This window comes from Crinia signifera, chromosome 5, assembly GCF_055691185.1.
Source record: "Crinia signifera chromosome 5, ASM5569118v1, whole genome shotgun sequence".
NCBI classification, from domain to species: Eukaryota; Metazoa; Chordata; class Amphibia; order Anura; family Myobatrachidae; genus Crinia; species Crinia signifera.
The window spans coordinates 276,492,226-276,560,484 of record NC_139221.1 but is presented as its reverse complement, the minus strand read 5'-3'; the positions used below and the strand labels follow the sequence as shown (position 1 = coordinate 276,560,484).

Genomic DNA, 68,259 nt, shown 5'->3' with positions numbered 1-68,259 from the left:
GACCCGATTTTTTTATTGAATCAAATGTGAATAGGGTCCCTGGGACCCGATTTTACATTGGATGCAATGTAAAATATTCCCTAGACCCCCAATTTTACAGCGTAAACCCCACCCCACGATTGACGTGAACCCGAAGCGTGGCGAGCGCAGCGAGCCCGCAAGGGGCGGAGGTGCGCGTCCTCCGACCTTTTCATTCCCACGTCGGCGTGGAGTTGAGAATATATAGTGTGGCGAGCACAGCGAGCCACCGAGCCCGAAACGTGGCGAGCGTAGCGAGCCCCGGTAGGGGACGCGTATAACTTCACAGGTATATGCGTCCCTTCGCCACGCTTCGGGCTCGGTGGCTCGCTGCGCTCGCCACACTATATATTCTCAACTCCACGCCGACGTGGATAGTAGGGGATTGAAAAGGTCGGAGGACGCGCACCGCCACCCCTCGCGGGCTCGCTGCGCTCGCCACGCTTCGCTCGCCACGCTTCGGGTTCAAGTCAATAGTGGGGTGACGATGGGGCCATATCTAATGTGAAATGGGTCATATTGGCCCATTTCACATTTTTTACAATGTGAGATGGACTTTATCAAGTCCATCTCATCTTGTGCCATTATAATGGCACAAGACCGACGCGATGCTCCCTATTTCAATGTTAAAAAATATTTTAACATTGAAGCCTATGGCAAAATCGGGGGCATCGCGTCGGTCGCGTCGGGGCCAATGTTAATGGTCCCGACCGACGCAATGCCCCCGATTTTCCCTTTGCCGGCAAAATGGACCTGATTTCAAAGGAAATCGGGTCCATTGCGGCCATCGTGTACCTTAAAGGTACACGATGGCCGCGATTGTGGCCGTTCTAGGAAACAAGTACCGTTTTCAGCGTTACAGAATATATATGCAGTAAAATAACCGGTATACAATAATTTATTTTTTATCTTGTTTTTATTAAAAAGGGGGTGGGGAATAGTGAGTCATGAGCATATCATGGCGTCAGTTTGCTCTATGCCAGCCCCACAGGGCCAGTGGCGGATTCAGGGGGGGGAGGGCACCTGGGCACGTGCTCCCCTGTCATTTAATTTTGTAGCTGAGGACCAGAAAATGCAGGGACTAGGCTGGTGTAAAAGGGGCCAACCTGGGAATGCATTTTCTGGTGTGAAAGGGGTATTATTTCAAATAGCCGGGACCTGCAATGCTCTGAATACAGCCAGGCTCTGCCACTATCAGTGGCTATCACTTCTGCCTGGCGGCAGCTGTCCCCCATTTACCGCGAGCATGTATTCCCCCTTGGCAATGAGCATGTAATCCCACATGGCAACGAGCATGGAACCTCTGGCAATGAGCATGGAACCCTTGGCAATGAGCATGTAGATAAGCAGCACTTATGTAGCATAATTTTTAATAGGCATTATGGTGTTTGGCATAATACATAATGGACATAATGGTGTGTAACTTAACGTGTAATGGACATTATGGTGTAAATGTTTAATGCGCGCCTTTGGTGGACAATGTCGCTGTGTATGAAGCGTATTGTGAATTTTGGCTTAATCTGTGTGGCATTATGTGAATTCTGGCTCAATCCGTGTGGCACTATGTGAATTTTGGCTCATTCCATTTGTCATCATGTGTATAATGGAGTCTAGTATTTTTTTGCATAATGTGTAGAAGTTGTATATGGTGTTGTACACTACACTCAAGGACACGCCCCCTGTTGAGTGGCCACACCCCCTTTTCCGGAGCGCGCCTTCTGCGCGCGCACAACTACATCCATCACTTTTGTCGCCATGGTGGGCCTGCGTACTTTAAATGCCAGGGCCTATTTTTAATCCCATTCCCACCCTCTCTCTGACGCTCTCTTAGCATGAACACTGGCACCACTAACACTGCTTCTCCCCCACCTAAATCCTCTTTTATCATGGTGCCCCCCCTGTCATTTTATCCTGGATCCGCCCCTGCACAGGGCCACCATGAAGGGGGTACTATGGGCACAGCCACCCACCGCACCCCGACAGTCGTGCTCCACTGCCTCCACTGAGATGCCCCGGCTTAAGCCCAATGCTCCCGGATGGCTCGCTTAACCACTCTCCAGGGGGCTTGACTTTAACACTCTGCTGTGCTCAAGCGCTGTCGCCTTGATGTAATTCCCTGCTAGATAGGATACTGAGAAGGCTCTCCAGCTCAATAGCGGCTGACTTGATCTTTTTTTGTGTGTGTGTGTGTGTGTGTGTGTGTGTGTGGGGGGGTTTGTCTATTTGTCAGTTCCGGGACCCACAATTTCTAGTGGCATCCCTGCAGCCCCACCGTTAAAAACTTTACATCTTTGGGATGAAGAGCTCTGCCCAGATTATGTTTTAAGGATTCTCCACGGGCTTCCTGATCAGAGAGCATTGGCTGTGGGGTGATCGGTGCCGGTGATGACTTCAGAGTACCTCCCTGCCAATGGCTGGGCCCATCTGCGTTCTTTGGTACCACATCCAGAAAATGCTGGGGTGCCACTTACAAACGCTGGCCGGGTGTCAGTCATCTTACGAATGGCCAGCAATGGCTAGCCATCGCTTGCTTCGTTTACAAGGGAAAGTGTACTGTGCGCATGGGCGGCCTATTGACAAACATCAGGCCCTGCAAATTTGCAGCCCTGCAACGAGGTCCGAATCGGGCCCTTAGATATATACACTGAGATTATGTGAATGCACGTGCAAAAGCATCTGCAACGCTGCATTATGTATATGTGCAATGATGCATAGAAATCCTGACTGGCGTACTACTGTATCTAGCACGGCCTCTTGCCACATGTGCAAGTGAAAAAATACATCTGCTCTTTTGAGGTTTCATTTAGAATAACATGCCATTATGTGTTACAGTATGTTTTCCTGATGTAGTTTAACCACTTCATAGAAGAATAGTATTTACCTCTGCAGATGCACTGGGACTTTTTTGTTTTGTTTGTTCTTTTACTTTTTATATCTATGGAGCACGCGCCCAATATCTGAGCAATTCAATTAGAAACAGGACTCACAGACAGAGGCAGATTTTCCACACGGCAAACTAGGCGCCTCCCAAGGGGCCCCATAAAGATATCTTGGAGATCCAACAAGTTCCCAGAGGAGCATTGCGCCACTACCGCATGACTTCATTACATCACATGGAAGAAAGGACCTACATTGGCATTGCTGTGGTGCAGCCCAGGACTTGTTGTTAGCAGATGAGTTCTTTGGATATCAGGCGCGAACATAGGGCCTAATTCAGCTTCTGTTGTAGTTTTGTGAAGATTCACACTGTCATACAAGGCAAGGCTGCCCTGCATGCCATTTTTCAATGGGGCCACAGTTTTAAGGCTCATGCACGTGCGTGTGCACACGGGCAGATTTTTAAATATCGCTGAATAACGATTTTTGATAATCTATGCATGATACTGAATTAGACCCATAAAGTGAATATCCTGCAACATGTAACACAGGCACGATTCAGATCACGCTCGCTGACATTTCCTACAGTCTTGTTTAGTTGCAATGCCCCGTACACACTATACGATATGCGGCACCAATAATATTATTAATTATATCGCAAGTGCCGTGAAACATACTGAACGATATTGTTAGTGACCCCTGCGGAACATGCAGTCACTGACAATATCATCAGATTTACTGCAGACAATAAGCACTGGTCGCTTGCACCCAATGCTCCCTATAGCGAGATGGCAGGAGGCAACCAGAAACAGATGGCTTTAATGGCCTTGCTGTCTGTACTGGGAAATCTCCTTTTTTATGGTGACTAAGCCAACACAATCCTAGAAGCACTGTAGATGGCCAGACTCCCGGCCATCTGCAGGTCATTGCCTAGAGCACACAAGGTCACTTTTACAAGGTCACTTTTTTTGTTGGAACTGTGTCAGTTCTTCTGAAATGTCACATGCTCTCTATAAAGCCACTATGCAGTCATATCTGAAGCTACAAATCTCTCCCAAGAATCTGGTCTGACCCTGGGCTAGTTTTTCACTCTATTCAATTCAGATGCATCTGATCAATTCTATGTTAAAACCCTGACAGCTTCAGATCAGATGAATCTTTGGTGTAGCACCAAGGATTTTTCCATCAGATGGATCCAGGGGCGGATTGGCCCACCGGGAAACCGAGCCATTTCCCAGTGGGCCGGCCCAAAACTCCTGAAAAACGGGCCGGCCGCGCTCCCCCCTGGACTGGCAATGCCACGGCACTTTGCCCACATTCAAAATGACCACAGTAGGGCTGCTGCGCATGTGCGACAGCACACAGCACCTCCCATAGACCGTCATGTGTGGTGGCGGCAGCGGGCTCCCAGCTCCCGTTCCCCCATCTGGAGGCTGCAGAATGGAGCAGGTGGGCCTCCCGCCCCGCATTACAAACACCGCCGTCCCACCCCCGCATTAAATCAGCAGCCGCCACCCCCCGCATCCCCGCACTACATAGGATGCCGCCTACCCCCCCAATGACATATGCCCCACCGCCAGCACCTATCCCCCCCCCTGAGCAATCTAATACATACTCACCACCGCCAGCACCCCCCCGGCTGCCGCCGCCAGTACCCCCCTCCAGCTGCGGCCAGCGCCCCCCCAATGGGGTTGCAGGGGTGATGCTGACGGGTTGCCTGGGGGGGGGGAGGTGGGGGTGCTAACAGGTTGTCGGGGGGAGAACTTACTTTGTGCAGGAGTGAAGACTGGCTACCGGCGGCTGACTAAGTCCCACATGGAGGAGGAGGAGCTGCTGCATTTGGGAACGGGGGAAGGGGGTGCTAGCGGGGGGTGGCGTTCACGCTGGCAGGAGCCGTGAGGTTAATAATTACCTTGTGAAGAAAAGAGGGGAAGGCTGATGGCTTACTCTTCAGTCAGTGTCAAACTCGCTCGGCTCTGCGGCGCAAAGTCCCATGGGAGGAGGAGGAGCTGCTACATTTGGGCATGGGCAGTAGCTCTCCTCAAGGACCACCGGCCGTCGCCATTTTCATCACTGGCAGCTATCCCAGTCACCCTCTCTCCGTGGCGCCTATCGGCTAACATACTAGGTATGTCACTCTGCCCCCAGGAGTTGGTGGCTGCGGTTAGCGGCCGCAGCCCAGTAAGGGGGGAAAGCAGCCGAAATCTGGACCGGCCTACCGGGAAATGGCCCGTTCATATCCTCCCTGGTCATATACATCTGAATCTGATGAAAACAGGCCAAATCGATGGGGGTCTTAATGATTATTCAGCGCTATAAACTAAAGCTGAAGTACCTGGCAGATTTCCCATCCACTACAGTAGGTAGTTAGAATAACAAGGTACTTGAGCAAAACATTACTTATTATTATTTGTATGTATGCCTGCTTTGGTAATCCCCCTATCTCACATTATCGTTTAATAAGTTACAGACAGCAATCATTAATTCCATACTCCGTGGTTCTCTCAAATATAACAGAATGCAGAAGAAGACTAGTACACAGGCCGAATTCAGCATTTGTCAATGCTACGGAGCTAATTCACCACTCAAAGAATGATTCAGTCTTTCGATAATCTCAGAAATAAATAACGTATAAGTATGAGAAATGTGTAATACTGTCTAATACTGTAACCACAGAAATATCTCTTTGCAGAAGCTTTGGGGAATCCAGTCAGACTCAACACGCGTTATCCTCTCTGCCCTGGTTCAGACCATGGTTTCGATTCAGATCGATCAGGCATGAATTTGCCCCATCCACGATGGTTGGGGTTATGTGCATGTGCAAACCCCTGTTACCCGAAGCAGCCTAACAAAAGAAATATTACTATGCACTATATTACTATTACTATGCAAACAGGCACCTGTATGCTTCTTTTTTATCATCTAAATTTACAAATATAAATGTTTTGTAGTACAGGTTGAGTATCCCGTATCCAAAATGCTCGGGACCAGGAGAATTTTGGATAACGGATTATTCCGTATTTCGGAATATTTTAATATTTCAATGATGTATTTTGAAGTATCTTGCATGTATGCTGTATAAACACATGAAATGCATACAAATATATTTTATTTGTTCAAAAAACAAGGTTTCAAAACATGAAACAAAATGTGTGTACTATCTCAGATATTGAATTTGAATGCCAAGCAATCATTTTCTTGTACATACTGTATATAGTGCCAGTTACATATCATGTCCTCTGTAGTGCTGTTACAGATGTCCCCAGTGAGTTTTTAGCAAAAAACTTTGTTTTTCCACTTTCTGGAATGTATGGTTTTCGGAATAATTCGGATAACGGATATTCGGATATGGGATACTCAACCTGTAGTAGATTTATTTGAACTACTCTATCAGTTCTTTTATCTCTGAAGCATCTGCGAGCCTTCAGAATTCAACCTGATAGATATGTCCTTTTGGGAATATTTTACCTTGGATTTTGTCAGGAATTCCTACCTACTCTCAAAGGGTTTCCTGTCTTCAGATGACTATTTCTTAACAGATTCCTTTAGTGCTTTTTTATTATTGACGTAATCAGTAGTATTTATATAAACATCTCCAGCAGCCTCAGGAGGGAACGCACTTTGACATATGAAACAGGCATCTGGGTGCCTGTACATAATAAAATGGGGGGCATTTAGCCAAAATCGCGTCGCATTGCATACCATACAATAGCATACAATGCAATGCGATTTTGTCTTCAAGGGAATTTCAAGGGAAATCGCGTTGCATCGCATGCTTAAGGTAGTGGCATACAATTTTCAAACATTGGGCGCCCAGATAATACACAAGTACCATAATAATTGGTGTAAAGTGATGTCAAGCTATTTTTGTCCTTTACAAGAGTTAGTACAGATTCAGGCCCTTAAAAAGGGTTGGGTACGATATGTCGACATGAGAATTTCTACATAATAAAAATAACGTCGACATCAACCATTTCAACATATATCATGTATACAATGATGAAATTTCAACATGCTAGAATATCGAAATATCCTCCCTGGTGGCCCAGAACTGACTTACTGTCTACTGGCGGTGACATCTTCCAAACTTTGTTTGCACATGCGCCAATCATATGTGATTTTTTTCTCCCTATAGGATGCAATGGTTAGTAACCATCACATAGAAAGATTCAATGGCGGATGCTTAGCCATCATGGTGGGCTTCTGATGTCCATCTCTACAGTGAATTCACTTCTGTAGCCCTGACACATGCAAAAGTGTAACAGCTGCTACTGCTAGGCATCAGGATTATCACTAATATTACTGAGTACAGTTTTTCTTTCTCTGCATGCAGTTTGCTTTCGGTATGTTATGTTGTATAACTAAATACAGTGTACACACAGTGACAGAACACAGCGAGCAAATTTTGGGAATTGTATGCCTACTTCTCGCAAACATTCCAAAACAACAGCATTCAGTACCACATCATACACGTAAAGTTTAGGGCGGCCATTTTCTTGGAGAGCAACCATCAATAATACTAAGCAGATCGGCCACGGCAATATGTCTCCGCAGCGGACACAAAAACTTATCGACAGTACTTTGTCCTCTATGATGGCTGGCTTGTTTATAACGCCCATGAACGACAAGAAAGGGTTAGCCACGCCCACTGAGTGAATCGCCGTGCCTGCTGCAGCCTGGAGGCTGTGCCTTTGGCGCCGACATCATGGAGGGGGAGGGGCTACATGTTCTCGTCACCCAGCACTGGAGATCACGGACAGTCTTCCCCCAGACCACTCTGGAAAGGGGCCCAGGTAAGCGGATGGCTGCAGGGCCCGTTGTTCGTGGTGTGTGGGCAGGAAGGGCAGCTTGTGCTGAGTCAGTAGTTGTAGTTAGAGTCTAGCTGTAGCCTGGTATGATATGGTGCATCCCGGGATGCACAGGGGCATCAGCCCTGTAGACTGAGCTGTGTGACACATGGGCACCTGGGTGCCAGGTAATATGTCAGTGCTTGCTAGGTTATTGTACATACATAGTACACGCCACTGATTAGCTGGCCTTGGTATATAGTTGCAGCATGTTAACTTTAGAATGCAGAAAATCCTAATATATGTTTTATTTATTTTGTGTCTTTTTTTCCTCCTCTTCAAATCACCTGGCAGGGAATTGAGAATGCACCCCCGACAATGCTAGGGGTACAATGGGCAGTGCCGCTCTCCGCTGTTTCTGCTATGGGTGCCTCTTCACTTCCGTGACCTGGACACTTCTGCTGTTTATTTATTTCAACTTCAGCGAGGAGAGCCAAGGCGTCAGACATGTGCCCGTCAAGGGGCTAGAGCCATACCGACCGCTGCCCAAGAAACCCTACCCCCGCTTCTCCAGGGAGTCTGCTGGCCTTCCCGATGGGTCCTACAAAGGTCGGAATAGGGAACCGTTTGGTAATCATGTTGGGGACTTTGTGGAAACCAATGGGAACTTCTCTCCAGAAATGGGTAAGTAATAATCTTGTTCCTGCATGTTTTTGTGCCCAGAGATGGGTCATGTTGGTGGTGAGTGCAGGCTGAAAGCTGCATTGTAAGACTGCTTTTCAGAATGTGCCCTTTAAAACGTCGGATGTTTAGGAAATAAGCTAGCAGAAGTGAGCAGTGACTTGTGGTTTCGAGTTTCGGATGTTAGGCAAAAATGTGTTTCACGTGGTATAGTTCGAACAGAGGGAATATTCATAACGGCTTGAAGGATTACTCAAGTGAAAATTCCTAATGGGTTAAGATATTCTGTGGAAATAAGGGAATATGACAGATTATCATGATCTATAAATATAAGAAAAATGAATTCACATTCACCTTGACTATGACAAACTGGTGTTTTTCAAGTTGCAATAATTAGTTGGATCAGTGGGCAATAGTCTTGGACCTACAGTAGCTAGTCTTCTAGTGATCCTTTGGCATGAGATACATTATATGATTCATACTGTACCAGTTCCCAGAACACTATCTCTAACTTAAATGCATCCATACGGTCTTCTATATAAAGCTTTGGTTCTCTGCCTGGGGTACCGTATACATCAGATTCAAGGGTATAAAACTTGTGATCAGGGACATAGGTGATAATGAGACACCTCGGAAAGCAGGGTCTTGCGGATCTCCACAGCATGTGTTTCAGTGAGACCCAGGATACAGTATGTGACCTGGTCACTGGTATTTTCCGCATAGAAGAGATTATCTTGACTTAGTGAAATCCGGAGGATTCCTGTCACAGTGGTCATAATGTTGTAATGTGTTGCTATGGCATCCGCCGATAATATTGCATGTGACTATGATTTACCCGTTTGTAGAAGATTAAAAATAAAGTTGTAAAACCAAAATTAAATGTTTTCAGTAAAGTTAAGAATGAACAGTCACTCCACACCATGACCAGCTTTGTCAGCCAGGACTCACTGGCAGTGTCTGAATTTTGGATTGTGCTGCCGCTCCACCTCTCGATCCGCCACTATATATTTGTTACGTGCATTGCACCCAGGCAATGTATGTGTGTGGCACCTAAACATTTTATTTAATGGTGCTTACTAATAGTAATGTTTTGCTTTGCATATATTGGGGGTATGACACAAGTGTGCTGCCACGGAGTACTTATGTGTAAAATTGAGAACCACTGACCTACAGCTATGTTCCTTACAATGTATTCTGTGAACAGTGTTAACCTTTTTATTGAGCTGTAAATTTAATTGTGACAATTGGCATTTGTTACTTTCCTCTGATCTTATTTTTTATTATTATTATTTATTAACAGTTTCTTACATAACATGAATAAGGGAACCTACATGTCATGTAATATAAATAATGGATACCGCTGTGTGATAACTTGTGACACAGCGTCACATTACCATGTGACCTAACTTGATTTGGTACTGTTTTGTGATAACACCTCTTTCTAGGGTCTTGATTGCACAGAGCACCAAAATATTTAGTCGCAGCTCTGTAAATAAGGATTGATATGGGTTAGGGGTGATGGGTGCTGTGCTGGGAAAGGGCTGATGGGTCAGAGGCAGAAATGGCGTTGGTGCTGGGGGCATCAGCTAAAATATTGTGCATTGGGCATCTAATTGATTATGGTGAGCTTTTGAATAATCCTACACTCTCAGTGGTTCTTTACATACTGTACCATATAAAGGTGATGTCTGGTAATGCATGGGTTGTTAAAGAATTATTATGCCAATTAGATTTCTCTTTCTGCACCTACAACCCAAATGATTTTGCAGGTAAAGACAGGAGGGGTTATTTCTATTCTCTGTTGCCTGGGAATATAGCAAACACACATTCCCTGATATGAGTAGTGGTGCAGTCTTTTCTGAATGTGGGGGGTACATAAACACCTCTCTGACTACATTGCACATGTATGCCTGCCCGGGACTTGTACAGCTGGGTAATTCTCTAGAGTTCTATTAGAATCTATGAAAATCTTGAGGATGGGCCCAATATTGTTTCATTAGTGCACACTCTACCATAGAGGAGACCTCCACCACTGTAACACTAATACTGTACGATACTGCTTCTTTTATGCTGAAAATACACCAGTGCCACCCAGGGTGATGGCAACCTCAGCACCCATAATTACAAGGCTTGCATTGGAGGTTAGGCCTTCAGCCCAGCTTCATAGTGGAAATAAGCATTTGTCCGTGTGTGTTTTTTTTATTATTTCTTTTTGAGTATGAGCTATATTTTTTGTTATCTTTAAGAAACTGATTCGCTTAATGCCAAGATCCTTACAGAGGCATATGTGTCAAAGCTTGAAGAGAGACAAGGTAACAGCCAATTGTCTTAATAACTGCCATGTTACTTTGCCTCTAAGGGGGGGGGGGGGGGGGGTTGTGTATGTTGGAAACGTCCAAACAGTCAGAATCGCGGGCCATTTTCATTGATCCGACAGTGTGAATTCAATGTTCTGAGTGTTGTAAAGTCCTTGGGTTGGGGAAAATGGCCACAGATTGTCAAAAAAACTGCAGTGAATTTGACAATCCACAGCTGTTTCTGACCTTAACACACCAGCCTTAATGACCCGAATTCCATTGGTGGTGTTTTTATATTATTTTTTTGGTAGAAATGTAGTAGTATTGTGATATTCCAGATCATCTAAGAAGTCTTAGTGGGACATGTGAATTATTAAGGTTTTTTTTTGTCTCTGGAATTTTAATTACACGGACAGTGAAAAGGTTGACATGAGTTTTTCACGTTTTTATTTTGTCCTGAATGTCCATAAAGTGTACTGCGTCCCCTTACATGCTTCGTGCAAGGTGCCTTGTTGTGAATGGCACATTACTCTTTTAACTAACTACATTTAATTTAAACCCTAATATCACAATATCTTAGTTCTTTGTGTGGCACATGTATGACCCCCCAACGTGTTTGGAGTTGTCTATTTATTTATTTATTTATTTTTAGAGCAAGGCATATCATGCCCGAGATGGGATATGCTGTCAAAGAACTCCCACCCCACACCACAAATCTCAGTGTGGCCATTTAGAGGCTGTCCACAAAAAATGTATACACACTTGACTAAAAAAGTCCAGAGTAGGGAGTTCCAATCAGGATATTTCAAAGATAACACTTCTAGCACTAAACCTGCAACACTCAACTGAGTTGAAATGAATTGTGATGTTTGCAATTCCATCTGTCTGTTATCAGCAGTTCCTGGGACAGTGCAGTAGTGTTCATTCTAGCACTCACTATTTTTGAAAACCCATGCAGTTCCTCTTCCCTGCTTGGGCTGTCGCTGTCTGCTGTAGTGCTTCTAGCACAGTGTGGTCTGTATATCAGCACTGATATGCAAACCAGACCTGTGCTAGAAGCACCACAGCAGACCATGACACCCCAGGCAGGGAAGAGGAACTGCATGGATTTTCAAAGTTGACGGGTGCTAGAATGAACACTAGTGCAGTCATCAGTTCCTATACCTGCAAAAAAATTGTACACTTGTTTTCTTCAACTTGGATTAAAAAAACTTTAACTTTTGTGTTTATTATAAATCAGTGTGTGTATACCTTTTTGAACACCATGCATTCCTACTCCCACCCACACCCCTTTTTTTTTTTTTTTAATGTTTTCAGTAAGAGTACATGAGCATAAGCACGCACAATAACTACAGCAACCTTTGATAATACAAAACACATGGGAGCATAGGAAAACCAGAAGGGGTGTGCACCGAGCACGTTTTGTGTTTTGGGTCTGTATCTCCGGCCGTGTATTGGATCTAGATCTGTTCCAAAACACCACCCTTTCTGTGTTTTGTGTTTTGGATCTGTATTATATTTGATAAATTCTGCGATTTTATCTTTTTTTTTTTTTTTATTTATTTTTTTGGTGTTTTTTTTTTCTTTTCTTGTTTTCTTTGCTCCTACGGTATTAACCTCAATAACATTAATTTCCAGTCTATCCTGAAAACCACACAATGTTGTTTTTAGGCCAAAAGGTTGCAACAAGGTATCGGGATGACTATGCTAAGCTAAACAAGTGGGTGGCACAAACATGTGTCCCATCTAGGAGTGGCATTGCAGCGGTAGACAGGATGGCAGTTTGAAAAACTAGGCCCCAAAGAGCACATAATGGCAAAAAAGAGGGGGTAGGAGGAGGACTTAGATCATCGTGTGAAGCTGAACCACTAGTCATAAACATAAGCCAGGGCCTTAGCCGTTCCTTGCCACTCCATGTCATAAATGGCATATTGGCAAGCTTAAGTTTCTCCTCAAACAAGTTACAATTATTTTTTTCTTTTACTGAACTTTGGCATTTTGGATTTTACATGCCCTCTACGATGATATTGGCACCGGCCTTGGCATTTCATGTTTTATGTCATGACTAGTGGCAGCAGCTTGAGCACTAGGAGGAAGTCGTTCTTTCACTATTTTATGCCCCAAATTTTGATTCTCCATTATCTTTCTGGAGTATGCATTTTCTTGAAGGAAAGATAGAGGACTTGGATACCCTTTTATTGAATCACTGATCAAGAGTCTTCATCAGGGAGGGGTTCCTAAAATCTTTTTTCCTACTGAAGTTCATGGCCTGGTGAGACCAGGCTGTCCAGCATTGAGCAGTACATTTTAGAGGGTAGATATAATACCGCTGAGCATGGTATTAAAGAGACCCTGAGATTTGAGAGGGTCCAGGTAGAAGAAATTGAAAGTTCACTAATTAAATAAAAAAATAAGAAACCGTCACAAGATAATCATGATTATAGAAATAACCAAGTACGGACCTACAATAGAAGGTTTGGAGATCAAGAGATACATTATACCAAGTATACACCTCCGAGCCAGAGAGAAAGAAGAGATTCAGCTATAAAGAATAATACCAATGTGACAAAGGATTTCTGCCAATCGGCAAAAAAAAAACAAGCGCCTGCTAGGGTGGTGTGCCAAGCAGCTCACACTGAGGAGGGTCAAGTCCCCCTATAGAAGAATGCAAAAAGAACTAGAAAATGGTGGAGCGCTATATGCAAAAGAGTACCTTGTAGGATTTTGGTATCGCTGGAGGATAGTGCATTCCTTATTGCAGAGGGGTCCTCACAATAATGTGGTTGTTGTAATCCAAATAATGAGCAGGTGGTGGTGTCCCATCAGGAGTTCCATTCTCAGGGTGCGAGACCTAAACAAAATACTAACCAGGAGAATGGGAAAAATGCCAGTTCGCCACCTAAACCATCTGTCCCTCTTTTAGAAAAGGGACTAGACCCAATTTGAAAGACAAAATACAAATATCAGGTACTCAGCCAAGACACCCCAAAGAGAAAAGAATTATATCACTAAGAATCGGACACCATTGCATATTAATATACTTGCCATCAGAAGAATGTCCTTTTAATTATGATTGTTTAAATGCTTTAAAAAAAAAAACATTTCATGATTTAATTTGAGATTTGAATTTATTATTAATAAAACAGGTATATTAGCTCTCTTAATTAGTTTTTTTTGTGAGTGTTTTGAATTCCAGTTATCTGGAAGCTGCAAGGTAATAGAGGGATAATTCCACCTACCGGTGATTTATTCTAGATAATATATTTATATTATAATTCTAGAATTATTTATTTTTAATTCTAAGTTGTGCCTGATTTATTTGAGTTTTTCATGTTGAGGAGATAAATGCTGCCCATTGCAGACACAACCTGTCATGGACGCCGTTTGTGCATGAGACACTCTAGGGTTTGACCGGAGCTGCCCAGCAGGAAACGCTCCCTGACTCTCTCATTCTACCTAACCTTGCCTAGCTCATGCAATTTATATAGAGTAATGTACAAATGTTGCTCCATTTCCTTGTGCAAAAGTAAAACTAGATAAAGGAAAATTCCACTCCTAAAATCGGGTGTGGATTATTTGATAGACGGTCAATAGGTCGACCCTAAAGGTTGATGGGGTTGAAGGGTCAACACATGAAAAGGTTGACATCACGGGGGTGGGGGGGTGGGGGGGTGGTCAATGTCGACATGGACCCCCAATTAGTGTACTTCGCACCCTTGCATGGCTTTGGGCTCAGTGCCGCACTATTCTTGGCAAACTATTATATTCTCGATCTATGCCGACATGGGTGATGAAGTAAAGAGCAAACCTATATATGGTACCTGGGTCGACAATATAATGGTGGACATTGTCAAAAGGTCTACACAGGCTTAAGGTTAACCTGCTAAAGGCCCCCATACATAGAGCCCACTTGTCCTGAGGACAAGTCGGACCCTATTCTCCTCCGAGCCGCCCGGCAGCTCCCCGGGAGGCTCACATACCATGAGGACTTTGATGTGCCATTTTTTACATGTGATAAATCGCATGCGACTTATCACATGTAAAAAAAATAACAGGGAGCTGCAGGGCGGTGAGGAGCAGTGGGGGGAGGGGGGCGGGCGGCTGGGGAGGAAGCAGTGGGACAGCAGCGCGTTACCAGATTGGGGTGGGCGGCGGTGACCATCAGTCTCACTCTCCACTGTCCAGCGCTAGCGGGCGGGCAGCCGCGGCTATTACATCTTTAAAATAACGTGTCAAATGACTCTCCGGCTTTTGATTGGCTGAGAGAGCACTCTCAGCCAATCAGCGGCCGCGGAGCTAATCATTAGCCGGGCAGTCATTTGACATGTTATTTTAAAGATGTAATAGCCGCGGGCGGCTGCTCGCCCGCTAGCGCTGGACACGGACAGTGGAGAGTAAGACTGATGGTCACCGCCGCCCGCCCTAGCACTGATCTGGTAACGCGCTGCTGCCCCACTGCTTCCTCCCCAGCCGCCCGCCCCCACTGCTCCTCACCGCCCCGACTGACCTACATCGTATGTCCCGCCGGTCCGACCCCTGGGTCCGGGTCCGATAGGCACGGGACCGGGCATCGGACCCGACCCCATGTCATGAAGAACCGATTTGGTCCGATTTATCGGGCCAATTGATCGCAATCGGCCAAAACCGGTCCAAATCGGGTTGATGTATGCCCACCTTAAGATATGAATGCTACTTCACATGTGATGTTGCTATGGGCAACCAATCAGACTCTACTCTAGAAAATAGTAGATAGGATCTGATTGGTTGGCCATAGCAACATGACATCAGACTCTACTCTAGAAAATAGTAGATAGGATCTGATTGGTTGGCCATAGCAACATCACATGTGAAGAAGAATTCAAATCTTAGTAAATTGCCTATCACCTATACCGTAACCAACTAGACAATGTATATTAACCAGAACCACCTAAAATCAGGGCTCCTGCCTTCTGAAATGGCTGTTATAATGCTATGCCAACATGGGCCTTGTATTCCGGTACACATTGTTGTTTGTGTGCTCTGTCCACCTATACTGCTGCTGTAATATTGCATATTACTATTTACAAAATGCCCATGACTTGCTCTCTATTCTCCATGTCTCCCCATTTTGTGTTAGCGCAGAGTTAACATTGAATTACTCTTTCAGGAATGATCTTCAATGAACAAGACCAAAATGTGCGGGATGTGGGTTATCAGAAACATGCCTTTAATGTGCTGATTAGCAACAGACTCGGATATCACAGGGACATTCCAGACACAAGGGATCCCAAGTAAGTCTCTGGTGCATTCTAGATCCGTGTATACTGTAATATGGGTGAGGATTGGCACTGGCAAGGATAGCAATGAGATCGATAATCACATAGAACCAACATTATGACTGCATTTGCCAAAAATCACTTGCGTATCCGGTTGCTGGTGCTCCCAAAAGGTTCAGCATTCTAACTGAAGAGGCAAGTCAAAAGGATAACCAAGGAAGAACACAGAGGGTTTTTTGGGGCACACATAACGAAAAATTTGATAAATGAATGAGTTAAAAATTATATAAGTTAAGTATAACCGCGTGTGACTTTTTCACACAAAAAAATTTAATCAGTAAGAAAACGTACATAGAAACCAAAATTGGTGATCAGTAAAAAGTAATTGAAAACTTCAGTCTTTCAATGGCGAATAATGATTGTGTAACGCAGGGGTTCCCAAACTTTTTTGAATCACGGCACCCTAAAGCATCAAAATGTTTTCAAGGCACTCCTAGGTCAAATGTTTCTTATTGAGAAATTCAGAAAAAAATATAAAATTATGTACATTGTGTTTATATGTCACAGTTATGTGGTGAGGGGCAGGATTTGCTCCTGTTTGTCCACACATATTATGATTGGCAGCCACTAGCACTGCTTTTGCCTTTTACATTGCACATAACTAATGTGAATTGATCCTGGTCTACCAACCCAAGGCACCCCTGTAAGTGTCCTGAGGCACCCCAGGGTGCCTAGGCACACAGTTTGGGAACCACTGGTGTAACAGATTCTCCTTATAGCTTTATTGATAAAGTAGGATTCTCAGATCCTTTAATGCAGTACTCAATTCAATTGGTTAAGCATATGGAATCAGTCTTTGGAGACATACAGTTCATGACGCAAGACAACGCTCCCCCACATCCTACATTAAATCAATAAACAAAACAATATCTTCGTATCCAAACAAGTCACAGTCCTCCAGGGCGTGAAACCTGGTAGTAAGGTAGTATATAATTTGTGCCAGGAGATAAAGATGAGGTAAGGGGGTAATGCTCTTCCAACCGAACATGTGGTGCTTCTGCTGTCTGGATAGATTACAGCATCGGGTATTCCCTGTTGGTCTCCCAAAAAAGTACTGGCCCGGCCAATCGCTGCTTAGCTTCTAAGTTCAGATGGAGTCAGATGGCCCTGTGATGTATAGAAGTAACTCTCCTCGTAAATGAGAGGGAATCAATGTCTTTGAAGAGAGCTAAGGTGTGCTTCTGCTTTTTCACCATGTGCACCATGGACTTTCCGGTTACCTGTGCGGCATTGCACGGGTGCCAGGTACAGATCAGCAAATGAGAGAGGAGCGGAAATGGCAAATAGGTTAATAGACAAGGAGCCACCATATGCTTTCTCCATCTTACATTTGTGTCAAATGGTGGACGAGCGTGGTGAGCACCGGAGCTCACCCACCAGAAGTAGCAGCGAAGTTAGAATTGGTGAAGATGTAAAGTGAAGTAAACTACCACTCTAGGCACTCTAACACATGAGAGATCTTATCATGTATATTGATATACATTCAATGGATGTACCCACAGTTCAAAGGCTGAAGAATGCCCACGGTGTCAGTATCTGTGAAAACTGTACACCTGTGTGCAACCGGGATATAGTATAATGACAATCTGGCTGTGTAGTCAGAGAAACAAGTATAGACAGCAATAATGAAGTTCAAACTTTTCTGCGCACAATATCCTGTCAGCTGCTTAATTAACAATGCTGGGGGGTCATTCAATGCACCCCAAATAGGTTCATATAGCGCTAGCAGTGTTCCCAAAGAGATGAATAGCACCAAAGTGGATATATAAACAAATGAATGTCACCAATTGTTATTCCTTCCACGCTTATCTAAGCGGTTTTCCATCCGTTTCCTGCAGTACAAAGTATGCACACCTTTCCAGTCACTCCTCATAGCCATATCGTTAGATATAAAAGAGAGCAGAGAGAGTACATAGTGCATATCTTCAAACACACATAGAATTTAATGAGGATGTACACTTACAATAAATAAAACGAATAACAGCATGTAAAAAGCCAGGGGGCTTTAAGCAGCTCAGTTCCAGGTCCTTTGAATGAGAAGTTGGTAGAGGTTCCAGTTCCGGATCTGGTCACTCGGCAGTCAAACAAAAGGTCCTTTCACCTGCGGCACCGGCTGGATACAAATCAGTAAGCAAGACACGCTTAATGCATTTCGGATCAACTGATCCTTCGTCAGAAGCGTGTCTGTCTGTGCCTTGCTAGAGTTCCATTTTTATAGCAGACGCTGTCTGCATACACAATCTAATTTCCGCTTTTCGGCGGAAACAATATGGCCGTGTGTTCTATGGCCATTATCTACGTATCCATCATAATGAAATGATACTCATATAGGTTTTAATAAATCGGCTTATATTTTTATATAGATCATGGTACCTCCAAGCCCCACAATAACATAAATGATTCAATTTGATACGTGTAAGTGGTGAAACAGTTAAAAAATGGCTGTGCATTCCATATTAGCAGTTATACGTTCCATCACTAATCACATAGGGCATTATTCTAGTTCACTCTTAGAGGCAAATTCCTTCTTAGCTGGACAAAACCATGTGCACTGCAGGGGGGCAGATGTAACATGTGCAGAGAGATTTAGCTTTGGGTGAGTTATTTTGTTTCTGTGCAGGGAAAATACTGACTGCTTTAATTTTACACTGCAATATAGATCTCACTTTGAAGTAAAACCCCACCAAATCTAATTCTCTCTGCACAAGTTACATCTGCCCCCCTGCAGTGCACATGGTTTTGTCCATCTAAGAAGGTTTTTGTCAGAAAGAGTGAACTAGAATAAGGCCCATAGTGATTTACTCAATATGTGATTGAAATTCTATAATAAATATGTGCTGGGGGAGGGTCTGGTGCTCTGGCACCGGTTTATAGATGATATTTTATTTTATCTGGAGGAATGGACAAGAAAGCCAAGACCTTTTTTGTAAAAATCTTAACTTCAATGAATTGTGTTTTAATATAAGCAAAGTTGAGATTTCATTTTTAGATATGAACATCTATATAGAAAATGGAATTTTAAATACCAACACTTTTAGAAAACCCACTGATTCGAACTGTTATATTGAAACATCAAGTATGCACCATGCTAATTGGTTAAACGGAATCCCGTTCAGTCAATTCACACGAGTCAAACGCAATTGTTCTAATCAACAAATATGTGATCAGCAAATTGAGGAAGTGGCAGACCATCTTTCAGCTAAGGGATATTCAAAAAGTATTCAATACAAAGCAAAACAACACATTAAAAATAATGATAGAGATGACCTAATACGAGAGGATTCCAAAAAAGTAGATGACAAATACCAATAGGCTTTTATCTCCCAATACAATAATTCCCATCTAAAAATAGAGAAAATATTTTGGTACTTATGTAGTAACTGGGCTGCCGATTTTTTTGATTGTATGCCTTAACTTAAGGCATACAATCAGATGCGATGCGATATCGCATTGCATCGCATACGACCATATCGCATGCGATGACCCGATTTTTTCCATAGGATTCAATGTTAAAATGGACTGAGTCCATTTTAACATGGAATTTAATGGGAAAAAGGGGTCCTTTTCATACCCCTACTATCCAAGTGGGCATGGAGTTGGATATAAACCTGTGGCGAGCGCAGCGAGCCCGAAGGGTGGCGAGCGGACGGTATTCTGTGTCCCCTTGCGGGGCTCGCCACGCTTCGGGCTCGGTGGCTCGCTACGCTCGCCACAGGTTTATATCCGACTGCATGCCCACTTGGATAGTAGGGGTATGAAAAGGACCCCTTTTCCCATTGAATTCCATGTTAAAATGGACTCAGTCCATTTTAACATTGAATCCTATGGAAAAATCGGGTCCATCGCATCGCATGCGATATGGTCGGCTGCGATGCGATGGACCCGATTTCAAAATCGGCAGCCCAGTTACTACATAAGTACCATAATTTTATAATAATTGGCATCTTCTTAAACAAGATCCGATATTGGGAGAACTCCTTCCTCAAAAAACTACATTCATTTATAGGAAAGCACCATCTTTAAGAAACCATCTAGTGAAGAGTACAGTAGATACCACTGAAAGACAGGAGTGAAAGGATTTCACAGATGTGGTGATTGTTTGATGTGTAAATCTATGAAATCTAAGAATAGAAAGATGGTGGAGTTTACATTAAAAGGAAAATGGGTACTTGTTTCCTAGCACGGTGCCAGCGATTAAAATTGTATCCATCCATGCTGGTTGCCGGTGTATATGGTCTGTGCCCGCAACCGGAAGTGCGGGGGCCGCATTCTACATCCGCCTGTAGGTGTAGCTGATTCCTCACACCACAATATGTGGATTTGGCAAGTTGGGTTCATTTATTCATTTTTTTTTCAATATATGAAAAAAAGTAATTCCAAACATTTTGGTGTGTAAGAAGACTTGGTTTGTGTCTTAACCCTTTGTGTGCCAAGTGAATTTGTCAAAATTGGTGTGAAAATTTCCAAGCAAACATTTTTTTTATTTTAATAACCTGTTATGTTTACCTTTTTATAGGAAATATAACCTTTGGTACTCTTTACCTAGCACGGCGCCCATCGCGGGCATTGAATGCACTAAAAAATCGGGTGCGACGCGATGCCCGCGATTTCCCATAGGGAACAATGTTAAATTTCTAAATTGACCCGATTTTACTGTTCAATGCCTCAATTGACACGATTTTTCCATAGGAAACAATGTTAAATGGCCCACAGAGGCCAAATAGCCACCCTGAAGTGTGAAATGGCCCCCACAATTGTTAACGCCACCCCACGATCAACATCAACCCGAAGTGTGGCGAGCGGCGGCGGTACGCGTCCTACGACCTTTTCATACCCCCACTATCCACGTCGGCGTGGAGTTGAGAATAGAATAGTGTGGCGAGCGCAGCGAGCCGCCAAGCCCGAAGCGTGGCGAGCGGACGCGGATACCTGTGAAGCCCGCGAAGGGACGCGTTTACCTGTGAAGGTATCCGCGTCCCCGCGCGGGGCTCGCTGCGCTCGCCACGCTTCGGGCTCGGTGGCTCGCTGCGCTCGCCACACTATTCTATTCTCAACTCCACGCCGACGTGGATAGTGGGGGTATGAAAAGGTCGTAGGACGCGTACCGCCGCCCCTCGCGGGCTCGCTGCGCTCGCCACGCTTCGGGTTGACGTTGATTGTGGGGTGGCGTTAAAAATTGTGGGGGCCATTTCACACTTCAGGGTGGCTATTTGGCCTCTGTGGGCCATTTAACATTGTTTCCTATGGAAAAATCGGGTCAATTGAGGCATTGAACAGTAAAATCGGGTCAATTGAGAAATTTAACATTGTTCCCTATGGGAAATCGCGGGCATTGCGTCGGTCGCGTGGCACCTGATTTTTAGTGCATTCAATGCCCGCGATTTTTTTACCTGCGATGCCCACGATCAAAATCGTGGGCGCCGTGCTAGGTAAAGAGTACCTAACCTTTTTTTACACAACTTTTTATTTTATTTGAATCCTATAACAAATGATGTGAGCGACGCTGGCATTTTTAGCCGATTTTATATTGCACATCTCACAGATGTTGGCACTCAAAGGGTTAACACATCACTGCTGAGGTTGATAGGGTACTCTTTACCTAGCACGGCGCCCGCGATTACAATCGCGGGCGTCGGGGGTAAAAAATCGCGGGCATCGCGGGTAAATCAAAAACGGGTGCGACGCGATGCCCGCGATTTTCCCATAGGGATCAATGTTAAAAGTCAGATTGGTCGCGATTTTAGCGTTAATTGGCTCAATGCCCGCGATTTTTACATAGGAAACAATGTTAAATGGGCCACAGAGCCCTAATAGTCCCCCTGAAGTGTGAAATGGCCCCCACAATTTTTAACGCCACCCCACGATCAACGTGAACCCGAAGCGTGGCGAGCGGCGGCGGTACGCGTCCTCCGACCTTTTCATACCCCCACTATCCACGTCGGCGTGGAGTTGAGAATAGAATAGTGTGGCGAGCGCAGCGAGCCACCGAGCCCGAAGCGTGGCGAGCGCAGCGAGCCCCGCGAGGGGACGCGGATACCTTCACAGGTAAACGCGTCCCCTCGCGGGCTTCACAGGTGTCCGCGTCGCCGCGGACACCTGTGAAGCCCGTGAGGGGACGCGTATAACTGTGAAGGTATCTGCGTCCCCTCGCGGAGCTCGCCACGCTTCGGGCTCGGTGGCTCGCTGCGCTCGCCACACTATTCTATTCTCCACTCCACGCCGACGTGGATAGTGGGGGTATGAAAAGGTCGGAGGACGCGTACCGCCGCCCCTCGCGGGCTCGCTGCGCTCGCCACGCTTCGGGTTCACGTTGATCGTGGGGTGGCGTTAAAAATTGTGGGGGCCATTTCACACTTCAGGGGGACTATTAGGGCTCTGTGGCCCATTTAACATTGATTCCTATGTAAAAATCGCGACCAATCTGACTTTTAACACTAAAATCGCGACCAATCTGATTTTTAACATTGGTCCCTATGGGAAATCGCGGGCATCGCATCGCACCCGTTTTTTAGTGCATGCGATGGTCGCGATGGGCGCCGTGCTAGGTAAAGAGTACCGTTGATAGTTTCTAGAAGTCGATGATTGAACTCCATTATTTCAAACCAGCGTACTCCCATGCCTGTATAAGCCCGTTTTGGACAGATTCCTTCTCCCTTTCCCCCTGTATGTGCCCCCCCCCAAGTGGGGTAGGTACCCCTCCTTCCTTCAGCAGGGGATGAAAATGCCAATCTAGTACTTTGGGATTGGTTAGTGTTTCCCATCTCCTTATACATCAGTGCACTGCTGAGGATGAGTGTGACTTGTCCGTTACTGGGTGTAATATGCACCGTTTAGTTCTTTATTAGCTGGTAATTCAGAATTGGAGCAAATTTTAATTATTGTCTCTGAAATACCTATTAATGTTTATGTGGTGGTAGTGGAATTGATTTTGTTCCTTTTTTAATTCCTCTTCCCCTCCTATAAAGAGGACATATATGCTATATGCTGCAATGATATTATTGTATATATGTGGACATTGTTGGGTTATGGATGTGTAGTATGCCTCTGTTGCTAAGAGACTAGGCAGAACTGACCCATTGTTCAGTGGTGGGGAAGTAAAAGCTAATGCGGTGTCACATGGTCCCTGCCCTGCACAGCTCCTGGTACCCTGTGTGCAGCAGTTGTGTGACCAGAACCTGTCACTTACAGGGTTCCTGGGCTAGTTACATGCTAAGTGCACATAACACTTGGACAACTCTGTCATTGATTAAAATATTAAAATGAATCCTTTTTGTCTAAACTATGCTTAACCACACCATAGTACATATTATAGATGCACAACAGTGTCCCTGCCGCTGGGAAATGATTTACACATTCAAAGGCTCAGGACCTCATTAAAGATTGATTATTAAGCTCCGCAGAAGCCAAGTCTGGCAGATAACTATCCCTCCACTCCTGCCCTAGTTCGGTTCTCTATTTTCTGTACTGTATGAACAGATGTACCAACATTTTTAGATGGTGGCAGGAGCCTGTTGTAGCTATTGGAAACCCTTGCCTTCATAATTAAAATATTCAATCTCCACTCACATAGTGTCAGGCTTGGAGTAGAAGCCATGGCACCGATGCGAACTAGCCTGGTAGGTGGCTATCCCATACACAGAACTCCTAATGTAGCAGTATGCTAACAACTAGGCTCCTTACAGGCATATGATGTATGGCCAGCTATATGCATGCATTACCTTGTACTTGAGTGCCAACGTGGCTGTAAGCGATCCGCAAAATATCCGCTAAAAATGCCAGTGCCGCTCACAGCGACTGTTCTTTGAGTATAAATAAATACAAATGCAGCCAATTCAGTTACTTGAAGTTTAGTTAAATATCGCACCAAAGAACGGTCGCTGTGAGCGGCGCTGGCATTTTTAACTGATGTTTTGAGGATCTCTCACAGCAACGTTGGCACTCAAAGGGTTAAGAAAAAGGTCTGCTTGGCAATTTTTACACCTATTTTGACAAATTCCCTTGGCGTCACAAGGGTTAATCATATATGAGCAAGAAAGAGGTCACTGAGGATCCAGTTTAGAGCAGCTGTAGGTCTCTTGCTTCGTTATGAATCACTTAGGTTATACATTTACATATAATAATGATCAACTGAGATCTGTACTGTGACCAGTTATACCAGCATGCATTGCTGCTACTAATTAGTTACTCAGGGGCAGATGTATTAAGCCTGGTGAAGAGATAAAGTGGAGATAAACTGAAAGGAGATCATGCACCAGCCAATCAACTCTCAACTGTAATTTTTTTAAACACAGTTGATTGGCTGGAGCATTATCTCATTCCAATTTATCTCCACTTTATCTGTTCACCAGGCTTAATACATCTGCCCCTCAATAACCAGTTCATAGGGTTTTCTTACAAGAAGTCATAGACTTCTTGGATAACGTAAGGGGACAGTTAGGGTTAGGCACTTGTCAGGTGGTTAGGCTGTGGAAAGGGACAGTTGGGGTTCAGCATCATGGGGAGGGTCAGGTTTAGGGTTAAAATAACAAAAATGTTAACCATTTAACTGTCAACCTGCAGGAGGTATGGACTTGCCACCAGCACATATATGTGAGGGAACCCAAGAACAGTGATGATATCGGTCTGCCTTCTCTCACAGTAACATTTATAATATCAGAAAATGCTCCTATAAGTAACATAATGGGGAAAATACAGAGTTGCGCGTATACCAGTTTGTGTAGCATTTTCCGTGTGGATTAGCAGTGCACAGAACATAAGTGCTCCATGCTGGCTCCTTGCAGTGTCTGCCCGCTGTGGTGGTAAGAGTGTCCACACACTGGCCATGCAGATGGCACCACTAGAGATATGGATATGGGACCCTAGTACTGCAAGTTCTGTGTACTTATGGTGATCGCCTGTGTGAGGAACATCTCTATAGCAAAGTGGTCTACTTTTAGGTTTTAAATGTTGTACATCCTGTATTGAATGAGTAACAAGCAATGCACCCACATGTGCTGTCAGATGATTACCATGCACTTGTGTTGGGCTGTCACTGTGGAGAGTGTAAGCTCTTATGCTCAGTGCACCCTGCATCTATCAACCTAGGACATGTTCTGTTTTTAGAAGTGAATTCTATTATGTATAACTTGTAAGTCTGTTTCTGAGCCGTTTTGTCCCGTCTTGCAAATAATTGATGATGATCATGTAAGGAATTTCTCGGAAACAAAGGGGAGAAAAGCTCAGCTGCATGAAAATATCAAATGTGTATATTCACTCGTATGTATGTATGTATGTTTGGAGCACGCCACCCCATTCCTACCCTTGGGGGGGGGGGGGGGGGGGGTTATTCTGATTCACTTGGAAAGGCACAATAACTCTCTAATGGACAAAACCATGTGCACTGCAGGTGGGGCTGATGTAACATGTGCAGAGAGAGTTAGATTTGGGTGTTTTATTGTTTCTGTGCAGGGTAAATACTGGCTGCTTTATTTTTACACTGCCATATAAATATCAGTTTGAAGTACACCCCCCACCCAAATCGAACTCTCTATGCCAGGCATGTCCAAACTATGGCCCTCCAGCTGTTGTGAAACTACACATCCCCAGCATGCCTTGCCATAGTTTTAGCATTCCCTAATAGAAAAAACTGTGGCAAGGCATGATGGGACTTGTAGTTTCACAACAGCTGGAGGGCCATAGTTTGGACATGCTTGGTCTATGCACGTTACATCAGCCCCACCCGCAGTACGTCCATTAGAGAGTGATTGTGCCTTTCCCAGTGAATCAGAATAACCCCCTTGGTTTGTTTTGGCCATAGTCAGCAGCAACACTATCAATTGTATGAAAGACACATCTGCACACCTGCGTGTTTCCACTTTCCGCTAACACTGCATCTCATGCAATGCCATTGACATGCCCTCTCTGCTCTTTGCCCTGTATAAGAATGATCAGTTTGCCACCTAGTAATCGCCACCCATCCCTAGTGTAGATAATGGGTCTGACTCTGAGAATGCACAGTACCATTCAGGCCTGCATTCAACACTGCACTGGCCCCAAAGTCTCAATACATCATTTATTTAATTCTTGACAACAATTTGCAAGTGGATTTCTACCACTCCAGAGTTTGTGTGGTGGAAGCGTCACACATGGCGGCAGGTCTGGTAGTCTTTGTCCTTTGTCAGGATTGAACAGTCCTTTCCTGTGTGTTCCTTGTGTAACAGCTGAGCATCACATGGCCGCACGCACACATTCCATACATTTTATGGCCGCCCCCAAATAAACTATACATCCGTGCTGGCCAGCTGCCTCTGCTGATGAAATGTTACCCAAACAGCTACAGGCTATTATTAGTCTCATCTCCCCCATTACATTATATTTAGAAAACTGCATCCTCCTGCATTTCCACTGTATGTTCCTTCATTTGTTGTAGTCCTACCCCCACACAGAACAGTCACATAAGACTCTGGACCTTATTCTGGTTCATTTCATGCTCAAATGCGAATTCGCACCCTTGCGAGTGAACCAGATCCCGCCTTGCGAATGGTGTTGCGCCGGCCCACCATCCGCAATGCGCGTACGTACGCACTGGTTTCGAATGGATGTTTTACTCAAACATCCATTCGCAGCCTGCGGGGTAACACCCACTTCATTCGATGGTCGCCAACTATCGAATGATGTGGAACGTGCAATGCAGATCTAAGGTTGCTCAGAGCAACCTTAGGTCTGCATGCACATTCGGAGGGAAGTGGGCGGGCAGCTGACATCTGGTGATGTCATCGGTCCATTACCATGAGAACACCCAGCGGTTTCCTTGGGAACACCCATAAAACGCTGGGCGTTTCCATATGGTAATGGGTCAACCCGCCGCTGTATACCCCGCCCTCCGTTTGCAAGGCTGTTCGCCGTGTACGCACGCACCCAGCGCAAGCACATGCGCATGTGCAAAACACACGGCCTTGTGAACGGACCATAATAAAGTCCTGTCCTTTTGTCTAGATAAGGAATTGGGTCGTGTAGAGGCGGAATTGGGTCAATTGTGTATAGGTTGACCCCAAAAGCTTGACATGTCATCGGCTTAATCAATGAGTAATTGGTTCCTGGAAAATATTAAGGTAATACGTATTCATTACATCCATATGCGTTCTGATCACTGAGTAAAGCATGTACAATTTTATTAAGCAATATGAATACGTTGGATGCGTGAATAATGTTTGTGCTTTACATATTGTCTATAACCTTTACCTTATGACACTGGCAGGTGTGCTAAGAAGACCTACCCCTCAGAGCTGCCCCTTGCCAGCATCGTGATATGTTTTTACAATGAAGCCTTATCTGCTCTGCTGAGAACTGTACATAGTGTGCTGGATCGCACACCAGCCAGCCTGCTCCAGGAGATAATACTGGTGGATGATAACAGTGAACTAGGTGAGTGTCTATCATTGTCTAATAACTTCATCTCCACTGATTGGGATTAGTGTTACCTACACTATCTGTGAGATTATCTTGGTATAAAACGCACTGCAGCAGTTGTTACCGGCAGTGTTATACACACTTCTGCTGCATGCCGTGGCCGCACCATGGGTAACAAAACGAAACAGATTTTTTAAAAAATATATAATACTGGTGTTATTATTGTTATGATTACCGTGAAAAAAAAAAAAGAGTTGTGAGGCTTTGAGTGGCCAGCAAACTATGAGCCGCAAGAGCTGAGCCGGGAGAGCGGAGTTATGAGCAGGGAGAGCCGGTGGGAGGAGTCCTTGATCCTCCCACCGGCTCTCCCTGCTTATACCTCCCTGCTCCACCACCGGCTCACCCTGTTTCCTGGAGCAAGACAGTTCTTCCAATCACTGACAGTGGTTGGAAAAGAAGAGCTGTTTAACTCCAGGAGCCGCCACCCAATTGTACCAGCTCATGGCTCATTTGGAAGAGCCGGCTCTTTGAACCGGGGCAGCCGTGAGCTACCCATCTCTAGTTGTGGGGGCATGGCCATATTAACCTGTGTGCATGGTCATCCGTCTCCATATATGGTGAAAGAGATCGGCTGCTTTAACTATACGTATGTTAGATACAGATGCTTTCGCTTTTTGCTGGTACTGAATAATGGACTCTGCCCACATGTGTCTGGCAGAACATGCATACATGTTGTGCTGCAACTCGCATAAGCTTGTCCTTTTTTAATAAACTTCAGTGAGTCCCTCTCTCTGATTCTGCAGAACGTTGTATTTTTTTGTCTTCTAGAAAAGAGCAATTACCAATCTCTCTAGTGCCAGGGGCTTCCTGTGCACACCCAACCAGCGTCAGGAATTTCCTGTGCTCCATTAAACACTTAACCGGCGCCAGGGACTTCCTGTGTGCAATTACACACCCAACCAGCACCAGGGACTTCCAGTGCTCCATTACACACCCAACCAGCACCAGGGACTTCCTGTGCGCCATTACACACCCAACCAGTGTCAGGGACTTCCTGTGCACCATTACACACCCAATCAGTGTCAGGGACTTCGTGTGTGCCATTACACACCCAACCAGCACCAGGGACTTCCTGTGCGCCATTACACACCCAACCAGCGCCAGGGACTTCCAGTGGCCATTACACACCAAACCAGCACCAGGGACTTCCTGTGCGCCATTACACACCCAACCAGTGGCAGGGACTTCCTGTGCACCATTACACACCCAATCAGTGTCAGTGACTTTCTTCCACACCTAGCATGACTTTGCTCTGCAGAAAATGTACAAACATAAGAAACTGGGTGGGATGAAAGACTTTTTTTCTAAGGTTTTCATAATTTCTTTTCCTTCCAGATGATTTGAAGAAGGGATTAGATGACTATATTCAGGAAAATCTCCCGAAAAAGGTCAAAGTGGTGAGAAACAAACAGAGGGAGGGTCTGATTCGTGGACGGATGGTGGGAGCATCTCACGCTACCGGTAAAAATGATAGAGGATACATTATACATGTAACTCAAAGAATCCAACTTAAAAGTACAATTTTTATAAGCGGCAACCATTTAGCATCTCATAATTTTTAGTGATCACAAGTGTTTAAATTAGTTCCCATCTTGGGCAAATGAGGAGGCCATCCTAATATAAATGACTAAATAATGTTAGTTCTTTTAATTCTGGGTAATATCTGTTTGTGGAGGGTTCCTGTGCACATACTTAGCTGCCCCTCGTGTGTTTGCAGGTGATGTCCTCATCTTCCTGGACAGTCACTGCGAGGTGAATGAGATGTGGTTACAGCCTCTGCTTTCTCCCATCAAGAAGAATCCCAAGACCGTGGTGTGTCCCGTCATTGATATAATCAGCGCCGACACACTGATGTACAGCTCCTCGCCTGTCGTACGTGGGGGATTTAACTGGGGTCTCCATTTTAAGTGGGATCCCGTGCCTCTGTCAGAAGTAGGAGGACCTGATGGATTCACTGCACCATTTAGGTAAAGGAAGTGTTGATGTTGGGGTGGCCTGGTGTATTATCTCTCTGCAGCACGTGGTTATGCTTTCAGGTGCGGCAGATGTTATATTAACGGCCCAGTGGCACATGTGATCTGCTCTAGTTTGGAAATGACCACAGCACTATCTGCTTGTATTACAACAAGAGTTCCCATACCTTTTAGTAATGTTGTCATTGGCTGTTGCTGTCCACTTTTCCGAGTGACCATAATCTTAGAATCACTAGTGTTTTTTTCATTTTTTTTTTTTTTACTTGGATTATTGGTGGACAAACAGAGTAATCCCACCATATAAGAGGATGAACACATGATGACGTGTCATAAAGCAGATTTAGTGCCTGATTGTGTATACTTGCAGCCTAGGAAACCAATAAGTGCAGACTTGCCCACCACTTGTTGTCTGAATCCATGCAAGGGGATGTGTACGCGTCCCCTCACATGTGACTGGCCGAAAAATCTTTCAGTGGTCGCTGATCGTCTAATGAATTATAATTTTTTTCCCCCCATTCGCAGAGAAGTCAATCTGAACTGACTTGATCTTGGCCGTCATGTGACGTCGGCCGTCTGCACCACGCAGGCATTGACATGCCTACATTCCCAGGGGAACACCAAGCATTTTTATGGGGATGCACATAAAATGCTGGGCGTTCCCCTGCCCGCTCCATTCTCTGAACGAAAACGGCTGGGCCAGTGTGAAACTGGCCAAAACCATTCGCACAGGCGTAGACCCCGAACATCAAGGAAGGAACCGAATTCGGACCAGTACGAATGGGTTTTAATTGGCCCCTTAATCGCAAAAACAACCTAGTGCAGCAGGGAGCAGGCCAGAATGCCAATGGCCGTCTGTACTGTTGTTATTGTAATAGGGAAAAGGGGAGGGGCCACGTACTAATCACATGGTCGGGAGAGGTGGGACTTTATATTTCAATCTTTGCGCATCGGGACTCACAGGGTTCCTAGATGTCAGGTTACTCCGGCAAGCCATGCAGTCCGCTCTCACATTGTACATAAAGCTTTCTACAAGCCTTTCTGTCTATATAGCATGCACTAATGAAGTCATCAGACTAAGTGGGAACAGCTTTGATCAGTATGACACCACCCTCACAGTTCATGCTTCTCCCGTCCACACTGGTTATACGCTACACACATCATAATAATAATGTAGTTAGACTATAAAAGTGTTTTCATCTAGTGAAGCAGAATAACATACTGACCATTATTATGGCATTCTTGTCAGAACTGCTTTTGTACTCTGTCCCAGATTAGAAGTGCCTGGAAATGCGCTCTCCAGGCTGCCGGCCAGCGGGCCTCATAGCTGCCTTCTGGCATGGATGCTGTGTAATGTGAATACATGACCTGGCGTTCTGTAACCGCTGGAATGTCAAGGATTCATTTGACTGAGAAAAGGATAGTATTGGAATCTTATTAGCTGGACTGGTTTCTGGAAAATATCTTGTGGCTGTGCTGGCCTCGTATCTGTGGGGCTATAAATTCACTCCTGCAATATGGAAGTGATTTCTAACCTTCCAGGCTGTGATATGCACAAAGCAAAGGCTCATCCGACACTGGGAGCCGCCATCTGCTCTGTAATCACCTTACTCACGCACATTAAAATATATATAGTACTGGAGGTTGTATCTCCTAATTTACTGATCAGCTGTCGGCAACTGTAATGTAACAAGTGGAACCTGCATTAGCTGAATGCAGGAAAGGTCAGGCACAGATGGATACAAGGACTAGAAATTCTGCAGGTGCATAGGGCAGTATATGGGGCACCTGTGGGTGCTTTGGGTCTGTCACTGCAGGCTGGAGAAGGAGTATCGCAGAAAATGCTCAATTGCAGAATCTGCCTCTCATATCAAATTGGTCAGGAACAATTGTGTCGGCAAAAGAATTGAATATCATAATGACTTTTTCATTGCAGGTCTCCCACTATGGCCGGAGGTCTCTTTGCCATGGACAGGCAGTTCTTTAATACACTGGGGCAATATGACAGCGGCATGGACATCTGGGGTGGCGAAAATCTGGAAATATCATTCCGGGTAAATTATTGGACTTCTAAAAAAGTTTATTTTTTCCCCCACATACTATGTACAAAATCTGACGTAATGAGGATTCTTTATTTTTTATTTTTTTTGTGCTGCTGTATAAACTTCAGCTTAAATAATAATTAATTATTATTATTATTATTTTTTTTACCACTGACACAACTTTTAATGAGGGTTCAAATATCAGTGGACACTGATGGAGACCCCCCACCAACACACACACGCGCACTTTGTTACAGACTTTTATATCTCTATTTCAACAGAGGGTCTCTTGCCACTTAATGTATTAATAGGTCAGTCACTATATGTTTTTCATTTTGTTTTAAAATAGATTTATACCCTGGCTACATGCAGATTGTTAATATTGCAATTATTTTACTGACGTAGAACATCAGATGAGCCTTACCAATCTGCTGCTTAATGCTAAATGCCATATCTTATACCAAGTCTCCAGGTCAGATGGACAGCCCATTGTGCTTGGGAGAGAACGGGCAGTTACATAGGGGTTCATTCAATAATGCATGTATTCGTTGCAGGTGCAAGTACATTGCGTGACCATTGGCTGCATTTGCACGCCATTACCGCGTTCACTCACCCCATTCATGTCTATTTGAATTGGCACCCAAAACAAATGTAAATTTGGGATTTATTACACAACTCTTGATAGAAATCCTATAATCTCCCTTTCCTTCCAATGTGGGAAAAATACCTAGTCTTAGGAGGAACATTTTGCTCTCATTGGGCGGTATTCAATGAGCCTGATTCGCCATGTTTTTATGGCGAATTTGTGCTGTTTGGCGAATTTTTGACAAAAACGGTGAATCACCCTATTCAATGAGCAGATGGCGAATACATTTCAAGGTTTTTTTCGCCATGATTCACTGAGTAGCAATCGCTATCTTTTTATGGTGAAGTGGAATGTGAACTTTTAAAATAAAGTATTTTGTTTTTTACATTTGGTGTCAAAAAATCAGGAATTTGATTCTGAGGAGGGGCATGCTATTTTTATTCATGTGCTGTAAGCCAGTGGTTCCCAAACTTTCTGAATCATGGCACCCTACAGTATCAGAATTTTTTTCACGGCACCTCTAGGCCAAAAATTTTTTACTGAGAATTTCAGAAAAATATATTAAGTTAAATAAGTTGCAATTAAATTTTATCCCTAGGTCCAGTTATATGGTGAGGAACAGGATTCACTTCTGTTTACCCAAATATTTAATTATTGGAAGCCGCAAGCACTGATTTTGCCTATTTCATTGACTATAAATAATTTGAATTGCTTCTGGACCACCAACCTGAGGCACCCCTGCAAGTGCTCCGAGGCACCCCAGGGAGCCTATATTATATTAAATATATATATTTTTTTACACAGCAGCCAGCAGGGGGCGCCGGAGCCGAGCCGCTCATTAGATATTCATATATTCACTGCACCCGATCGTTATCGGGTGTAGTGAATATACCCGGTCCCCTGCTTGCACCCCCGGGGGGCAGCCTGTGCTGCCTGGCACCCGGGGAGCCCACCTCCCCCCCACATACACTCTGGGGCAGGCAGAGAGACTTCTATCTCCCTGCCTGCCACCGTCCTAAGGCTCCCTGCGGCATCGCCGCAGGAGCACAAATTCGCCAGTCAGGGGCAGTGAGCCCCTGACTCGTTGAATACCGGAGCCGTAGAGGCTCCGAAAAGTGGAGGGCAGTGGCGAATGTGCAGCGAATCCTATACAGGATTCGCTGCACGTCGCTGGTATTCACATTGAATACCGCCCATTGTGCAATCCTATAGCCCTGTCTTTACTCTGTGGTGTTTCAGTCCCATTAACCTATCACTTCCTTCCTATCTGTAACATCTGTGGTGTTATGAAGTATATATACAGGGGGGATGTGGTCAATATGCCGGCGGTAGAAATCCCGACCGCCACAATGCCGGCACTTTGTCCCTCTATAGGTGTCCATGACACCCATAGAGGGAGAATAAAATAGTGTGCCGCAAGGGGGGGGGTCGATGGCGATCTATGACCCCCCTTGTCGGGATTTCGACCGGCGGCATTTTATACCAGACCCACACGGGGAAATGTAATAATGAGGTGCGAGATACCTGATTGCCGCCCATCTGACTACACACTGCATCCTACACCTCTTACCATCTCAACCCCTATTACAATTTCCCCAATGGTCCCTGGGGTTAGGGAAGCATTGTGTGCAGGAAGTTACATATCTTCTCATGTGGATTTCAGATCTGGATGTGCGAGGGGAGCCTTCTGATTGTACCTTGCTCCAGGGTTGGGCACATCTTCCGTAAGAGACGGCCATACGGATCTCCAGGAGGCCATGACACTATGGCTCACAATTCCTTACGGCTGGCACATGTATGGATGGATGAATATAAGGTACTCTGCAATTATATACAGAATTGCTGAAATAGAGGGTATAGTCCTAGTTCTTCATTTATCCAGATTGGGATTTCAAAGAACTGAAAAACCGTATTAGAAATAAATGTTAATTATTAATTTTATTTTGAGGCATTTACAATTCCCTGGGAAAAATTGAGTACATTTTATTTATTTATTTTATCCATTTTGCTTAGCCCATGTGATGTAATGGCAGGATAGAATTACGCTGCTTTCACACCGCAAAACCTGGTTAGATGTGGTATTTAAAACATTTCTTAAAACTGGTCAAAGCAGGTTATGCCCCTTTCAGACCGCACATATTACCCGGTATTATAATGGGTCTAAGCAGGTTTTGAAAGCAGCATTACCCCTTTCACATTGAGCACTGCCACTGAGGTCCCACTCTGTGCATATCTAATGAGAGGGACCCAGCGCAGTGAATATGTAATGAACGGGTCCACGCCCCCTGCATATGGAAATAGCGGATCCCACTCATTCCATATGCAGGGGGGCAGGGACCCACTCATTAAATATTCACTGCACAGAGCGGGTCCCACTCATTCTATATGCAGGGGGCAGGGACCCGCTCATTAAATATTCACTGTGCTGGGTCCCTCTCATTAGATATGCACAGAGCAGGACCAGCTTGTGTTACTATTGGCTGGGTCCTAAATACCGTTTCAGACTGCAAAAAAAACAGGTCTGAAACGGGTAGGACCCTACTTTTTTACCGTTTCCAAATACCGGTTTTTAGGAAATGGTAAATTCACTGTGAACCTTTCAGACCGCACATGTTACCGTTTTGAAACGGTAAAAAAACTGCAAAATACCGGGTAATATGTGCAGTCTAAAAGGGGCATTACTCAGAGTTCAATGAGCAGTTAACAAGTTTCTACACTGACTTCTACTTAATGCACCTGATTTCTACTACATGGGTAAGTCCAGAAATACTGTAGTAAGGAACGTACCTTGTAGCCCCCATAAATTTAGAGGTAAAATGGGGACAACATAATAGATTGTGAATCTCAGAACTTCATTCAAACAGTTGTAATCTTTTACATGCAATGTTCCTTTAAACACTACTGGATAAACCAATCTATCAATCACATACATTTGACAAGGCAGCAGTGGTGTGGGCTGAGCCAACAATGGTGTAATAGCAGCCTATTGATTCACCAGGATTCAGTGACCTCACTCAGTCAGATGCACTAAGCTTCAAAAGTGATGAAAAGGAGAGTGATAAACAGCCAACCAATCAGCTCCTACCTGCCATGTCACTGTGTTTGAAAAATGTCAGACAGGAGCTGATTGGTCAGTTGTTTATCATTCTCCATTTTATCACTTTTGAAGCTTGATACATCTGGCCCTCAGACTGAAAATAGACAGGGTAGGAGTCCAGAATCCGCAGTATCAGAATAATAAACCGATCTGTAAAGGAGGAGTAAGGAGACGCCACACTTTAGTTAGAATGATCGTGAATTCTCACTTTGTAGAACTATTTTGTAATATTGGTTCTTCACTGTTCCAAAGCCAGAAGCCTCTGCAGATTGCTTGCACTGTGTGCTCTCAATACAGATAGGGTCTGTCCCACTGTCCCAGAGAGATCCTACTTGTCTCCGGGGTAGTCTAATTAGATCCCAAGATGCTGTATTGGACTTCATTAACTGTTTACTTGTTGGACACGTTGAGACTTTAAATGTTTAATGTATCAAACTGAACCAGCCTAATTCTTTTGCGACCAGGAGCAGTACTTTGCCCTCCGACCAGAGCTCAGGAATAGGGAGTATGGAGACATCAGCGAGAGAGTGGCCTTAAGGAACAGATTGAAGTGCAAGTCCTTTAAGTGGTACCTTGACAATATATACCCCGAGATGCAAATTTCTGGACCCAATGCCAAAGCCCAGCCTCCAGTTTTTGTCAACAGAGGCCAAAAGCTACCAAAAGTCATACAACGTGGGAGGGTAAGATGACATTGTCTACCTGGCTACAGTAATAAAGTAACTCTTCTGGATGTTATGCATATTTTATAGTTGTGAGAATTAATGAATGACATTAAAGTGCAAATCTTCATCAGAAATAGTAATTTGCAGTGGCGCATGGTTATAGATGGTTCCTCACATAGTTTAGCTGCCGTCGCGCCAAACAGCCCCTCTTGGGCTGCCAGGTTCCGTGACTCTGCTAGAGCAGGGGCATCTTTTTCATTAAAAGAGAAATACAAATAGCGCTAATTTATAATACTAAAACCAATTGGACAGCTCCTGTGCTGAAAATGGTGGAGGATTCAAAATGCTCTGTTCTTGGACTTCCCCGGTAATGTACATTACCAGGGAAGTCCAAGAACAGAGCATTTTCTCCCTGAAGAAGAGGGTCAGAAACTGGTCAGAATCAGAAGTGCCACCCAGACCCTGTTAAATCCTGGAATTAGAATACATCCACCGTCTTTGATTGGGATCCATCCGAACCAGCCCTCCAGTTTGAATCCTCCACCATTTTCAGCACAGGAGCAGATTCCAACAAGCTCAGAGCGCCCACCAACCTCCAAGGTAAACTGGACACCCACTTGGACCACTTACATACCTGTTAAGGAGGTCGCCAATTGCGCAGGACTGTGCCCCAAGAGTGGACGGTAAAACAAACATTCCCTTATTCTATTTATTTTTGGGAGTGCTTCAAAGGGCTCAATAGGAACGGACAGATCCCACAAATATACTATTCTATGTTACCAGGAATTATGGGACTCCAAGTCTAGTGCACTAGAACCTTTTAGTGTTTTATTAACCTAAAGTTTCATCAAACATAGCTATATAAGATTACTGCTTAATTTTATTTCAAATTGTGTTTTATATTGTGAAACCAGTCTAATTGGTTTTAGTACCAATCGATGTCTGATAATCCCAGAGCGTTTATCGATGAGTGGTTTTCCTCTCAATTTTAAGTGTATGTACCCAAAAAGAGAAAAGAAGGAAACCAATAGTGTGATATTGTTACACTAAGCAGGACACATATATAACATAAGGGAGGTCTGCTCGTACCAAAAGGATTTGTCTACTGTGTTAGTAGACAATTACGCTTCATTGAGGGGAATCTGGGTTCCACCAATGGATCCTCCTCCTCTCATTTCCCCAAAGATGCAGATATACTGTATGCTCCAAAGGATGAGAAAAAATAATATTTGGTGCAGTACGTTTTAATAACAACAACAAATAAAAACAAGATGGCACAGGTGGGACTAAATCAGAGGTCTTTTACCATAACGATATGTCTACAGATGGAATGTAGACTTACAGCGCATAAGAGTGTTACCCAAGGCGTCCCCGGAATGCTGCTTGTACCAGGTAAGGTCCACTGTAGTCCTCCTTGTGTCACAGGCCGACCGGTTTCGATTCCAAATTAATCTTTCTCAAGGCGTGACACGCCTTGAGAAAGATTCATTTGGAATCGAAACCGGTCGGCCTGTGACACAAGGAACACGCAACAGACGGTGACATTCAGCAAACTTTCCTGGCTTCATACACTTCATGCTGATGTTCTTGTATGCTGGGATAAACTGCTTGGTGTACCGTTGGAACAAATGCTTAGACAAATATAGGGACTATGTTGAAAAAAATAATCTGCACCAGGGCCATACTTTGGGCGGTATTCAATGTGAATACCTGCGAGGTGCAGCGAATCCTTTTTTGGATTCGCTGCACATTCGCCACGTTCCGGAGCCGGCGGGCTGCGGTATTCAACGAGTCAGGGGCAGCGAGCCCCTGACTGGCGAATATGAGCTCCTGCGGCGATTGCCGCAGGGAGCCTGAGGACGGTGCCAGGCAGAGAGATGGTAGTCTCTCTGCCTAGCCCAGACCTTTGTGGGGGGTTAGGTGGGCTCCCCGGGTGCCAGGCAGCACAGGCTGCCCCCCCGGGGGTGCCAGCAGGGGGGCGTATATTCACTACACACGATCGTAATGATCGTGCAGTGAATATATGAATATGTAATGATCGGCTCGGCTCCGGCGCCCCCTGCTGGCTGCTGTGTAAAAAAAATAAAAAAAAAATAAAAATATTATTTTTAAAATTAAATATATATTCATGTGCTTACAGCACATGAATAAAAATAGCATGCCCCTCCTCAGAATAAAATTCCTGATTTTTTTACACCAAATGTAAAAAACAAAACACTTTATTTTAAAAGTTCACATTCCACTTCACCATAAAAAGATAGCGATTGCTACTCGGTGAATCATGGCGAAAAAAACCTTCAAATGTATTTGCCATGTGGTCATTGAATAGGGTGATTCACCGTTTTTGTCAGAAATTCGCCAAACAGCACAAATTCGCCATAAAAACCTGGCGAATCAGGCTCATTGAATACCGCCCTATGTATTACAGACTCTATGTAAGGGTGCATACACACTGTACAGTTTTTTTGACCAATTTGGTTGAAAGACATTTCCATTGAACCCAGTGTCCTGGACTAAAGATGTTGACGAAAGATATTGACGAAAGAAGAAAGATCTAGCTACAGTTTATAGGCTCTTTTTGAAAGATATTCAAATTAAGCTGCATGCACAGTTGACGAACAATCTTTATGGAGGGTATGCGCATCATCATTCATCGTTTGTTTGTTGACAATATCTTTTGTCAACATCTTCCATCCAGGACACTGGGTTCAATGGAAATGTCTTTCAACCAAATTGGTCAAAAAAAATTTGTGCAGTGTGTATGCACCAGATGAGTTGAATAAATTGACATAATGAGGTCTCGTTACCTTATTTACTGAACCACCCTCACATATATTATACAAGTCTTGAATGACACCTGCTGCAGTCTGCAAAAAAAGCCTTGGGACCTGGGTGATCTATATTACATCAGCATTATTAGCAAGAACTTAGAGAAGCCACATTACCCTGTCTAGAATTCCAGGACTCTGTGGCCTGACCGAGGCCAGATCTCCATCACTGTAAGAACATGGGAAGTGATCTGAGAATTGCTGAGGCCGGATAGTGCATGAGCAATATTAAAAAAAATGGGCTCAGCTGTAATTGAACCTGATTATGTGTTCAGCCTATAGTATTATTCTTATACTTGGCACATACAGAAGTCTTTACCTGTCTGTCTTGTACTATCACATCTCTCTAAAATCTAGAACACCAAATCACGAGTCTGCACCAAGTAGCTTTTTTTTTTTTTTTTACATTTATAGCCCCTGTATCTATTGTTCTTGACAGCGTAACACTAATTCTCCAGTGGAGTAACATATGCTATATATCTTTCTCAGCTCATCAATATGCAGACAAATCGGTGTCTTGTGGCTCAGGGTCATCCAAGCCAGAAGGGGGGGCTAGTAGTAGCTAAAGAATGTGACTTCAATGATTCCGACCAGGTATGGATTCCATATGTTTATCTGATTCAGTGCAGATATTTATGTTTACACAAGGAAATTGCTGCAGCTGAGAGACGTCCATGACATACTTCTAGTGTGTAGCGCTCGCAAGATAATTCCACGTACAGTTGGGTAGACTATGCTGTGTGCCCTCAGCCTTGAAGATGTTTAAAATTGCCTGTTGGAATAATAGAAAGAATAATGCATATACTGGTGGGTGCCGGCCTAGAACTCTGAATCCAGTAACACCTGGCAGTGTGCAGAACTAAGGGAGAGCCAGTGATTAGATTCACATGACAAGATCCACTGTCCTAGTACCACCACATGACGTCCCTCCAGTGACAATAGACGGCTAATGACGTCATGCTTTCTGCTCCTGTTTATGCCAAGTTAGACGGGTATAAATATATGTTGTGACCTTTTACAGATCTGGACTTACAATGAAGAGCATGAACTTATCCTGAGCAATCTGCTGTGTCTGGATGTGTCAGAGACTCGGTCCTCCGATCCCCCCCGACTAATGAAATGTCACGGTTCTGGAGGATCACAACAGTGGGTCTTTGGAGTAAGTATATCCTAGGTAGTGTGTATATGTGTGTATAGGGTGTTTGCCTTATACCGGTTTCTATACCAATCATGTGTGTAGATCTGCATGTAGCATTGCAGAAAACACAGGACTGGGCTACTGCCTGTAGTGCTTCACCGGGTTGCACTACTGTCTGCCATGATCTACTATTAGTGCTTATTGGAGGCAGAAAAAACCCAAGGAGCTTGCAGTAATGGGCAACACGCTGGGTTATTCTCATGCTATAAATGGTTTGCCTGCAGATTGCACCAGCAAGTCCTCCTTAATATCCTCCGATAAAGAAAGCATGGTGAATGGTAGTGCGAGGTAGAACATACGGATAGTTTCACTCATGGGGTCTTTCAACAATTAAGATGAACTGTGTGAACATTGGCCAGTAAAGTATCCCACTCTTTGTTTGGGGGACCCTCCCATTATGGTTGCCTGGCTGCAGTATTTAACTAATGGCCTGTCCCCTAGAGAACGTCTCGTGTGTCCAGTGCTGGCCCTTGCTCTGGCATCGTCATCGCACTAATAGAACGTGTGAGGTTATTTTTATGAGCTATGGGATTTTTATTTCTCCGTTTTGAAAATGAACATTCTTTCTCCAGAAAAACAACCGTCTCTACCAAGTGTCTGTTGGCCAGTGCATGAAACTCATCGACTCGCTCAATCACAAGGGGTACGTGGCTGTGGCCATCTGCGATGGGTCTCCCGCCCAGCAGTGGCATCTGGAGAACTGAAACGCCCGTAAGACCGACCTGTCTGCAAACACGCGGAGAATGGAAACGGCATTACAAGCCCTATGCTGCTATTTTACTATGGTTCATTTTAAAGCCTATTTTGCCAGAATTTTAACAACGAAGTGTTGTGCATGTAGGCAGCCGGTACACTCATATATGCATAGCTAAACACGCTTCCCGTTACTAATCCGAAGCTTCTGGCGCGAACACTAAGGACGGTTATGTTTTTAAATGATCATAAACCCAAGTTGGTCCAATGACAGAATTTTAAAACCATTGACGATATTTGATATGTTACATCTTATTGTAAGATAAGTATTAATTACTTTTTAAAATTAACAAAATTGTATAGTGTTACATTTTAGGTATTCCCAATCGCATTGATGCTGCGGATATTTTACATGGCTTGTGGCATTTTTAATAAAATGTAAATATTACTCTGAGCTCTGTTGGAAAAGTTTATTTTCTCTGTATTTTATTTTTCAGAGTCTGTTTTAAAAGTAGCATAATTATAATAATGTGTACACTATAAGAAAGCCACAAATCAATATTTGGGTGCCTCTGGCCATTCTCTAAAAGAGAAATAATGCGGCTTCCCATTCATTCAACTTTCCTTCAGCTCCAAAAATGAAGTTTGTAAGGAATCGCAGACTGTAACAGCACATTGATGCGTCGTCTTCCTGCTGTGACTGAGACTGACATGTAGGTTTATAGAGGCACTGTAACCAGCTGAATTGTGCTATCTGAGCTGTAGTTTCTACCATTAAAACATTCAGCCGAAATTTGCCTTGTATTCTAAATGTCCTTTATTGTTTAATGACCATAGAATGTCAGGTGCCTCTATATTCTCATAGAGTATAAGACAGGTTAGCCAGTGCATGGCGGTGCTGTAATAATGGGAAGTACAGCTGTATCACTGAGTGGGGGGGGTGGTTGATTGAATCAGAAGTAGCAGAGTTGCATCCGCAAGTATGTGTGGTCATAGGACGTATTTACGATACCATGGAATTGCAGACTTTTGCAGCCATACCTATGGGGTAGAGAACAAAACTCCTGATGTCTTGGGCGAGGACGGGGCGGTGGGTGCTTGGGCAAGTTTAGCTGCCGTTGTTTGGATTTTCCTACTGATGCTCGCAAAATAGAACTGCCCCCCTGGAGTTTAACATTGTGCAGTTGTTGCTCAAAGAAAACTGTTCCTAGACTAGCGAGTTTCCTTTACATTGGGCACAAATACATGTATACAATTTTTTTTCTTAAAGGAACGTTATATGGATAAGCTATTTAATGAATATTACTACAGAAGAAAACCGTGCAAGTTGCACTATCCAGTTATAGTGGGATTAATGGAAGTATAATAAAAAAACACAACCAAATCCGATTCCTCTGTGATCAGCTGGCAGCCATGGAAAATGCCCAGATGACATCTTGCTGCTGAAATAATAAAGCAGAGGTTACATTACAATATGACGCGCTGAGACAGGGATACCTATACACAGAGATCATCTAGCACAGCATGGCTTTCCACTCTCATTGCCGATTGTTATTATTAGATTCCTTATGTTTAAGTAAGGCTTAACATTACTTTATATTTGTAATTAATGTTCAATAAAGAATATGAACATATGTTTCTGTGGAGAATTATTTGTGTGTTTGTTTTGTATGGGCTGCTCTGCTTATTTTAATATGTGGCTACAAAATGTCTTCATCACTTGGTGTTCATAGTTATATGTGAATAGTTTGGCGGTACTGCAACAAGGAAATCCAGAAACCTTGCAAATAATCTTCTACTTTGCTAAAACAAGGTTACTATAGGCTGAATGTACACTATAATCATGCTTATAAAGATAAAAATAATGATCGTGGAACAGTACAGCCCTGGTCAAGGTAATATCACATTTATGTACCAGCTGCAGCCACGTGCTTAACACAAGTGTATCACATTGACCCTGCAGATGGTCACACACACACACACAGCAATTGTTTCACATTGACTCTGCATATGGTCACACACACAGCCTTTGTATGTCCAATTAATATATGGAAAATGCACCAAGTCACCAAAGTTTCATACTGAAGTTTTCCACATGAATACTAAAGCAATGTCGCCAGAACTTGCCATGTATGCAGATATTTACTGGTTTGTATGTCAGTAGCATCATGTGTCTAATTCGTTTGGTGATATTAGAAATAATTATTAAACTTCTGAAGTTAAAGGGCTGCCTATCTATAATGAACATTGTATATTGGGCCAACTACTGAGCATACTGCAGTATGTGTGCATAGTATATGTGGGGATTGGAGTGCAGCAGCACTTGGTACAAAAGATTCAATTGAGTCCTAACAGTACTGCCCTCTGGTGGTCTCAGTGAGCAAGCAAAGCATCAGTGTCATACTATAGGAGTTTTTAGTGTGGCATTATAAAGGAGCGTTGCCCCCAATGATTGTACCATACTATTGGAACTATGATCAGATTGTCATGACACCATACCTCAGCGATAAGTCCTGCTTATAGTATATGGTAAGTTGACAGAGTTGCCCCTTGCCCAGGCAGAGCATAGAGTAAGAAAAACATCCTCCATCATTAACTATAATGAGGTCATGGTCCAGGCTGATTTACATGACAGTAGGAGGGGGACTCACTGATACCCACCTATCCGTTCCTAGTACTAACTTTCTGTGACTCTTATTTGCCTGGTCATTAAGGCTACACGGGACAAAAAGCAGAAGCACACCTTGGCTCCTTACTAAGGACAGTGGGGTACTCTCATCCTATAATAATACTACTGCCATACATCACTGGTCCGCCTGAATCCCATCCCGCACTCAGATGCTAAGCAGTGACCGGCCTGGTTAGTACCTGCTGTGTGGGTGACATACAGGGAATACGAGGAGGTGTAATAGATTTGGACAGCAGATACACCTCTGTCTGGTCGAGGGAGCACTCTATTCTTTTACCCTCCCTCATCCACACCCCTCTGATCTGGAACCGGGACTAATATTGAAATAAGAGTCCCTGCTGCATTGTACGATACATATAATTTTAGGGAGTCACATCATTCTCAATTAGCAGGGGACACTGTGTCATGTGTCATTTATCTTCATACTCCAGCAATGGTTAAAACATTGCTATGATTGGAACCAGTATTACTTTCTATGAACGCCATTACATGTGCATTTTGGAGTATGTACTTTTCTTGATCATTTCGCACTTGAATATAAAACCGTGACAACCCTAAATTTTGATATTGTTTACAAATTTTGTCTTATCTGCTTTATTAATAAACCTTACCACGCGTACCTATATTTTAGCTAAACCACTTAATAAAAGTTACGCCTTAAAAATTTTCAAGCATCATTTGTAAAGTGTCCCCCAAAAACCCTTTACTGTTCTTCCTTTATGTCATCCGCATGACTTTCCTTTTCTGATTTACATGAGGTCGGGCTTGTTAATGAGACGTGTCTGAATTACCCTCGGCCACATTTTTTAAAGTGGGAAAAGCCTCCTGTAATAGTATATAATCAATTACCTTCCAGTGAGTATTTCAAAAGCTTTCCCTGATCACTAATATCAGGTTGACATAGAAAAGAGCTAATATTATAATCCCTTTGCTGTCCTGTTAATGCCCCAACAGTTCCGAACAAAGTAAGCAATGAGGCACCTTGGGCAATATGTAATCGCCTACACGGTGCTGCTTATTCTGGAATTTCTACAAGTCTGCCTCTAGAAAAATATGTTTTCAGGTCACAGATTCCTGCACACTATGGTTTGTTCATTGGGAGGCTAGCCAGCTTACATGTGGTGGGTAGACTACCACATCCCTGATGGTTGCCCGAAGATACTAGGCTTCATCATTATTGGGGACATTCCCAAACCCACAAAAGGTATGAGTGGAACACCAGAGTGGCCTGCATAATGCATTGCAGTGACAACTATTTGGTAACTGCAGCAGTGACCTTTGAATTCTTCAGTGTCTATACCAGAATATTGCTTAACCAATCCATCCTCGTATTGTGGTCTGGCAGTATGAAACAGCCTACAACAGGTAATGAACAGTAGTGAAGCAGTTATACAGAAAAGTTGTTAAACCTTCCACTAGGCCAGTGGTTCCCAAACTGTGTGCCTCAGGACACTTGCAGGGGTGCCTTGGGATGGTGGACCAGGATCAATTCATATCATTTATGGTCAATGTACCAGGCAAAACCAGTGCTTGTGGCTGCCAAACATAATATATGTGGACAAACAGAAGCAAATCCTGTCCCTCACCAGATAACTGTGACATATAAACACAATGCACTTCATTTAATTTTTTTTTTTCTGAATTGCTCGATAAGAAGCATTTGGCCTAGGGGTGCCTTCAAAATATTTTGATGCTCTAGGGCACCGTGATTCAAAAAAGTTTGGGAACCCCTGCACTAGGCAATGAGTGGTACTGTACCTGACTGGACTAATTCTACTAAATAGTTTAGGATAAAACTGGTTTAGTGCATCTTTTCTTGCTGAGAAAGCTTAAGCCAGCAAGGATGCCAGTTTCAAGGACAAACAGAAAATATTCAGACAAGTAGTGGGCAAAAATCCAAGAAAGGGTTTAATGTACAAGGTGGAAGAGTAGTGTGGACATGATGGACTAGATATAAACCAAACATTAAGTAAACACAGTTATAAGCTTGCTCTCAAAGGGGGTTATTCTAGTCCATTCTTTCTGACAAAATCCTTCTTAGATGGACAAAACCATGTGCACTGCGGGTGGGGCAGATGTAACTTGTGCAGAGAGAATTAGATTTGGGTGGGGTTTTTCTTCAAAGTGAGATCTATATTGAAGTGTAAAATCATGCAGTCAGTATTTTCCCTGCACAGAAACAAAATAACTCACCCAAATCTAATTCTCTCTGCACATGTTACATCTGCCCCCCTGCAGTGCACATGGTTTTGTCCATCTAAGAAGGATTTTGTCAGAAAGAATGAACTAGAATAAACCCCAAAGTTCAGAAATAAGGAGTGTGAGGGAAACCATACAAGCATATGGTGGCCAGCCATGCTACTGCAAAGTTGACAGCAAAGGATGGGTGTGTAGCTTTCAAGGAAATACATTCCTAGATGACATATTTAGATCTTTATCTGGGCATTTGCGATGCATTTATTACAGCAGTACAGTACATGTGGCTGAGAGAGATTTGAGACAGTTAACAATCGAGCAATACCACCATCCACATATACTGTGCTTATTCTTAAAGCATGGAAACAATCTTTGGATAGTCCTAGCGGAAGTTTGGGTCCTTTGTGCAGGTGATTGATAGGAATCCCAGATGTCAATTGCCTCCTAATCATTTGCAGACCATTTTGTTTACGTACAATATGACTTGGCCGATCTGTTCATCAGAATAATTTAACCAGGAATATTTGGAAGCTGCAAAGGGACTAGAGCGGACAGGGCTAATGCGACTGCTCTCAGTTCTGGTTGATGTGGGCTTCTGATTTCTGACCAGACCCACTTCCCTTTACGGCTTTGCTGCGAGTGAATACATCTTTCCAGAGAAATATTAGAAACTGTGGTTTGGATAAACCTGAATTGCATGGAATGCCTCCTTGCAGTCTATAGTTTCAGCTATAGTTATTTTGCATAAGGAAGGAAGGAGACCTCTGCTAGACCGGGTGTGGTACAGCGGTCCGACAGTCGGGATCCCGACAGTCATTAGCCGGACGTCGGGATCCCGACTGGCCAGACTCAGACAGCATGGTGAGCGTAACTCCTTGCGGGCTTGCTGCTCTCGCCACTCTGCGGGAACGGTGGCTCACTACCTATTCTATTCTCCCTCTATGGGGGTCGTGGACCCACACGAGGGAAAATAGCAGGTGGCCGTCAGGAACCCGGCTGTCAGTGTTTTGACAGTCGGGATCCCGACGTCGGGTAAATGCCTGTCGGGACACCGTCCGGCACCCTGCTAGACCATCCATTCTGTATGTGCAATGTCTTCTGTCTTGAATGTCAAGTCCCTAAACCAAACATGTCTTTAAGTATCATCCTGCTTCCTTATAGGGAAGAGGTGACTGATAGTGTGTTTAGCTGCCACTTGCCTGTTTTAATCTCCCTCCAAAAAGCAAAGATATGAGAGCGATAAGTTATTTACAAGACTTACCATGTCTATCTCTTCTGAAGGAGTTGGCAGGATGGTGGACGCAGCACTTCTAGCACTTTGTTTCATGGAGAAGACTCATCTTTGCTCAGGCTGCGCCTCACCCGTGTCGAGTGTAACTGGTGGCTCCTGCAGGACCTTCCCAGCAAAAGGTCCGCTTGGATTACTGGATGGCCTTTAAAGGGGCATACACACGCAGAGATTTGTGCTAAGCAATTTTGCTGGTGTCAAGATCTCCCATGGAGAGAACATACACATGCAGAGATTTGTGCTAAGCAATTTTGCTTAAGCAAAAAAAGGCAGGGTAGTGGATCAGAATGAGAGATTGCGATCAGTATCTCTCATTCTGTACACACAGAGATTTGCACTCATTTGCTAAGCAATCTGACTAGATTTTGACTGCATGCACTGATTTAGCAAGAGATATGTAATCTCTTGGAGCATACACACAGAGAGATATGTGCTTACTTACCAAGCAATCTAGTCAGATTGCTTAGAAAATTGTACAAATTTGCTCCGTGTGTATGCCCCGTGCTCAAGTATTTACAGGCTCTGTAATGAATCTTAGTCAATGAACTCTGAACCGATTAGGTTGGAGTCTACAAAGTTAGGGAAATGACAAAAGAAGAAAGGAATTCCCAATTCGGGGCACTCATTCAACTGATTTAGATTATGTTGTTTTTGGTTGAGAGTTTCCACCGACAAAAAATATAGAGTTAAAATATACCTTTTATTTGAATCAATTTAAAATTGCTGCAAGCCAGCGAAGTATAGACAAACAAGTTATGTGTGCAAAATCAAGGAAAATAAAGTGATTTAAAATATTGCACTGTGTGTGTTGATTATTCTGTGCTGGTATCTGTATTAATATTAACAGCCACTAGGATATGGTTTATATTGCAACACTTGAAACAATGTTGCTTAAATACTGTGAAGGAGCCACTTTATTACAACGTGTGTACAATTATGAGAGCAGATATGGTCGCTGCTCACTATCACTCTGACCACTGATGTCGGTCTTATTTAATAAGCTATTGACTGCTTTTATCAGACTGACGTCACACGTCTCTATATACCATACACTACTACAATATTCTCATACATCATGAAGCCATTTCCATTATAATAAAAGTGCAAATTGATGTATAGGCTTCTCAGATGTAGCAATACGGGGTTCGACAATGGTGCTATTGATTGCACCTAGCTTTATCAGAGTGTGTACACATCGTTCAATTTATTGCCACCTATGAATAAGATTTATTCAAATGTAAGGTCACTCCATCTGAGTAGTTACTGTAGTTACCAAGCACAACACCGCTATTAGATATATCGCATGTGAGTGTGGTTAGTATTGTTAGGATGGGTGTGCTAATAATTTCACCCTTTTATTACAGGGTGCACACTGTCCAATAAATTGACCCCACACGTGCTGGAGGTTGAATTTCTTATATCCAGCGTTATGCAGTTTATTACTGTGGTTTTAGCGCATAAATGCGAATCGCCTAAATTGGCATATAGGTGTCATAAATAGCCTAATGTGTTGCCAGACAGTGGTGCTTGTTAATTGCACCCGATTTTATTAAAGTGTGTACACACTGTCCAATTCTTTTCCAGCTATACGGTATATGTACCCTTTTATAAAGTTACTCTGTCAGTGACTGTGTTCACTTGCCAATTGAACAGTAGTGCAAGGCAATGGTGCTATTGATTGCACCTAGCTTTATCAGAGTGTATATACATCATTCAATTTATTGCCACATATGGATAAAATTTATTCAAATGTAAGGTCACTCCGTCTGAGTAACTACTATCGTTGCCAAGCACAACACCGCTATTAGATATATCGCATGTGAGTGAGGTTAGTATTGTTAGGATGGCTGTGCTAATAATTTCACCCTTTTATTGCAGGGTGCACACTGTCCAATAACTTGGCCCCACACGTGCTGGAGGTGAATTTCTTATATCCAGCGTTATGCAGTTTATTACTAGCGCATAAATGCGAATCGTTATAAGGTCACTCTGTCAGTGACTGTGTCCACTTGCCAATTGAACACTGGCAGAGAACTTCTATGCATGGATCAACTCATGCGTTAATGTTTTGTTATAACATTGTTACAGCAATATTAGTGTTAGCACCCTTTTATATTCCAAGGTACACACAATCCAATAAATTGGTCCCACGTGTACTGAGACTACCGTTGGCGTTAGTCAGATATTGCTGCAATTCAGCGTGTGAATGATTTCACTTATTTAGTACAATGTTATAACGTCACAAATCAGTGATATTGATTGTATGTTAATAATTAAGGGATACACATTATTCAATTAGTTAGCCCCACATGTAGATTCAATGTCGGGCGTTTGCAGTCAAATTATCGGGCGTTTTGTAATCAGATTAGCGGTGTTTGGCAACTATAATATATTAAATTATTTCGAAGGTATAGTTGGTACTATTGTGTGACTATCTTCACAGATTAATATAGTTTTAATACACTCTGTTCATATACATAATTTCAATAAAGGTTGCCTCTGTCAAAATGACAGCTTTGTTGCGGCTTAATAGGTAGCGTAACAGAATAATTCAACACATATCTTAGTATAACTGGGATAATCCCATCAAGCACACAGTACAATTAGAGATTGTTTAAAATAAGAAAGAAAGAAAGAGCAGCATCACTCCTTAGATAGTGGAGTGAGCTGCGTGCCAATGCGCATTTCGCGTCAGCTTTTTCACAGGCAAAGAATTTCAGAATACATTTTATCCATAGGTGGCAATAAATTGAATGATGTATATACACTCTGATAAAGCTAGGTGCAATCAATAGCACCATTGCCTTGCACTACTGTTCAATTGGCAAGTGAACACAGTCACTGACAGAGTAACTTTATAAGCGGGTACATATACCGTATAGCTGGAAAAGAATTGGACAGTGTGTACACACTTTAATAAAATCGGGTGCAATTAACAAGCACCACTGTCTGGCAACACATTAGGCTATTTATGACACCTATATGCCAATTTAGGCGATTCGCATTTATGCGCTAAAACCACAGTAATAAACTGCATAACGCTGGATATAAGAAATTCACCTCCAGCACGTGTGGGGTCAATTTATTGGACAGTGTGCACCCTGTAATAAAAGGGTGAAATTATTAGCACACCCATCCTAACAATACTAACCACACTCACATGCGATATATCTAATAGCGGTGTTGTGCTTGGTAACTACAGTAACTACTCAGATGGAGTGACCTTACATTTGAATAAATCTTATTCATAGGTGGCAATAAATTGAACGATGTGTACACACTCTGATAAAGCTAGGTGCAATCAATAGCACCATTGTCGAACCCCGTATTGCTACATCTGAGAAGCCTATACATCAATTTGCACTTTTTTTTTTTTTTTTCAAAACTTTTTTATTGAGTCAAAGCATCAAAACAATACAGAACGCAATTCTGTGTTCTCAGGCATGAGATTCATATATCAAAGATTCAAGTGTACAAAGAGGGGTTACATAGTAACAATAGAATTTCCCAATTTTGTAGCATGAATTCAAGACTGTAGTCGTAACAAAAAGAGTTAATAAATTAATCCAGGACTAGCGGGGGGTTGTTGAGCAGCCTCTGTTCTTCATACCATCGGGTATTTTGGAAGCATTGGTGGAGAGTTTGTTTAGTTGATGTGGGTAGGGTTTCCATATAACTGTTCCAAGTGGCAAAGAACTGTTTTGTGCGCGAGTCCTTTTGGAGGGAGGCTTCTAGCCAGTCCATGTGAAAAATAAAAAACAGTTTATCTCTGAACATTGCCAAGGCTGGGGGGGAATTTTGAATCCACACTTGTAGGATAGTTTTGCGGGCAGCGGATGAAATTGCTAGCATTAACTTTTTAATGGGTTTGGGGGCTCTAGTCTCCTCTGGAAGGATGCCAAATATGGCCCACTCCGGGGTGAGCGGGGTGAAATTTACCAGGTGCTCATTAGAAAAGTCACGGACCTCTGTCCAAAATTTCTTAACCTGTGGGCAAGCCCAAAAACAATGGTATAGGTCTGCTTGGGGGTGATGACATTTGGGGCATGTTGGGGATTGTAGTATTTGCATTTGGAACCCTCGCGAGGGAGAGATGTATGCTCTATGGAAGATGTTTAGATACATTTCCGTGAATTTGGCCATTGGGAATATCGTGATTGAGGTCTCCAGGGTTTTTAGCAAGGTGTCCGATGTAAGGGAGGGAAAGTGTTCTAGCCATTGGTTAAGGCCTGTTTTTTGTGATGAGTAATCTATGGTCTTTCGGAGAAATTTGTAGTAAGTGGAGATCGCTTTTTTAGGTAATGGGGGGGCTAGGAGCACGTTGTCAAAATCGTTGTTCCAATCTCTTTCTGGGATGAGTTTAGAGATTTTGTCTGCGTACGATTGGGCCTGAATAAAATTTAAGTTAAGTGCGGTTATTATTGGGTAGTTCTTAGAGGCTTCTGCAAAGTTAAGTGGTTTGTGAGTGTGAGAGTCTATCAACTGTCCAACTCTTTGTAGTCCTGCAGTTCTCCAACTTGTGAAAAGGTGTGGGGCATTTCCGTCATGAAATTGGGGGTTTCGTACAAAGGGTAGGTGTATCGTATGGTGTGGGTTCAAGTGGAAAGAGTGGCGCAGGGTAAGCCATAACTTGCGGACAGATATTAGAAGAGGGTTCAGGTGTATTTCCGGGGGGATGTCTCTATCTTCTAAGTGCAGGAATGCAGTTAGTGAGGTGTGAGGTAGAAAGTGTTGTTCCAGGGCTGTGTTAGCATAAGTTTGGTTGGTAAATAGCCAGTCTTTGAGGTATCTGAGTATCGCCGCTTGATTATATATTGATATGTCTGGGAAATTAATCCCGCCATTCCATTTGGGTTGTGTCAGTTTGATCATTCCGATTCTTGCTCTTCCCTTGTTCCAGATGAAGGTTCGGAACAGTTTAGTTATAGTAAGTATATCGGATTTAGTGATTAAAAGTGGCAAAACCTGAACTTGGTATAAAAGCTTGGGAAAGTATACCATTCGCAGGAGGTTTGCCCTGCCTAGGTATGACAACTGAAGGTGGCCCATTCTATTTAGTTCCCTAGTGAGATTTTTAATAATTTTGCTGATATTGTAGGCATATAAATTTTGCATATTTTTGGGTAGGGTTATGCCTAAATACGTCAGGCGGCCCTTTGCCCATTTCATGGGCAGTTGTGTGGCCCATTTGGGGCGTGTGAACCCCTGTTTTAGGTATAGGATTTCAGATTTTTCCAGATTGATTTGGAATCCTGACAGTCTGCCGGAGTTGCGTAGGAGATCTAGTAGAGGGCGTAGGGAGGTTTTGGGGTTTGCTACATAGATGAGGACGTCATCTGCAAACGCAGTTATTTTGATTTCCATATTGCCTACGTGTATTCCTTGAAGGACAGGCCAGGATTCAATAAGTCTAAGTATGGGGTCTAAAGAAAGATTAAATAGGATCGGGGAAAGGGGGCATCCCTGTCTAGTCCCTCTAAACATCTGTATAGGTGTGCTTTTAGTTCCATTGATGAGTAGGGAGGTGCTTGGTGTATTATAAAAGAATTTTATCAAATTTATAAAATGGGGTCCAAAGGAGTATGCTGATAGTGTCTGGAATAAGAAAGGCCAAGAAACAGTATCAAATGCCTTATGTGCGTCTAGACTCAATAGCATATGTGGGGCATTGGGGTGGAGGTTAGAGGCAATTACCGAGGCTATTGCAGTGCGTATTCCCTTAACGGACTGTCGGCCCGCAACAAATCCCATTTGGTTGGGCGAGATGATCTCTGATAAAAAGGATTGGATTCTAGTTGCCATAATTTTAGATAATAGCTTAAAGTCTACGTTTAAGAGAGTAATGGGGCGGTATGAGTCTAATTTTGTGGGTACACGTCCAGGTTTGGGAATTAAGGTTGTATACGCCTCATTGAATGAAGAATACAAAGGTTGGGTTTTGTGGATGGTTCGGTATAGTTCTAATAGTGTTGGGACAATATCTGGCTGTAATATTTTGTAATATTCCCCAGAAAATCCGTCTGGCCCCGGGGACTTGTTTGTTTGAAGGGAAGATATCGCTTGGGACACCTCCTCAGCTGTTATATCTGCGTCTAATTTTTCTATTTGGGTTTGGGAGAGAGAGGGTAGTCTGGAGTCTTTGAGTAGTTGGTCTATTTGTGTGTGGTCTGGGGGGTCAGCCGAGTATAGTGTGGTGTAGAAGGTTTGAAACGCGTTAACTATGTCATGAGTTTTAGTGAGGGGTAGGGGGTCATTAGTTTGATTTATAGCTGTGATGTGGCTTCTACGGTGGTAATTTTTTGTTAGGTTTGCCAATAAACGTCCGGTGCGATTTCCCCATCTATAATATCTGTTTTTTGTGAAGTCGAGGTGTCTTTGGGCTTGTGAGGTCAGAAAGTCCTCGAGGAGATGTTTTGCCTGTTGATAGGCCGTGTGGTTGTCAGCAGTGGGGTTGTTGATATAAGAGTTTAAGCAGGAGGTCATGTTGGCGTGGAGGGAGTTGTATTGTGTTTTAGAGGCTTTGTTGCGTTTGGCCATATATGCAATAATGTGTCCCCTCATTACAGACTTTGCAGTCTCCCAGAACAATACTGGCGTGTCCCAGTGTTCAATGTTGGTGTCTACATAATCCATCCAATGGTGTTTTAGATACTGGCGGAAGTTTTCTGAATGGAAAAGGTAGGAGGGAAATCTCCAGGATTTGTGGAGTGGGTTTGTATGCGATAGGTTAAGAGATAAAGTTATAGGGGCGTGATCTGAGATTAATATGTCTCCTATATTGGCTGAGGTGACAGAAGAAATCAGATGGTCTGCTACTAGGATATAGTCTATCCGTGAAAATGAATGGTGGACTCCCGAATGGAATGTGTAGGATTTATCAGTGGGGTGAAATAATCTCCATGCATCAGTCATGTGGGTTTGTGTCAGGAATGTGTTAAATGCTGTCCATATATTGGAAGATGTAGTCTTTGGGGGGGGGAGTCTGTCCAGTGTGGGATCTTTAACTACATTAAAATCTCCTCCTATGATTAAGGATGAGTGAGGTCGTTGTGCTAATAATTGGGAAATCTGACTGAGGAAATTCTGGGTCTGGGTGTTGGGGGCATATATATTTAGGATGGTATATGCAGCATCTCCTATCTTAATATCTAATAGCAAAAACCTGCCTTCGGGGTCCGAGACTGAGTCTACAACAGAGTAGATCAGTTTTTTAGAAAAAAGTATGGCCACCCCTCGAGATTTAGTGGTATAGGGGGCAGATATGCACTCCGCTATCCATGGCGCTTTGAGTGTTGAGTTCTCATCCGCCTTCCAATGGGTCTCCTGCAATAGGATGATATCTGGGTCGTGGTGTTTTATTTGGGTTATTATTCTCCTCCTTTTAATAGGGGAATTTAGACCACATACATTCCAGGACAGGATGTTAATTGAGTGTGGTGGAGACAAGTATGGTAGGGTTGTTGGAACGGGTGGTGTCATCCTATTCCAGCCCTGGCAATGACATTGAAGCAAGGGTTGAGCATACAAGAAGGCCCTCCATCCCAGCGAGTAGAGGGCCGTGTCCTGACATGTAATAGACCCCATTTCTGGTAGTACAGATATGTCTGATATAACAATGCGCTCTGAACAATAATAACAATTAGATCATATATTGTAAATAACAGGTGATGCCTTGACAACATTTTCCATTTTTTCCAAACCAAACTATCGCAGTGGGTTCTGATTGGGGTATCAGAACCGACCAGATATAAACTATACATTAGTAACATTGTACCTAACAGTGGTAAAGTTAACATTAATCTAAATCTAGTTTAAGGAGAAACAGTCATTTTTTGCGGTATTGTGAAGAAACTCAAGTGGTTACTGGCGAGCCAGGGGAGCTAATTGATGGCATGAAGTGCGCTCTTGCGGCCTCAGGGTCATCGAATAACAATGTACGGCCATTGTCTGTTACCCGGAGCTTGGCTGGGTACAATAGGGCGAATCTCCTATGGGAGTCCACCAAGAATTTACAGATTGGGGAGAATGCCTTACGTTTCTGGGCCACTGCCACAGAAAAATCTTGGAATATGAGTACACGAGTGCCATCAATTACGAGTTGGTCCATTTTTTTATAGGCCCGTAGTACCTGCTCTTTGGTTCTAAAATCGAGGTATCGTGCTATCACAGGTCTAGGGCGTGAGTTGGGGTCTGATTTTTCTTGTCCAATTCTATGAACTCGTTCTATATGAGGGAAGTCAACTGTGTCAGACACGTCTAGGGCTAGTAGCAATTTGGAGGTAAGGTAGTCTGCTAACATAGTTGGTTTAATGCTTTCAGGTATTCCTATGAATCGTAGGTTATTCCTCCTATTTCTATTTTCCAAGTCTTCGATCTTATCTTGGAGTTCCTGTATCATCATTATGGAGGAATCAGAGGAGGATTGTACATTATTGATAGTGTCCTCTGCATCGCTTATTCTTTGTTCAAGGTCGGCTATGCGGGAGGTGTTAGATGCAACTTCCCTCACCGTGGCTTGGAAAGAGGCTTTAAACTCATCTAATTTTTTGTCAATATGTGGCATTAAGACTGACAATATTTCCTGTGCCGTGGATGAGCCAGTCTGGCTATCTGAGGGGAGGACATCGTCAGGCGGGGGGTTCACATCTGTGGCCGGCTGTGAGGCGTGAGGGGTTGCGGGATTTTGTTTTGCAGGTCTATTGCGACCCATTCTATTTTCGTTAAGTGGTAAGGTGGGATGTGGGCGCGTTGGGGACAAGAACCTTTCCATTAACCAAATTTAGTTCCAGGGAGGGGTAGCAGTGAAAGCATATAGGGAAGTGTCACCTTGTGTGTAGTATTGAGGCAGTAATAAGTATAAACAATTAATAACAGGTTATTTCGTTGGTAGTTTAGACGTCTCGGGTATCATACAATTTCCTTCCTCGTCTTACCCCCTCTGTTACCAGGGTAGCTTGGGTCTGACAACAGCGCTTTCGGATAAGATTAAGCCCGCCAGTAGGGTTAAATCGGAATGAAAGAAGGGTTTGTATCACATTAACATATTATAACAAGTATGTGTTTCTCCCCTTTGAACAGCAAGATCTACATTATTACTATAGAGTTGTAATTAGTGTGTGGAGAATGTGTCACACACCAATCCCTACCATAAGATAAATGCAAGGTTGTTAGGGGTGTTGTGCAGGCAACTATTATCCTCAGGGTTAGATGGTGTTATGAAATAGTAAGTAGAAGTATATCCCAAAGTTTACCACATGATGGCAGCATAAGGTTGAAAGATATAATATGATATGAGCACAATATTTGTGCTCGAGAGTAAAAAGTCAGCTATTTATCTATTGGTTATACAGTATTACACAGTATTAGGATTCTTAGTTATGGTAAGATACAAATGCTATTGAACACTCTGTAATAGATGAACACAATTTTTCTCATAGATACCAGTGAGCTCAAATGTTCAAAAGGGTGAGAGGCAGGTCAGCATATGGGAGCACAGTATCTTTAAGTATTGTTGAGTGCCGCAGATCCAAGTCCCCTATGTCAGGGAGTATAATAATGAACAGTAGATGTCCATTCGTTGTATGGAGAAGTTAGGAGCCTCTTAATTTGGGCCAGGAGTAGTGTCAGTATCAGAGAGGGCACTTAAGAGGGTTAGCTGGCACAAATGTGAGTACCAGGTTTGGTTAGCTGGGGGGCTCAGCTGGGTGAGCAGCTCAGTGGGTGAATTACTATGAGGGGGCAGGGTGAGTAATTTCGGGTGTCAGGAGCACTGTGGTGGGAGCAGGGAACATCACCCACTCCACACCCTTATACTGTTGGTGTGGGGGACCGTTACCTCAATATTCCTCCACCGGAGTTGCGGTAGGAAGGCCGGGGAGGTTGTGGATTCCAGAGCAGCGGCACAGTCGTGTGGGGTCGGAGGTGCGGGGACACGCGGCTCCGGATGCGGCTGGTGTGGAGGGGGGTGTCGGCGTGTCTGCCTCCCTCTCTCCCGCACAGGGAAGTCGCAGGCTCCCCGATGCGACGGGGCAGCAGGTGTCAGACCAGCTCCAGGGGCGTCACCAGCGTCCAGCGGCGTTCAGCGGCCTCCGTCTCCGGGTCTTCCCCGCCTGTCAGCGATCGCTACTGTGAAGCCGCAGGGGTTACAGCGCTGGACAGCTCCGGCTGTCAGGATATTTGCGCGCCCGTCTTCTTCCTCCTCGCCGCCCACGCAGAGAGGCTGCAGGTCCTCAGATGGATCAGGACGGCAGCGCAGCTCCAGGAGCGCTCACAGGATCCAGCGGCCGCCGCTCCCACGGGTCATCAGGGGCTGTCTCACCGCCAAAGGTATGGGGATCGGGTTGCGGTGGGGGGTCTGAGGGGACAGGCACCGCCACGGAGTGGTGTGCTGGTCAGGGGCAGTTGTTCACTCGGCGGCGTCCCACGTGAGGGCCCGATCACGGGTCAGACTCCGATGGTGGAAGGCTCCCTCCAGGTCTGAGCCCACAATATTGGTATCGGCTTGATCTCCAGGAGATAAGGAGACAGCTGGGTGTGATTGGGATACCAATATGTGTTTTTTTGGGGCTGGATTGGGTTGGATGGAGCCTGGGTGAGCGGAGCTCAGTTAAGATGTGGCCATCTTGGATGCGCCACCCACCGGAAGTCCTCAATTTGCACTTTTATTATAATGGAAATGGCTTCATGATGTATGAGAATATTGTAGTAGTGTATGGTATATAGAGACGTGTGACGTCAGTCTGATAAAAGCAGTCAATAGCTTATTAAATAAGACCGACATCAGTGGTCAGAGTGATAGTGAGCAGCGACCATATCTGCTCTCATAATTGTACACACGTTGTAATAAAGTGGCTCCTTCACAGTATTTAAGCAACATTGTTTCAAGTGTTGCAATATAAACCATATCCTAGTGGCTGTTAATATTAATACAGATACCAGCACAGAATAATCAACACACACAGTGCAATATTTTAAATCACTTTATTTTCCTTGATTTTGCACACATAACTTGTTTGTCTATACTTCGCTGGCTTGCAGCAATTTTAAATTGATTCAAATAAAAGGTATATTTTAACTCTATATTTTTTGTCGGTGGAAACTCTCAACCAAAAACAACATAATCTAAATCAGTTGAATGAGTGCCCCGAATTGGGAATTCCTTTCTTCTTTTGTCAAGTACCTGTAAACATATTCCCAGGGAGCACCTCCAGAACCCAAAAAAGATCTATATTTAAATAGGAATCACATATCTGGAAATACTGAAATAGACATAATTACGTGTCTGTGCGGACAATCATAACCCTGTTCAAAGTTAGGGAAATCCACTGGTTTGGGAGCCAAATTGGTATGTCTGGTATAGCCCATGGGTTCTAGGGGTGTTCAATATAAAATCGACAGTCTTTCCAATCATTAAGTTGGCTCTAACAATAGCTATAAAGATTGCTGCTATAGAAGCCACTAAGGATTTTAATGATTCGCTAGTGGCTCCCTCTTTCTCGGCTTTATCCACTATGAATAGCAGCATCTGATACATTAAAACTAATTTTTCTGACTAGTTTGCCAATAGTTAGACTGGGCTTTATCGTCAAGGAGTAAAGATCATGATGGGTCAATTTCAGGGACAAAGAGCAGGAATATCTGTGATCCCAGTAGGATTAGGAAGAACCATTTTATCCACTTGTATGAAGGTGGTTCTAAAGGTTAACTAAGTAAAATTTCGTAACTATCATTCAATGCACAGACACGGTGATGTATCTGCTAAAGCCACTCTTCCATTTGAAGGTCGTCCCACTCTCTTCTCTTAGAGGATGTTTCTGGAACTTTAGTGTCCTCTGTTTCACAATCTACTGAGGGGTAACTCCTATCCTCATACTGGTGAGCCAGTGTAATGGGCCCCATACATCAGCAATCACAATTTATGGATTTCCAGATACAGGGATTTTTTGGCCAGATAAATGGATTTTACAATCTATCTGACTTGCCCACACATTACAGATTTATTTCAGTGTTCGGCAGATTTTTCCATCTAAAGATTGCATCTTCATATCTGCCCAATCGATTGCTGTTCATAATGTAAATAGATGAAGAAGACGAATTGGGAATGCCCACACATATAAAAAAGATCTGCAGATAATACCAGAATATTAAACATGTTTAAAAACCTGATTAAGCAATCGATTGGCGATTTTGATTGATTGTGGCAATCATCTCCATATCTGAAAATTGTCACAATTAATTGCTGATGTATGGGGCCCTTTAGGCAATGCTGCTTACTCTACCCCTTATGTGAGTCAGGCTGCATATGGAGCTGATCAGAAGACAGAGAAATATCCTGGCTGTGGGCAGGAGATGGCGGTCTGTTACGCTCCAGTAAGGTATTCCAGCTATGGGCAATAAATGAATGAAAATATATGTTGTATTACCTAGAAAGGGGCAGGACTTATGTCATTGCATTACAATTACAATAACATCTTCAAGTTCTGCCCCCTTCAGGTTTGAGCGACTAAAACAACTATATAGGGAAGTTTCCAACTGTGCATTGCTTAAAATAAGTCACTTCATTAGCAGCGAAGGGATTATGGGGTATATTCCATCTGTGTCGAAACTGCTGTCTTGCCGAAAAGACGGCAGTTTTCAACATGAATACATCGGAAGGGATTCCGATCTATTCAATATTAGCTTGTTTTTTTTTGGAATGTCAAAATGTTTCGACATGCCGAAAAGCAGGTGGAAGAGCCGTTAATTCACCTGCTTTTGACGGAAACACAGCCAAAACTGCTGTGTTTCCTTCATAACAAGATGCCGGATTGAGGCAGGGAGGACGGCGCTGGGTAAACAGCAGCAGCTTAAACAGCGCTGTCCGCCGCCGTCCGCACCCTCCCGAACATACCCACCGCCGGAGCAGCTCACCCGGCTCCATCCAGGCTCCCCCGCCATCCCCTGCACTCACCCGGTCCGAGCGCCGGCCGGGTGAGTGTCAATCATCGGCCAAATCACAGGATTTGGCCGATGAATTGAATAATGGATGCCGGATCCATTCCGGCAAAATGGATCCGGCATCAATTGAATAGTGCCGTAAATCTTCATCACTAAAGCCTGCTCAGATCTGCCCCCACCTCCCTTCGCTTGATCAGAGCTCAGCATCTGCCAGTCCAACAGCAGCATCTCCTGTGGGAGCCCAACCTCTGCAACAGCAGGCGCCTGCCTAGATATAAAAGCCCAGATTACTCTACACAGCATTATCTGCCTAAATAGCTAGACAAAAGGTTAGGAGTGGGTACTCCCACCATAGCGGAGCCCAGGATGCAGCAGGGAGAACAGAAGGAGGAAGGATCTTGGTACAAACCTCTCCTTCAGCAACGGGGGAGGGGGTCTTTAATGTTTTCATATATACTCTTTAAAGCGCTGCAGAGTATGTATGTGCTATATGTATAACTGGTAACAAATCCAATCTCTCAACCACCCTCAAAATCCATAAAGACAACATTTATACTAACACACAGTATATAGGTCTATGTCCACCAGCTCCAATGACTGAATACTGGGCATATAAACAGCACATTTCAGCATCATAGTAACATAGCAATTAAGGCTGGAAAAAGACATTAGTCCATCGAGTTCAACCTATTTGGCTTGTAACTACTGACGAGTAAGTTATATCTATAGGATTCCCTAAGTGGCCAAAAATGCATCCAGTTTTGACTTAAATTAACAGTAATAATTAAATATTAAAAAATAACAAACAAGGGGGGCGTGGCTTGGCAGCCTAACTGAGCGGCCGCATCTGAGCTCAGCTCCTGCCTAAAGCACACCAAAACTTCAGCTAACTCCTGCATTCCCACCCGGAGTGTGTCCCCAGCCTACCTCCTACTCTCCCCCTGAGCTCCGGTCAGACGCAGCCCCCGCTGCGGAGCCGGGAAGCGCTTCTAAGCGCTTCTGCAGGTTGCGGCCTGGGCGCGAGGCCGGAGCCGGGGCCTCGATTTTGGAACCGGAAGACGGCGCGAACCCCGTAGCAGCCACACAGAAGGAGCCGGAGGAGTCGAGAGGGCTCCAGGAGGCTCCCCTCACCCCAAGTCAGCCCTTACAACGAAACGGGCACCCCGCCCGACTACTAGCGCCTCGAGTATCGGAGCGCTCCCCCGAGACCGGAGCCGCCGCCATTACTGGCCACCGCCGCTGAGACTTTCGGCGCCCTCCCAGGTCCCGGACTCAGCAAAAGCACACTACAAAGCCACAGTGAGTATACCTCTGACCTGCACAACAGCGGATCACAGGCCACGCATCTACCGGCAGACACCCCCCCAGCGCGCGGAGTGGGTCACCCCGGACGGGGCCCTCACCTGGGGCACTACCCCTCCTGCACCCAAGCTCTCCCACACCGAGCTCTGGAGGTAACCCTCTGCCCATTACCCGCTGGCGAATCACCCACTTGGGCCTCTGCCCCTCCCTGCTGCTATACAGCCCCAAATCACTCCATTTGCGTAAGCACGCACACATCCTAGCCCCCTGGAAGCAGTTCTCCACCCTGCTGCTCATTCCCCTCCATTTCCCAGATCATAAAGGGAGCTACCTGAAAGCAGTGCAGACCTCCCTACCACAGCTCCAGATGTGAAAAATCACCAGTATGCTGCTGCTCACTAAAAGCACCCCGGCCTGAGGCGAACATGATTCAATAATTTAACATTACTACTTCCCACACCGGTACCACTTACTCCCTCTGTTTTGAGCCTGACACCCCCAATACGAGTGCTTCCTATCTCATCATGCCCTCCAAGAGGGTGAAACAAGTCATCCCCTCAAAAATCCCCCTACCACCCAAGAAATCCCCACTACCATCTACAGCACAGCACAGTCCCTTCAGCCAGGCCTCCCACTACCGAGGTGCGCAGAGTGAGACGTCTTCTGCAACAGGACTAGCTGGGGTAGATATGGAGTCAGATGCTCCAGTGACAATGAAATCCCTATGCCAGGTCTTCTCTGCCTTCCAAGCAGAGATGACCAAAGATCTGAAGTCGGCCATTCACGAGGTCAAGACGGAACTTGTAGCCATAGGGGACAGAACAGATCACCTAGAACGTAGAATGGATGAGATTGTAGCGTCACACAACGACCTGATTACGTCCTATGACTGCCAACAGCGTGATATCGACCAAATCAAATCTGGCAGACCTGGAGGACAGGTCCAGACGCAATAATATAAAGATCAGAGGCATCCCGGATTCAGTAGCTAATGCAGAGTTAGAAGACTACGCCATCACCTTGTTCCGCAAACTCCTCCCCTCCACAGACCCCAAGGATCTCCTGATAGACCGTATACACCGCCTCCCACGCCCCAAGACAGTCTCTTCGGACCTACCGAAAGATACGCTCCTCCGCGTGCACTTCTATACCGTCAAGGAGAGCATCCTGAGAGCAGCCCGAGAGTCCAAAAACAAGGATTCACTAGGCGGTCTACAAATCTTCCAAGACTTCTCCCCAGCTACTATAGCCAACAGAAGAGCATTTGCCCCCATAACTACAGCACTCCGTAACCACGAAATCCGGTACCGGTGGGGATTCCCGGTCAAGCTGATAGTGTACTATGAGGACTCCACCTATATCATATCATCTCTAGACGCCGGGGTTAAACTCCTGATGGACTGGGATATCTCGGTCGCCAGTGCCCAGGAAACATGACGTCGGCAGACCCTGCAACAAGACTGGTCCGCTACTTGAGATCTCACCCCGGGTCTCGAAGATTGTTTACCCTGTTCGAAGAACCCGCTGCCCAGGTTCCTGTGATCCCCTCCACTGGGACGGGATACGTTTGTTAAGTATTATATATATATTTGTTTTGTTTTTCTGCATGCAGGATGTTGGGCAATTGGGATGTTGGAGTAGAATTATGATTCTCACTAGCAGCACCCTAGGTTTAGCCCATTTATTTAGAGATGTTTACCATGTTACACTGTTTATTTGCCTCTTTATAGTTGATTTACTGTTCAAAAGTGAGTGGCGGCTCTTCGCTGTGCGATCCAAGCCACCACCCCCGACATTGCACATACTACTGCAAGATTTCCTTTTTCTCCCTCCACCCCTGCAGTAGTCATGCAGGTCCGATACACTGGGCCTTTTTGTTTTCTCTTCCCCTGTACCCCTCCTATCTCTATAGCCCCCCCTCCCCCCCCCCTGTCCTCCTACCCTGCCTTGCAGACTCCCAGCGGACAATTTAGCTCTCAGTCTCTGGCACAAGCTTATTTACCTGCTGAAGCGTAGTCCCCACCGTAACCCCCCCTAAGCCATAATGCCTAACTTTATGTCCTTGAATGTGAAGGGATTGAACTCCCCTAACAAAAGACGACTAGCCCTATCCTTTTTCCACAAACAAAAAACGGACGTAGTTGCTGTACAGGAGACACATTTCAGCTCCTCCAACCCCCCAATGTTTAAGGATGCAAATTACCCCACAGCCTATTATGCCAACGGCCCAACCAAGCGTAACGGGGTTGCCATCCTGTTCGGCAAACATACCACTTTTGTACTACAAGCCCAGACCCAGAACAAAAACGGTAGATATATTATACGGTCAGGCCTGCTTGATGACAAGCAGACCACTATTGTATGTCTGTATGCACCGAACACTAACCAAGTCCCTTTCCTGCGCAAACTATTTACACTCCTACAAAAATTCCCAAAGGGCCATATGATAATACTAGGTGACTTCAACCTAGCCCTAGACCCAAAACTTGATCAATCACGTGCCCCCCTCCCTCTCCCTCGCATATATCAGGCCCATCTCTAGCATTCCGAAATCTCCTACTGGAGTTTGACCTCTATGATATATGGAGAACCATCCATCCGGTCGCGAATACACTTTCCACTCCCAGGTTCATAACTCATACACGAGGATAGACTACATACTCTGTGACAAGTGGACCCTACAACATACAAAGGATGTGGACATTCTACCCATTACATGGTCAGACCACGCTCCGGTCACCTGGAAGTGGAACACTCACGCCCCCAAATCTCCCTCGAGCCCCTGGAGACTTTTCCCCCATCTTCTTAAAGACCCCACCTCTAAGACCACGATACTAACCTCCATTAAAGATTACCTCACAACCAATTCCCCCCAAGATACCTCCATCACGACCCATTGGTGTGCTTTTAAGGCAGTCACTAGGGGCACCGCAATCCAAGCGGGTGCCTCCCTGAAACGGAGGTCCGCTAAGACCCAACAAGATCTGGAAGCCAAGTTGAGCGCACTCGAGGCCCAGAATAAAATAACCCCGACCAGAGCTCTCAAGAAAGAGATCTCCGCAATACGCAGTCAGATTCAGAAGTTCCTCCTTGCCCGCACTCAAATGGCACTGAATAGAATGCGCCACAAATTCTACCTGTTTAGTAACAGATCAGGCAGAATGCTAACTAGAAAACTGAGAGCCCAACAGGCCAGAAACAAGATTAAACATATTACCACCCCCACCAATGCCAAGATTATCAACCCCAAAGACATAGCGAACCAATTTGCCCAATACTACTCAAAACTGTATAATTTGTCCTCTGACCCCCCAACCAACTGCGGATACGATCTCAACATTCCTAGACAGTATACAATTCCCAACTCTTACCTCAGATCAGCTCACTGCCCTTAACGCTCCCTGGTCACAATTGGAAATACATGCAGCGATTAAATCCCTACCCCGTAACAAGGCCCCAGGCCCTGACGGATTTATTACTGACTTCTATATAACATTCAAGGATGTACTAGCCCCAGTACTGACTGACCTCTTTAACGAACTCTCCTCTACGGGGTCTGCCCCACCAGAGCTACTAGAAGCCTGCATAGTGACTATCCCTAAACCGGGGAAGGACCCATCCCTCTGCCAAAATTACAGACCGATAGCTTTATTAAACTGTGACATTAAATTGTTTGCCAAGTTGATGGCCTTACGCATCAATCAGGTACTGCCGTTGCTGGTGCACCCTGACCAGACCGGGTTTGTCCCGGGAAGACAAGCCTCCGATAACACCAGGCGAGTGTTCGATTTAATCGACTCCCTATCGGGTGCACAGGACCTCCTCTTATTATCCCTAGACGCAGAAAAAGCGTTCAATAGACTGAACTGGCATTACATGAAGGAGGTACTAGGTCGCTTTGGCTTTAAAGATCGTATCCTCACGTCTATACTGACCCTCTATAGCTCCCCTTCGGCCCGGGTGCTCAGCAACGGCTTCCTCTCAGACACCTTCACCATCACCAACGGCACTAGACAGGGATGCCCTCTCTCACCGCTTATCTTTGTTCTCTCAATCGAACCTTTGGCCATTACTATTCGCAATGACAACAGGATAAGCGGTATTACGATAGGCCAGGATCAGCATAAGCTAAGCCTCTTTGCGGATGATGTCCTGCTCTTTATAACCAACCCCGCCACTACCCTTCCTCATCTCCATGATATTTTAGACTCATATAGCAGGGCCTCCTACTACAAATTGAACACTACCAAAACAGATGCACTCCCGATCAACCTCTCTCCGTCCATTCCCCACTTACACTCAAGTTACCAATATAACTGGCAAACAGAATCAATAAAGTATCTAGGGATCAATATCCCCGCCAACACATCCAGAGTCTTTGACGCTAATCTTACCCCTCCTACTTGCGACCCTAACCGCTCTATCTAACTCTTGGGCTGCATTCGATATCTCTTGGATGGGCCGCATGGCTGCTTTTAAAATGTCACTTCTGCCAAAGCTGATGTACCTATTTCGGACTATTCCATATAGCTTCCCACAGAAATCCCTCCGGTTGTGCTCAGCTATCATGACGAAATATGTATGGTCCTCCAAGCCCCCAAAGATTGCTCGAACCAGAATGTGCCTACCTAGAGCGTTCGGGGGCCTTGACCTCCCAGATCTGTCCCTATATCATTTGGCATCCCTCCTGGCTCCAATTAAAAATTACCCCGTCCCTGACTCTCCTACGAGCTGGGTCGCTATTGAGCAAGCCCTATCCCCATCCATACCCCTGGCCGACTTAATCAGACTGCCCCAGCATGTTCGACCAAACCAGCCCCACTTACTCCCGTCCACGAAGGCATCCCCTCCAAGCCTGGGACAGATTGCTAACTACCCTACCCTCCACGACAAATAACCTACCCAATGTTTCCATTACAACTGTAGCAAAACTTATACCAAACCTCAACCTTAATTCCTGGAAGGCTCGAGGCATTTGCACCCTAGGAGATATCCTGGACTCGCACACCCTTCTGCCCTTTACTTCTCTACAGAACAGCTTCCAAATTCCCGCCTCAGAATACCTGCATTACATACAAATAGCTCACTGGTGGAGAACCACCATAGCGACTCTGCCCCCCCCCCCCACACTCCAGACTATTTTTTCCAGACCTTTCTCAACACATACTAAACGTGATATCTCCTTCTGGTATAAAACTCTGGTTACGCCCCATACTTTCTCGAAGTCTTCTGCACATGCAAAATGGGAAGCCGACCTAGGCCGACTGTTCACCCCCATACAATGGCGGCAAATCTTCCTCACCTCCCATGATATGTCCCGCTGCCTGAACCACACAGAGATGCATATCAAGCTCATAAATAGAATATACATGACTCCAGAGCGCCTACACTCATTCTGGCCATCATGCTCCAACAAATGCTGGAGGCTGTGTGGTCAGGTAGGGGACATATTCCATATCTTCTGGTCCTGTCCCTTAATCCTTAAATACTGGAAGGAGGTATTCGAGCTAGTATCCTCAGTAACCAATATTACAGTCACCCCTGATCCATCCCTAGCTTTACTACACGTCTTCCCCGGGGAGATACCCCCCGAGAAGAGACTGGTAATAGGCCATATACTTATAGCCGCACGAGCTAATTTAGCTCAACAATGGAAACAGCCTACCCCCCCATCCCTTCTACAAGTGATCCTGAAGACGAACCACCACTTTTTGATGGAGAATGGCCCCCCCTTTACTATGCCTCCACCATCTCATACCTCCCAGCGTTGGTCCCTCTGGCACATATATGTGACACAAGGTGAAGGAGCTAGATTATTCCCCCACGCATCCACATCAGACCCCCGCCAGTTTAGCTTAAATGAACCAGAAGAGCCAGGATAGAGTCATAGCTGAGTTTGACCTTAGCCTTGAGGATGCTACAAGCACCCCCTCACCCGCTATATTGATCCCAAGGTCAGTAAGATATTCCGGTAATGGGAATGTTCAAATGCCAATTGGATAAGTTGTATTTTCTTTGTATTGTTCGCTCTGTGTAGCGAAGTGTTTGATTTATTATATGTCTGCTACCCTCCCCCTCCCCCCCCCTGACAATGTTCCCCCTTTCTTCTTTCTGTACACCATTTCTTGGAAAAAACTGCAATAAAAATTATTGAAGTTAAAAAAAAAAAAAAATAACAAGCAATAATTTTTCATACTTTACAACAAAAATGTCCATGAAAATGCTGGTCAAGATACCTTTCATAATAATAAAAATATAATCCACACAAATTATAGTTGTAAAATATTTTTATTTGTAAATGCTGATCTTCTAAATCTGTTTCCACAAATTCCAAAACCCATAACACTCTGTATACTCAAAAAAAAAAAAAAAAAATCTTTTTTTTTTTCTTTTTGCCAACATTAGATACTATTTTACAGGACAGAAAAATGAACTGTAGGACAAATACTGGTAGGATGTTGGGATATTTTACAAGAAGAAAAATATTCAAGAAACAATTTCATACAGCTATTTATCAAGAGAAAAATATATACAATTGATTTTTTTTTCTGTACGATAAAAAATACATCATGCCATATACATTACAAGTTCAAGACTGTGTGACTGAATATATCAAGAACATACAGTCCACTTTCATTGTGCACACAAATAAAAAGCTTTATTTTATATTCAGCCTGTGAAGTGTCAGTACCGGAATTGAAGTACAAAATGAAAAAGAAAATAAAGGTTCAGAAGCGTGTTAGGTTTCTACAAGCAAACACAAAATGTTTTTTCTTTTTTTTTTTTTAACTGAAAGAAAATGTAAACAAAAAACAAATTCATACACTCTTACTTAAATTAATTTCTCCAAACCCTATCGCCAAAGTCCTGCGGTTGCAAGTATATTATTCTAATAATAGTTAACTTCGGTTTTATTTTAACCATAGCACAAATCTTATCATGAAAGTTTTTTTTTTTTGTCTCGCTGTACATGATTTATTATAGATCACGATATAGGTTTACTGATTACCTAAACCTGACTTTTTATATATATATGCCGGCAGGAAACGAAAAGAAAAAGGAAAAAAGAAAAACGCGCAGCCCTCCTCTTGGGTAGTTTTAGCAGTTATTCACAGTTATCACAATTTATAAGCACAAAAAAACCTGACTCGGGAAAAAAAACCAGGGATGTTACAATGTGATTTGAAATGTGAAATCAAATGGCTTGTCAACCCCAATGTCATTAATGTTAGAAAGGGGGAAGGGCAATAAGTAAACGCATAACACAAAGACCACAGTTAATTTCTGTCTGAAATACAAAAATAATTTTGGGGGTTTGGAAAGGAAAGGAGATGGGAGTAGGAACT

The 68,259-nt window shown here is 44.2% G+C and overlaps 2 protein-coding genes across 14 annotated transcripts in view; one reads left to right on the top strand and one right to left on the bottom strand.

Annotated features, from left to right (window-relative positions):
* Positions 1 to 7,531: 7,531 nt before the first annotated feature.
* On the top strand, positions 7,532 to 42,136 carry GALNT11 (polypeptide N-acetylgalactosaminyltransferase 11). Of its 2 annotated transcripts, none has more exons than XM_083189058.1 (12): positions 7,532 to 7,688; positions 8,037 to 8,366; positions 15,807 to 15,930; positions 27,212 to 27,378; positions 28,759 to 28,884; positions 29,141 to 29,390; positions 31,330 to 31,447; positions 33,685 to 33,837; positions 35,583 to 35,801; positions 39,101 to 39,205; positions 39,633 to 39,770; positions 40,382 to 42,136. In XM_083189058.1, the coding sequence occupies exons 2-12, from the start codon at positions 8,075 to 8,077 to the stop codon at positions 40,511 to 40,513; spliced, it is 1,824 nt and encodes a 607-aa protein (XP_083045184.1). In that variant the 5' UTR covers positions 7,532 to 7,688; positions 8,037 to 8,074; the 3' UTR covers positions 40,514 to 42,136. The 2 variants fall into 2 exon arrangements, with proteins under 2 accessions (XP_083045184.1, XP_083045185.1); XM_083189059.1 differs by lacking the exon at positions 7,532 to 7,688 and adding an exon at positions 7,846 to 7,870.
* A 25,046-nt stretch (positions 42,137 to 67,182) lies between these two features.
* KMT2C (lysine methyltransferase 2C) overlaps positions 67,183 to 68,259 on the bottom strand; it is a 218,964-nt gene continuing 217,887 nt past the window's right edge. For all 12 annotated transcript variants that reach the window (XM_083189044.1, XM_083189048.1, XM_083189054.1 and 9 more), the window contains one exon: positions 67,183 to 68,259. This exon is cut by the window's right edge and continues 897 nt beyond it. The gene's annotated coding sequence lies outside the window, so the exon portion shown is untranslated.

Bases quoted from the DNA above. Each gene is read 5' to 3' on its own strand.
- GALNT11 (XM_083189058.1), top strand. From the start codon at position 8,075: ATGGGCAGTGCCGCTCTCCGCTGTTTCTGCTATGGGTGCCTCTTCACT. The intron at 29,391-31,329 runs GTAAAGGAAGTG...TTTTCATTGCAG, and splicing joins GGATTCACTGCACCATTTAG to GTCTCCCACTATGGCCGGAG. The intron at 39,771-40,381 runs GTAAGTATATCC...TTCTTTCTCCAG, and splicing joins CACAACAGTGGGTCTTTGGA to AAAAACAACCGTCTCTACCA.